This window comes from Electrophorus electricus, chromosome 16 (genome assembly GCF_013358815.1).
Source record: "Electrophorus electricus isolate fEleEle1 chromosome 16, fEleEle1.pri, whole genome shotgun sequence".
NCBI classification, from domain to species: domain Eukaryota; kingdom Metazoa; phylum Chordata; class Actinopteri; order Gymnotiformes; family Gymnotidae; genus Electrophorus; species Electrophorus electricus.
The window spans coordinates 9,554,756-9,623,763 of NC_049550.1; the positions used below are offsets into that span (position 1 = coordinate 9,554,756).

Consider the following 69,008-nt stretch of genomic DNA (forward strand, 5'->3'; position numbering starts at 1 on the left):
CTCCAGACATTCTGTTCAAGTCATACAGGCTATTTCAAATGACTCACAGACAGACATCACTGTATATCTCTGGTTCTGCATACAACCAGCTACTATGTTTACATTTTTGTTGTTGTTTGTTTTTGCTTTTACTCTTCCTGTTCCTCTGTGTGCATTTTTCCTCAATATCAACTAACTTGTGTACCTGATATACAGCGAAATATTGGAAGCTCAGGTTGGCAGTTGAACCGTTGAACTGCAAACATCTGCAACTCAGTTGCCAAGCTCAGCAAACTTTAAAAATACTTTAATACCTTTTAATAATGGGAAAACAGCTGGCCAGTTAATAATGGCACTAATAAGCTCATGCCAAATGGCTCTCAGCTACCAATTAATGAAAGTTAGCTATGTTAGCATTTTTGGTTAAAGTGTTTCTTTACATTTCTACTGGATATAAAAACCACATCCTCTTTACCCCTGACTGTTTGTGGTCTAACTGCTCTCTACCTTTCAGATTTGACAGATGGCTCCACAAGTCTGAAGCAGATGGTGTTTGGAGTTGTGACGGCCATTGATCTACTCAACTTTGTCACTGGCCACGAGAAACGAGAGAGATCGGTGTCTGAATGCACAGACGAGCTGTGATTGGCCATTTATATCAGCATTTGCTATCTATAACCAATAATGATGTCTGACCATGAATGGTTCACCTCCTAAGGACTAGGGGGCCATGAGTCAAAATTGTTACTGTGAATTGAGCATATAAATATATAGACATTCTATATTGGAAGTTTTTCTTTTTGCTATGTTTGGTAATTTAGGCTAATGTTTTAAATAATGTTGCAAACATTTTCCAAGTCCAGGGCTTGTTTTGATTGGGGAAATGAGGGAGTGCCTGCCCCCCAGTAGAAAAAAAAGGGACAAAACCCCCCCACCCCCCTTTGCATAAAGGGAGTATTCACAATGCATGTATGCAAATGTAAAAATTTGATTAAAATGCAATTTATTTAGTGAAATATTTGTCAGTTAATTCCAATTGTTTGCTATTTCAATATGCTAATTGTTTAGGCTGTAAGCAAAATCTATTTTTAATCTGGCTCTTGGTGATTTTATACATTAAAACTAATTGAGAACATGACACATTCAGTGATGGTCATAGGTGTAGGTTTTTAGGTTTGGACAGGCAGATGTCATTCCCCCCCACCAATCATTTCATCTTGCACTACTCATATAATTTCTTAGGGTGGGTGGTGTAAGCAGTGTTGGAATTCAGTCTGTCATTGGTGATAGTACACAAATTGAGGTTTGAGAGTTTAAATAACTACAAGCTAGCTGGGTATTTCCAATAGGGAACAATTCTCTTTGTGTGAGGAGAACTTGTGTGAGTAAAGCCCATTGTGATATTTTGAATCACAACAGGCAACATGACACATTGTGCACATGGGTAAAGGAATACAAAGGTGGAATTTCAGACACATACTGAAAGCCAAATTCCCTCCAATGAGGGCCTAACTTTGTAAGAAAAAGCTATTTTAGGCTGGTCCAAGATCGTTATACCTCAAACTGAACTGGCAAAATGGCTCATTGACAAATGGAAAAAGAAGACATTCCAGATCAATTTTGATAGATTTTGTGATCTTGGGCCAGATAAATAATGAGTTCTATCCATTAAAAAAAAAAAGATGACATTAGCCTGGCCCAAAATCATTTTACACCTCAAATCTAATTGGCAACATGGCACAATGAGCAGTGCTCAACACAGGTACTGGATTCAATTTGGGTAAATTCAGAGACATACTGAGAAATAACAAATCCATCATTCAGAACTGGTCAACCATAGTAAGATAAATCTGGTTTCAGGCTGGCCCACGATCATTTTACACCTGAATCTAACTGGAAACATGGCTCATTGACTAATGGTGCACAACACCAAATGAAAAATTGCAGATAAATTCTGTGGATTTAATTTTAATGACCTTGGACCAGTGAAATAAGGAGTTAACCAAAGAGAAGAGGTTCTGTCCTATAAGAAAATCCTGGTCTTAGGCTGGCCTCTCATCATTTCATACATCAAATCTCACAGAACTAATTGACAACATGGTAGATTGAGCAATAGTGCACATAGGTAAATTAATCAAAGAGGAAATTTTTAAACTGATTCTTTTTGGTTTCATAAAGGGAACATACATTTGGAGATTTGCTGAATTGAATGCAATTCCTATCCCCAGAACTTTTCAAAGCAAAGTTACATCCATAGCAAAATGTCTGTAGCATATAGGGATAGCACTGCTTTTGAAATTTTATGATTGTTGAGAGATAATGACATCTTAACACAAAACAGAGGCTGTAATATGTGATTGATTTATGAGGGCAAATATTCAAAATGTTTAAATTTACAGTAGGACATGGTATGGCTTAGACAGCTCCATAGCATCAGTTTCATTTTAGAAATGCAGTTACTGAAGCATAGCTTAATTTCTTTTAACCTTTACTTCTGAAAAATTGGAGAATCTGACTCAGTGTTTTTATGTTTTTCCTGCTTTTTGAGAGCCTAATTTGTGTTTTAACAAGAACTTCAGTGGAATAAAAACAAAATGATCCAAGTGACGATTTGTTGTGTTTATTGCTGGAAGAGCTAAATCTTGACCCTATGGTAATGATGGAACAATCAAACAAACACTGTGTCCTACTGCAGTTATTTACCCTGTCCTAAATAATTAGCACAACTGTTTTTGAGTTTGCCATGTTCTCTCCACAACTGAAATGTAAAAATTAGAAGTGAAGTTGTCCCTTTAAAGGACATTTTACAGGGTAGATATTGCTGGACAAAATCAGGATTTGTGGCAATTTTACTGCACTCTGAATAATGTATTTAATGTAGAACAATACATATAGCTTCAAAATATACTCATACAAATCTTGGGCCAGCCTAAGGCCAAGTTTTCCTTACAGAGGTGGACCAGTTCTTTATGAATTACTTGTTTTTTTTCTGGCCCAACATGGGTAAGGCCAATCAGTATTTTCCAGACTTTCAATCCAATGACCTGTGTGCACTATTGCTCAGCGTGCCATGTTAACAGTTTTGAGGTATACCACGATCTTGAGTCAGCCAACAACCAGGTTTTTATTACAGGGAAAGACCTGCATGATGTATTTGTTATTTGCCTTGCTCAGTAATGTATTAAGCCCATATAACAGGGAATTGGGCTTGGTGGTGCATGAGCAGATTCAGTGTGAGTACTCCCTCTCATAGAAGCTTCCTATGCTTGCTTCTCTCCTCAACTCTCATTGCTCCACATTTCAATAACATCAGTGACCCAAAGTTGTTGTTTTCTCACAAACACAATAGTTTAAGGGTCAGAATGTGTGCTTTCTATCAGTGGCATGCTGGTGAGAAGCTGCTGTTAAGTTTGCCTGTACTTTCCTCATGAGAATGCTGTGAGCCATTAAGACAGCCTTGTTTGTTTTATAATCCACAATGGTCTTAGACCAGAACTGCATGAGGATGCAATTTGCTCATTTAAACATTTCTTCCTTATTCAAGTAAGAACAGTAAACATGCTCCAAGCATTAATACAGGCTTCCACTGACTCATATGCACACACTGTTCATTACTTTTGGTTCTGCATAAAACCAGCTACTGAATTTGCGTGTTTTGTGGTTGTGGTTTTTGCTTTTACCCTTTGTGTTCCTCTGTGCCTGTTTTACCTCTATCTGACTTATCTACCTGTTTAAACTTTTATTAACTGGCCAGCTGATTTCATTATCATGAATGTATTAATTATTAGTATTAATGGCACTAAGCTCATGCCAAATGGTTCTCTGCTAACTTTCATTAATTGTTAGCTATGTTAGCATTTTTGGTTAAAGTGTTTCTTTACATTTCTACTGGATATAAAAACCACATCCTCTTTACCCCTGACTGTTTGTGGTCTAACTGCTCTCTACCTTTCAGATTTGACAGATGGCTCCACAAGTCTGAAGCAGATGGTGTTTGGAGTTGTGACGGCCATTGATCTACTCAACTTTGTCACTGGCCACGAGAAACGAGAGAGATCGGTGTCTGAATGCACAGACGAGCTGTGATTGGCCATTTATATCAGCATTTGCTATTTATTGACCATGAATGGTTCACCTCCTAAGGACTAGCGATCCATGAGTCAGAATTTTAGGAACAGAGCATGTACATCTACATGCATTCTGTAGTGTGGGTTTTTCTTGCAATCTTCATGTGTATAGTAATTTAGGCTAAGATGTTAAATAATTTTGCAAAACGTTTCCATGACCAATGAGGATATCAGGGCAAGCTTTCCCCCCCAGTAGAAGAAAAAGGGGGGAGGGGACCCTCCCCACAATCAGGGCAAAATGTTGACCACTATTTTTGAATGTAAAAAGTATGGTCATTCCCCTATACAGTGGAATATTTGGATCAGTGTGTGCAGCCACCATAGTTTAGATTCAGAAATGCACCAGATATATAATTTGACTTTTATCTGTGATTTTACATTCCTCTATGGCTGTCAAGCATCTTGGTACACAAACATGGTAGAGCAAAGATGTCTCTGGTAATTGGAAAAACTAAGTTCCTGTTTCCAGGGGTTATTATTCTTACTAGTCTTAGAAATTACACTTTTAAATGCATTCCTGTACTAATTATGTATGCGCAATAACGTAGAGTGGAATTGAACTAAAAGTGATCTTTTTATTTATTTATTTAAAAAAAGATATACTTTCACCTAAGAAACATGCTTCATTTAACATGGTCACTGTGTTCCTGTTTTGGATAAAGTCTCCCTCCCTAAAAGTCTACAAAATCAAGCTTAATGTCGCATTTGACCCCCTTTTTGCAAATTCATGATCTTGTATCCATATGATTGGCGTGAACTTAGTCTTCTAGCATCTACACTTGTTAGAATAGTGTTGGCCCAAAAAGACCACACTGGGCTTTGACTCGCACTCTGTCTGAGATCAGAGCTATTGAGTCAGACTGTGACACTGTACCCATGTGCAGCAACACTTCCACCACTAACTCCTCCTCTCCAGCTCACTGTGCTGCAGAATGACAATAAGCCACAGCCAGATAAAAATGGGCTGAAGCTGAACTAGAGCCTAGTTGCCTACTAAATCCACCGTCCCCAGGAATTCACCCTGTCTGAGGGTCCAGGCCCTCATTCCATTAGCCTGCATCCCTGCTGCTGCCCTCTCTCAGATGGTGGGGGCAGGGGGCACACACTCTGCTGTGTGTTTGGTTGTTTGGTGGGGTTGTTTTAAGTTAATCCTCTGCAGTGGTTGAGGTGAAAGCCACTATGGATTACTCTAATTGTGCCACATGCTGACCCGGCAGAAGTCACTGAATTGTGGATCAGCATGTGGAAACCTGCAGCCTCTAGTTGTGCTGACCACTTCAAACATGGGCATACCCACAACCAGTATGTATTTAAGGCCTGGGCATGCTAACCTGATCTTGCTCTGATGTACTGTTTTGGTGTTTGTTATCTAACAAATATGCTGCCTCACACTAAACAGGTTAAACACTTAAGAGGTTTGGTATTTGGGGAATAAATGAAGAATTACTGTACAAACTGTTCTAGCTACTTAATTCTATGCCAATACTATGTCTTTGCTACTGCTGTTGTGTTCATCATACAAATATAAGATGCAGTAGTTGTGTTCTAATCTGACCAATGATGAATGTAGAAGGCTGATAATTATGTATGATACTATAGTCCTAGAGGCCTACAGTCTGTAATTGTATATTTTATAGATTATTTTAGATGTGCAAGCATTTTGTAGATCAATAGCTACTGTATGCATTTAGAAGACTGGTGTACCTAATAAAGTCTCCAGTGATTGTAGATATTTCTGTTAGGTGGGTGTATTCCCAAAGATATTATAGACATAATGTAGAGTATTTTCTCTGGCTATAGTAAACCAGTCTACCGTGTATGTGAATATGCATATATGAACCATAGGGGTGTCATTCTGTAGAGGGTTGGAATTTTGATCATGAATAACATTCTTCTAATTCCCCCTCTAATCTGAGCCAGCCATCATCTTGTCCCAGGCATTATGTAATCTGTGCAGTATATGTACAGGCAGGTATGTAGGTGGCTGGAAGAAACATCAGCTGTAGGTTCATTACCAGTGTTCATGTTTACATTAACGCCATTGCTGGTTTAGAACTCTAGGAAGTATCTCCAGCAAAGTAATTATTTCCTCAACACACAAACTGTCAATTATTCCCTCCAGACAGTCACAGGCAGGTCAACAACAATGTAGCTGACACCATTCGAGAGGGATCAACAAGTAAGCCCCTCTTTCTGTCATGCGGGTATATAAGCCCTGGGGGAACATGCTGTTCATGCACAGCTCTTTGTACCTGCAAGCCCCACAAGGCTCTCACTAATACACCTGTACTTCTCAAGCAAGGTTATTCAAAGAGCACGCCTGGAGCATCCAAGCAGCTGGACCAGAGCTAACCCAAGACTCGCCAAACATCACCTATCCAAGAAAAGGCACTATGGACATCACCATTCAGCACCCCTGGGTCCGAGACGCACTGGGCAATCCCTCACGGCTCTTTGACTGGTTCTTTGGCAGCCTGTTTGACTACGATGTTTTCCCTTACTGTGCCTCCACGATCAGCCCTTACTACCGGCACTCCTACCTGCGAAACTTCCTGGATTCTGGCTTGGGCATATCTGAGGTGAGGAGCTGGTTGGTTGCAGCCTGAGAGGAGAAGCTTTCACTGCTAGGTGTGCATGCAGTTAATGGTTGACTATGCTGGTTGAGGATGCCTAGGCTAAGAGTAGGCCAAGATGTGTTTAGGAGAAAACAAGTGGATGAAACTGGTTTTTCAGGCTGCTTTTAAGAGAAATCTAAATATTTATGCAAATTTTCTAATAAATTAACTTGATTATCAATGTTTTGGGGAAAGTGCCATGTCTTGTTCAAGTTGTGATGTAGCAGATGAAATTGAGCATGAAGTATGATATCAGGCAGAAGGTGCACTTTAAATGTTAAAAGTTGAAGCTGGCTCTTTGGCCTGGTGGTCATATTTCATATTTGCCATCTGTAAAGCCTGGTTCCACACCAGGTATGACTGCTGGTCTTTTACTTTCAATACAGTTTGGCTGTAATGCAGCTTTAGCATGTTGTCCATCTATGAATTGATAGAATGATAACAGAGCAAACGTCTAGACTGCTCTGTTGGGCACTCCAGCTGCCTCTCAGAACAAGGCTGCATCTTATATACCTCACCTTCTCTAGTCGTTTGTTCAGTGGACACATTTATAAAAACAAATGGTTTATTTCATACATTTACATCATTGTAATGCACACCAAGCTCTAGAGATCCACAACAGACTGCCACGGTATTCTTTTACTTTAAAGTGTCTCTTGTTTTCTTCTCTAGGTGAGGTCTGACAGGGACAGGTTCACCATGTACCTCAATGTGAAGCATTTCTCCCCCGAGGAGCTCAGCATAAAGGTGGTAGACGACTACGTGGAGATCCAGGGCAAGCATGGGGAGAGACAGGTGAGTTAGCCTTAATGGTCACACTGGTGCACAGGTCCCTCTTTTTGTCCATAAGCAGCTGTGGTCTCCTCATTTAAAAAATGCTCCTCTGTCGTCCTGAGCCATCACTTTTTCTGCAGATTGTTCCATTTGGTTCGAATCACCGCCTAATGCTTCTCGGGTAAATTCTGCATGCGCTGGGTTTCAAAGAATTGGGTCTGGCAATATTATTTTGCTAGGGATGATCAGTTTTTTTGGTGTGTTGTCCATGTCTGCGTATGCCAGAGAGAGGAGAGCAAGGTAAAAGCAGGGAGCTGGGAGCTTGGCTCACAGTCTTAAGGGGCTGAGCTGCAAAGCAGGTGCAGCAGCCTACACTGTGTCTCACTCTCAGGACAGCATCTTCTGGAGGGTGGGCATGTATGTCAGCATGACTGCGGAAAAGTGGATGAGTCTCCAGCAGTCAACAATCAAGGAACAATGAGTTGGTGACAAATCTGCTGTCTGATAACCAAACCTCAAGGAAAACGTGTTCACTCATTTCCCAGGTACAGATGTTCCTCATTAAAAGGCCTGACATGATGGCGTGATATTTGACATCATGCTGGGCCGTAAGGCAGTAAGTGCAGCTGCGATCCAGGATTCCAGCTGGGCTGGATTATGGCATGTGATATCAACCCCAAAACATTCACGGCTAAGGTTTACTCCAGGGAGTTGGTGAAAGGCAAGATTGTAGATACCTTGACATTTTCCTATTGATCCACGGCATGTGTTTCTGGATACATCCTCCCACATCTCTCTGCTGCTCAGACTTTTTCATTAATTCATCATTCATATTCCGATATACTCCTCCGTCTCTGATTCCCCCATGTCCATATCATTTCTGCTCTGTGCACATGGTTTATATGCCCTTCAGGTTGGGTGGAAATGAGGGGAAATCACTCGTAATGTTTATGCCAGATTGACGTCATGCCGGCATCACGGGAAGGTGTCCCCAGGGGGCACCATGCACAAGTTCCTTAGCTGTTCCTTAGAAATGTTCCTTAGCTGGTGACACCATGCATAAAATGATGCAAAATGGTTCTTAAAACAGCATTCCATGTACTGGAAGATCTTATATAGTTAATATTGGATCTGTTCAAATAAGGAAAAAAAATTGCAAAATGAGCATGATGCTTAGATGTCCTCAGCAAAAGTTCTTGTTTGCATTAATTAAACACAATATTAAAAATGGGTGTTTTCACCTTTCCTCTACTTCACAGAATCTGATGTCATTCTCTCTCTCCCACGCAAAATGAAGGATTTTCAAGGGGAAGCTTCTTGTATCAGATCAGGCCACATCTGATGCAACAAAAGACAATAGACTTATTATTCCTGCTGTGTGTGTGTTAGCATATGTGACATCTGAATGCTCTTATCTCTAAACTGAAATGCCACTGCAAGATTCTGAAGCACCTCATCCCTCTCCATTATATCCCCAACACTGTCTCCAAAAATCCCCTATAATCCACCAGGCCTGCTTCTCCAACACCCACCACCCTCTCCTCCTTTCCACCCCTGTCTTCAGGACAACCATGGCTACATCTCCCGTGAGTTCCATCGCCGCTACTGCCTGCCCTCCAACGTGGACCAGTCAGCCATCACCTGCACCCTGTCGGCCGATGGCCTTCTCACCATCTGCGGGCCCAGGACCAGCAGTCGCGAGAGCAGCCGTGGTGACCGCAGCATTCCTGTTTCCCGCGAAGAGAAGAGCAGCTCAGCGCTCTCTTCCTAGATGGGCTGCCACCTGCAGGAAGCTTCAGCCCCTGGCATTGACTCGAAGCGAGGGGTTGCCCTCAATGTATATCCAGCCTGATGCTCTCTTCAGAATATTAGCTTTAAAAACTTTGTCAAGGGTTTTTGATTATTAGACTAAAGTGAGGAACAGATCAATAAGGGCTGATTGGGGTTTCCATTCTGAGGCAACCAATTGGAAGGTTGTTTATTATAAACCTTTTATTTTCTACTCGACAACAATCTCAAGGATCATTCACTTAAACTCAAGGGTTTATCCTGATCCCTTCACCACTTTAGTAGAAGCATGTGCTGAATTTAGTGCTTAAACAAAGATCCTTTCAATTTAGAAACATGTTAACTAATAAAGGTGTGATATTGGCCGTTTCTGAGCGAGAAGACATTGATGGAAAGGAAGGAGGTTGGATTAAAATTAAAAGTCTGTTGTTATTAAATAGGTTTTGGATCCATAAGAGGCTCCATCACATCACTTGTCTTCCTGCCCATGTCTGCTCTTTTCTCACCCTATCTATTAATGTCCCTTCTTCCATCTAGCCCTGTTGTGAAGAGTGTACTAAAAATTAGACTGTAATAAAGTTAACCAAGAGGCAAAAATCGTCTGTCTTTTGATGCAACTCTATCTTCATTTTTAAAATGTTCTTATTTGTGACTAGAGACACCTGATAACTGTCAAAGTAGATTTGTCTTGGGCCATGAAGCATTTTATATATTGGACCAGGAAGTAGTTTGTAAGTCTGTAAGAGAAGTGATGCACAGTGACGGCAAATTTTACTGTCTTCATATGAGGATGTAGGGTCTCATGAGGGTGCATTTTATATATACCCACCCCTCCACAGCAGCCTGATCACATGATACTAGCCATTGTAACACATCTTTTATTTGTTGCCCACTGCTTACATAGGACACAGACCTACTTAAAGCACTATTTCCTTGGGTTTCTAAGGACAATAACACCTTATAATGGCAATACCACCTTCACAAAGCGTTTGTACAAATGCATTTATTTTTATTCATTTTCTTTTGTCCTGTAGTCAGGACAAGAGGATACACGTCATCGATTCTAGTCGAGGAGTACCTTGAAGGCCATCTGTTCATGAAGTAGACGTCATTATATTGAATGAGAGAAAGGATGTAAATGTCACAGACCTTGTCAATGGAGCACTAAATGTCACACTGATGGAAAAGCTTGAATTGGACTGCAGTCTCACTTAATAAAGAGCTGAGATGTAAACAGCTGTCTCCTGTATGACATATCATTGTAAAAACTGACATTGTACTGCCAAACTGATCTTCTCCTAATTGTCACAGCATAGCATTGGTTTGTAATGAAAATGCACATTGTAACACAAGATGATGCCTAAATTCCTATAAAATAGGTGAGGAAGTTCCTATCTTGGCTAATTTTCTGTAATGAATAACACAAGCAGTTAAATATCTAACATTATGTTTATTCAAAGGATCACCAAGGTATTCAGCACCACTGCCATGTGTCTGCAGTGCTATAATATGCATGTTCAGGATGAATAAATTCACAAAATGTGAAAATATAACCATGGAAATGTCCCTGTGTTCAAACTGATGAATGATCAATCATACATTAATCCGTCATCCTGAGAGGAGTCTGAAGGTGTGATGGGGCTTTGAGGTGGATCTCTGGATATTCCAGAGCATAGTCCGGGTGTATGAAAACCAGAGCTGTAGGTAGATGGAGAGTGTGCTGCTGGATAGGTGTAATGGGAGGTGGAGGAGGAGGTGGCCCTTGTAACAACTGCTGCTGATGAAGATGATGATCATGATAAAGAAGTTGGTGCATTCTGTGTGAAGACAAAAACCAGCAGCAAAGCATTCAATGATGTCCTCAAACTAGTCATACAAAAATAAAGAAAAACCCTTGAAAATCTGACATGAATTACACCTTAAACATTACAATAAGATAATTTAGAATCTATAATGTAGACAAATGTACAAATGATATTCTAAACACAACACTCAGTAGTCAAAAATTTTCAGTAGTCAATTTGAATTTCATTTAGACTTTTACTGGAGTTATGATTCACAGATTAACTGAAATTCAGACATTCAGGCAATGACAACTTGCTGACAGGCAACATTCACTCTCATTGACACTCAACCAGTGAAGTCTTAGTTGTGTCCTGCCAAAGCTCTTACGTTTGATAGTCCTGAATGCCTTCTGCTGGTGTGTAAAGAATGTCCCATGAGTGAGCCTGTGCTGGATAGCCAGGCAAAACAGGCGCTCCTACAGAACCACTGGCTTCCTGAAGGGTGTGTGCTGGAGTCCAGATATACTGTGCTGGTCCACAGGCTTTGTTCAAACCTGGCTCACCTTTTGCCCAAATTTCCTTCCTCAATTGGTGAAAAGCCCCAAGACCTACAAGAGACATGAAGAACAGAAATCTCTGATCATAATTTTTGAGTAATTATCACAGCCAGATCCTTTATTCATACTTAGATCAGTAACCTTCTCAAAGTGTCTCTTTATTCTCACAGTAGTAACCAAAAGTAATAGAGCAACCAAAAGGTGAGCTACCAAACTTTTGGTAGTAACCAAAAGTAGTAGAGCAATTGAGAGGCAGACACAAATGCTAAAAGGAGTGGGCAAATCCAGAATCAGGGTCATTTGAACAGTCCAGGATCAGGGCACCAGTCATTTTAACAGTCCAGGGTCAAGCAAAACAAGGAAAGAAAGAACAGGCAGACAACTGAAAACAGGCTACAGGGAAAAGGGCTAAAGAATGCAGAAGAAGAACACGACAGAGCTAATACCAGATATAACCGACAGAGGCATGGACTAACAATAACCAGCAAAACACTAAGGAATACACAGGCTAATAACCAAGAAACAAGGAACATGTGAAGCTAGTGATGGGAGGGAAAACCAAATGAGGGGTGGAACAAACTGAAACAGGAAGCAAAGAAAAATAAAAACACGAGACAGGGTTACCACTGAGATGAGACACTAGAAGGAGCCAATCATGACACCAAAGATATCACCTTGTGTTAGGGAGGTGTCAGAGACTCTTCTATCCTCCTGGAAACCGGGACTCTGGAGACTATTCTGGAACCTCAGGACAGATGAAAGAGGTGAAGGATCTCTTACTGACATCGCTAAGATTGGGAGCTGTTCCTGGGCTCGGTAGAGATCTGGACCTGCTACTGAAAGGACATGGGCAGAAGTGAAAGATGCGCTGGAGTTACGGGAGGACGGGCAGGGCGAGGACCTTGGGCAGCTGTCGGAGGTAGTGTCGTCCCCCAGATCCACCACAATGCCTGCATAGACAAAATGTCAGGCTTCCTGTGGGATTTTAAAGGCCATGGACTGTGCAGTCAAATAAGCACCCATCTCTGGGAAAAAGATTTTAAAATCACTATGACTCCTGACTTTGGACAAATTATTAAATTCTGATAACTAGTTCCAGTCTACTCACTTGGTGGGTGGCTCACGGACATGGAGCATGGGACCTCAGAGACGGTGTGCCTGCATATCTTCCACCTGGACTTAGTGACAGCTGAGAGAGGCAGATGCTCCGCCTCTTTCCCTATGTCTTCAGCCCCTGCCTCCTCGCTAATTCCAGTGCAGAGAAGGCTGCTGGGATATGCAGAGTTTATGTGATGGGGGATGGTTGGCTTCATCTCTACTAAAAGCTCAATGGAGTAAGCAGGCTCTTTCGACTGATCCTGAGTCTGTTGGATTTGCTGTTGGCCCTTGGACATTCTCTCCAGCAAGAGCCAGTAGATGGCAGAGAAGTGGTTGTAGCTGCTATTCTGTAAAGACTAGGCAATCAGAAATGGATTATCTGTAGGTGCCGTAATTACAGTATGTATAAGACCGGCTAGACATAAATGAATAAGTCTTATTGTTCAACACTGCAGGTGTTAAACAAGACTGGTATTTTTTGCCTGTCTAGAACTCTAAATTAAATTAATTTTTCAAATAAAATCATCCCACACTGATATCACTATTTCATATTATTAGACAGGTTTTCTTGTCCTCACTGAATTCTAGCAAACATTCCAGTTTGTAATGCACTTTGGAATTATCTGGTACTTGAGCACCCTGTTTGTAAGGCTTAACAAGGTTTCTGCTTTGTCCACACCAACATAGGAATAAACTGCAAGTGCATTACAAAATGATATGTTACTAACGTCTGTTGTCTTCTGCTTGTCAATGCCCATCTCCTGCATGAGTCTTAGCACTAGCTCGCTGTAGTGGTCCATCCGGAGGTATCCACTGGGGCAGGGGTTGCTGGGACAGGCCTGGCTCGCCTGCATCCAGCTGTGCTGCCGGATCTGGGCGATGCTGATGCGCTTGGCTGGGTCCACTGCCAACATCCTGCGTATCAGGTTCTCACACTCTGGGGAAAAGCAGGACATCTTAGTGTCCTTCAACAGTTTTGCACATTCCATCTTAGCTGTGTGAGACCCTGCACCCACTTAGGAGGACTCTGGAATTTAGAAATACGCCCTCATACATGGATATGGTATTTTTGACAAAGTGTTATTTGTTTAAAAATGTTGCTTTTTTAAGTTGGTTGAGTTATCAGTTAACTTCACCATATATTTAATTTCACTGTTCTTGTGCAGTGACAATAAACCTATTCTCTCTCTCACTCAAAATGCTACTAGTTACAAATGGCAAGGAGAAATGAAAAATGCAAGAAACAGCATGTTCCAAGAGGTGTTTAAGTTCATTCACTGGGGCCTTCTAACTCTCTTGAAAAAGAGATCCTGAGAAATCAAGGGTCCTCAGAACGTGTCCCTGGTATGCTGTTTGCCAGTGAAGACCACCAGTCACAGCTCTGCCTACCCTGTGACATGAAGTAAGGGACCGCAAAGCATCCCTGGGTGACACGTAGTTTCAGGGCAGGAAGTTTAGTCTCATCAAAAGGCAAACAGCCACACACCAGTACATAGAGAACCACTCCTAGACTCTGAAAGTCAGAGAAGATGTAGTTATGTGGAGGTTTTTTTTTCTGAAGGTCCCTATTCGTACATCTTTCCTAATTCATATCATAACATTATCACAACACTGCAATGCAATTGGCTACATGCCTATATACTATATGTGAATAAAGTATTAGTACTACAACAGAAAAACAAACACTAATACCCCTCATAAAACCCACAAAATGTAAGAACATAGCATGTCTTGTATTACAAGTGAGGTTGTTCCTAGGCATTTACCCAAATGTCTAGCTGGGGTCCCTCATACTCCCTCCCCTCGAAAACCTCTGGCGCTGCGTAAGGGGGACTTCCACACCAGGTGGACAGAGGCTCACCAGGTGTGAAGAAGTTTCCAAAACCAAAATCTGAGGCACACAGAAGGGTGAAATTAGCAGGGAATATCTCACAAATATACAACAAAGGTATTGAAAACTGTGCCCTACAGTTCCTCATCTGCTATGTCCAGTTCCGTTCACTCAAACACAGAATCATTATCACATTATCTGGTTTCTTTTCGCAATGCTTTAATTTATATGCCAACCCTGTGGTCCCCTACCTGCCAGTTTGATGTTCATGTTATTGTCGAGGAGCAGGTTTTCAGCTTTAAGGTCTCGATGCACAATGTGGTGCTTGTGGCAATACTCCACAGCCAAGAGGATTTGCCAGAATGTTCTACGTGCATCCAGTTCACTCAGGCGACCATTGGAAGCGAGATAGTCTTCAGAAAACAAATGGACATAGAGAAGAGGTATTCAAGGGTAAGGATGCCATGGTAGCTCAGGGGTTAAGGTACTCAATTTATAATCAGAACATTACCAGTTCAAGTCCCACCACTGCCAAGTTGCCACTGTTGAACTCCTGAGCAAGGCCCTTAAACCTCACTTGCTCAAGTTGTATTCAGTCATAATTATAAGTCACTTTGGATAAAAGTATCATGTAAATAATGAGATATGTTTCTGACTGGCTTGTAAGAACTTTGATTTTCTCTCTCACACACAATGATTTTATGAAAAAAATCTGAGCCTGATTAAAGTAGTCATCATTTATTTAATTAAGTGGTTCATGATGAGACTTACCAAATATCTCCCCATTCTTTGCATATTCTGTTACTAAGTACAACATGTCCTTGCTTTCCATAACCTGCAATACATAAGACACAAACATTGGTCAGAAGGAAATACATTTTCAGAGCATGGATAAAGGTGCTGATAAATCTTCAATTTTAATGTTGAATGACAAGCATTGTTTCTATGTTAATGCTTGACTTGCTTCACTCCTTTTCCTGTTTGTCTTTCTTCATATGTTTGTAAACAGGCCTTGGAACTCTAGATAGTGAGCTTGGAGAAACCAGTTGTGCAATGACCCAAAGTGAGGTCATCTGTTTCCTCTCTCACAAGTCCATAGAGACCCACAGTGCATGTAAGCGTAACATGAGGTGGCCATTCTGGGAAACTACCACAGTTCCATCGATTCAGAATGATGAAAGATTATGAGTTTCACCCCATCCTGAGAATAGTTATAAAGTATGTAGTTACTGAAGCTGGAGGCTAATGATTAGTGAAAACGCAGTGGGTTTGTGGGTCAGACTCCACTGCATTAATGCTAATGAGAGCTCGCAGACCTGGTAAAGTTTGATGATGTAAGGGTGGTCCAGAAGCTTCAGGATTTGAACCTCTCTGTTGAGTCTATTCATGTCTGCAGCACCCAAGCGAGTTTTATCAATGATTTTAATGGCAACCTGTGAAAATGTTAGATAAACAATTATGACAATGACAGACAATTATTGTAATAACACAGGTCACTACTTGTAGCTGAACATATGCTGCTTGTGATAAAAATACCTGTGTTTTAGTGATTTTGTGTCTTGCCAGTTTCACCACAGCAAAGTTACCCTTCCCCAGTGTACAAATGATCTCGTAGAAGCCGACCTGGAGCAGTTTACTTGGCTGATTTGAGGGGCCCTCCGACCCGTGCTCTGACAACACCACCATCATTAGCAACTAGCTGTTTAATTATTAAACAGGAGATAACATGACTTCATGTGGCTATGAGGCAAAATGCTGGAATGAATCATAAGTAAAAAACAGTAAATATTTTAAACGGAAATGTAAAATTCAACTACATGTATGCCTTAGCCTTTACAGTAGGGCATGTCAGGGGTGTCCAGCTCTGGGCCTGGAGATCTGAAGCTCTGCAGATTTTAGTACTAACACAAATCTTATCCACCTGATCCAAAGCTCTTAGTAGCATCTGCATATTATAGTCAGATCTGGTGGAATTTTTAAACTGTGCAGGCTGATAGAGCTCCAGGACCAGAACTGGACACCCTGGTCGATGTGATGTCCACGTTGCTGGGTGTGAGCCAGTAAAAGGAATTTGCTAAGCATACTGAATGGCCTCAGTGTATGAAAGGCACTATATACATATACTCGCCTTACCTCGACCTTGCATAAGCTATGAGGCTTTTGGAGTCGCCAAAGTAATGTTTTGTTTGCATAACTCTATTCTTGTGAATTTCCTTTGTACATTATATGTATTATGCACATTTTCAGTCTTTCAGTTCACATCATTCTAGAGATCTTTTTGCCCAAAGCCAATGAAAATCTGTATATTGTGATTTGTGATAAAAAATCACTACAAACTATTACTTGATATGTGTATTTTGATCAGTGACAGCTCCTAATCACCATTCTGCAGCTATTTAATGATCAGACTCTAAAGATTCCAAGATTTAAGTCTTGCATAAGTGCAGTGGACATCCTAACACTTCAAAATGGATATTTGTTTGCAATATTCTAAATGAATGAAAAGAATAAATCGGGGAATACTGCTATTGTTATTCTGTGAAAGGAGTATCAATCGACATGGAATAAGGGTTTGCCCTTCGTATTTTATGATGATTAGCTGTTTGCATGCATGTCAGATCACTTCTGAAAGCTGATTGACTTTTATTGCCAGAAGCACATCTTTGCAAATACACCTCTTAAACTGTAAGAGTACTGTGAATTACTCAGTAACTGCACTGAAACAATTATGAAAGGTTGATACAAACGTGAGAAATGAGTTTCCCTCTCTCAGCGTCCTTAAGGAGGTACTATAGCGTCACCTAAAGGCAGTTGAACACAAAAAAACACTACCACCCATCACCACCACCACTAAACCCGTAAGATACTTGTGTTAAGTTTCCTCGAAGAGAATCGTTCGTGAAATATTCTTCTAACCATTATTTTAATCTTCATGGATTTTGAGGTTGTGGATTGGGTGAATGTTATAGGACAACCTTGGAAACCATATTCGTCTGAAAATAATATATTGCAAATAGCAGTTTAGCCAAATTCAAAATACACGCAAGACTTCTCAGTTCTTCAAAATGCAGCCAGCCTTCTCACTCACGCTCAAACACAATATATATATATATATATATATATATATATATATATATATATATATATATATATAAATAATAGCTCTGTTATATAAAGAAAATACTGCCACATTATCTAGTTATAGTACCATCTTTGAAAACGAGCTCACCTTTTCAAAGCGTTACAATTTAAAGATTTCCATCCCCATTTATAATTTGCACGTAAACGGTGTTCCGCGAGATTAAATTCCTGCAAACTATTAGTCCATTGCTTTGTGCACCAGGTAGAACAATCGTTTTGCAAGAGTTCACTTCATGGCTATTAAATTTGTATAGGGAATTTTAATTGTTATTTTAATTCCGACTCACGGTTGTCCGCTGCTGAGCACAATCCCTTCTGAAAACTAGGTATTTGGGGACTCCTCCCCACGCCACGATACCACGACAAATTGATGCTCACTTTATTAACGTCATTCTGGCGTCAGTGGACCAAGCATGGCATGCGGCCGCTTGAGAGAATTTTCATGTTGCCAAGCAACTTATTCTCCACGTGCCGTAGGTAAGACCACCAGGACTTGATAGCCAGCCTTGTAGGTTTTTGTCTTTGTTTAGGATATGGGAGAGAGTAGGCTACGTTAAAGCTTGTTCATCATTTATATATATATATATATAAAGTTTATAAGGAGAGTGTGGGTACCTTAAAAGGTTCACCAAGCTGAGTTAGAGAGCAGCTAAAAGATTACATACCGTGGTTAAGTATTACACTTACATCTATCAACCTACAGTGTCCGAAACCAACTCGCGTCGGTTCACAGGACACACCCACGGGGGACTGTGAACACAAACACACCCAAACACACCCTTGCTAAGAACCACTTATGTAGCTCTGCCTGAGGCGGGACTAAAAGAGATATGACATGCAGTTTAATAAATAGATAAACACAAATATCAATAACCAATTAAAAACAGCTAATTACATTAATCTCTATGCCGTACACGCCTTCAAAGCCGCTGCACTGAATAGGCTTAACATTACAAGTTATTTAAAAACATTCACGCCCTAACCATCTGCTGTATAAACCTCCTTACATGAGCTCGCATGTGCCGGTAATATCGCTTGCATGTGCCGGTAATATCGCTTGCATGTATATTAAAGCCCAGCTTTACTACCCTGACATTAGAGACAGCACACAGCACGCATGGGATCCACTAACCTATGGTAAACTCGGGGTTGCTCCCAGGAAGAACCAGGGATTTGCTAAAGCTGGAGAGGCTTTCCAGAGAAACTGTGTACGTTACTAACAGCTATAGTTTTGAATATATCTACATATCAATTCTCACACATTTCCGTTGAAAAACTGAAGGAACCAGGCCAGAGAAAATAAAAGATCCTCACATATACTTACTGAATTTCCTGACTAATCTTGTGCATTATTTCCCCGTTTATACTATATATATTATGGGTTCCTGTGTAAAGTTGAGGCGGACGCATGCGCGGAGAAGAGCGATATTTATTACGGGGAAATCCAGGATCATAATCGTTTGACCAGTTCTGGCTCATAGAGCCAATACGTAAAACACGGGAATACATAGCGAACCAAAAGGAAAGAAAACATACGATGACAGAAAAAGGGGAAACAGGCTACAAAACTCACAGGAGAAACCGAGCGAGAGAAAGCGAAACTACGCTTTAACAACAACCAACAACACACTGAGCCAAACACGGGGATTAAGTACATGGACTAATGAGAAGTAAACAAGACACAGGTGAAACTCATGATGGGTGGAGAAAACGAAACCAAGGCACAGAACCACAATGAAGTAAAGCAAAACAAAAACACGAGACAATGAGACGCTATGGAGTGGCCAATGACATCCTGCTACAGCTAAAATCCCATGTAACCCCTAAACTCTAGCAAGCATTACACATTTGAATGCCTAAATCCAGTTAGCTCTTGCTGCCCAATTAAACTGTGCTTAAAATCTAGATACGACCAAAGTAATGTTTTATTTTGCATGTGGATCAAGGTTTGCAGTATACCGCGGACGTTCTCACACTACCAAAAATATGCATGTGTGACCACAGTGAAGTCCTCTATTTTGCCACCCACCACGTTAATTAATGAAGTCCATTGATCTGCCCCACGTCATCCATTTCTCTCAATCTTCAGCGGGGAAGCGCATCTTTTGAATGGAATTGCTTCCTTGTTCTGTGTCCTATCACATGCTTGTGTTAACTATTTTATGAATATAGTTAAAATACCTTGAATTATAAAATGCATTTTATTTTCTGAAATGATCCCAAAACATCGGCAACACCTTTGCAACACAAAAACCAAACCAGTTCTGTAATTTCACAGAAAACCCATGTTACATTCACAGCTGACAGAAATGCACTTCTACTGCAGTACTGCAAACACTCAGAAACAGGTGAATACTATATCCAGTGCGAAAATCAGTAAACTCCTATAGGGTAATATCGGCCACTGTCATACCTTTACTTTTAGACCATCCTGTATAAGCGCTTGGGGCTGAATTGGATTGACTTCATACCTCTCTCAACCGATAACACTGAACACTGATAAACACTTCATATTAACGGAACAGCAAAGGGTTCGTTAACAATAAATTCAGATCTACACGATCCACAGATGACTGCCGTGCCTAGACCTCACTGATCTTTCTCGGCGCTGGCGAGGCAGCCTAGGTCCTCTAGGGTCTCCTGTGCCGTGCGGCTGAGGGTGGGATGGCGGCTGGAGGCCAACTGGCGGACGCGCCCCAGGGGGAGGGAGTGCTGCAAGAGTGGGCGGAGCCGCATCGCAACATCACCCTCAACAAGCAGAGACTGGAGCAATCGCAAGGTTTGCAGACACACCTCCGAGTCCTGGTCTGAAACGTAGAGTGGGAGAAATGAGAGGAAACTAAATATGCGCATATAAATCAGTATAAACTTATAATGGTCTATACATGGCAATGTTATGATCTTAAGGTGGCAAATCAACTGCATCAATTTTGGGAACGTTAGAAAATGTATGTGATCCCATTCAATAATAATATTAATAAAGTATGCACACATTTTGTCACAATAAAATGTTTTCATAAATAGTTTTAATATGTAGAAATCTATTAAATCCAGAATGTTAAACTTGGGGTAATGTTACTATTTTTACTGTTTATATTTGAGTACTGTATAAATAGATCATAGGATCCTGATCTAACTGAATAAAATTTTTGTAAAATTAAGATTTCATGGTGCATTGAACTGGAACGTCAAAGAGAGATTGTTTGTGTGTGCATGAAGGGGAGACTCAAAGCATACATAAGGGAGTGAACATTCACTGGTTCTATACTGAGAAAGGGAGCAGACAGGAGATGATGGAGGGTTGGAAAAAGTGCTGAGGCTTCTCTTAACCCTGCCCTCTTCCACATGTGAGGCTGGATATCATGACGTCAAAGCTGAGATCAGATAAATTCCAATGCCATTGGGAAACCTGTATCTGTTACACACACTCACACGTAGCCCTTCTCGCGCTCTCTCACGTGCACACACACACACACAATCCCAAGCATGCTACTCACATATACCTTCAAGTAGGGTGCAAATAAGTGGGGACAGAGTAGGACTCTCACTGATGTAGGTTAGCCCCTTTACACTGATACTGACATTATACAATGCCATCAGCATCAACCTGCATAAAGACATGCCACAAACCTGTTAGCAATAAACTAGACAAACTCACAACAGCACCTAAATGTTCTAGAAGTAAGCAACCCACACTTTAAGCTTTGGAAAGACCCCTTGCTTCATCAGCCCAAGCAGCTGCATCAGAGTATCCAGCAGGATGAGGGCGGAGCTGGAAATGAAGTCCCTCCCACACGTCACAGCTGCTACATCTTGTAAGTGAAAAGCAATGACAGTAAGACTCAAATTATTTGAAGATCTACCTCATTAAGCTCTACCTCATTAAGCTCACTACACATGTTCAAAATGAGTTAACAGTACTGTTATGAGTCTTAGCCCCTACTGGTGATTATGCCAGCCAGTGCAAGCACAAATTGGTGTTCGTGGGAGTTGTAGTTCTGCTGCTGTGGTGTTTCCTCTTCATCCAGAGACTTGATGAAACTTTCCAGGGTTTGACCTGCTACAGTTAAGAATGGCTCCAGCTTCCCCTTTACACCAACACCCATCCAAACATGCACAAAAAAACAGATGTACACACAGTTTGTGATTTAGCAAGAAAGAATCTTATATATTTAATGAATCTGATTTTGGTTTAAATATATTCAGAAATAAACACTATCAATTCATCAATTAGTGCAATCAAAATGCACTAAAGAAAACAAGCAAACCAAGGGTACTATTTGTTGGAAAAAATGCCCTCGCCAGTTTTCTAATGATGTGCCTTAACAAAGCACACGGCCCAAAACATGCTGACCCTGTTAACAGTCGTCCAAGGTTAAAAACATCAGCAATGGCTAGATAGTTCTACACCACCTTAAACAAACCTCTGTTAGCTGTGTCACCATTTTTAGAGGTTGACTCACGTCAGCCAACATGTCCCTGATGGCCTCCTCCCTGCAGGAAGCACTCCAGAGCACGGTGCAGGATGCTGCCCCCAGGCCTGTGCAAAACTGCGCCTGCTGCTGCAGCTGTTCCCGGCATTCCCATAGCTGCTCCCGGAGAACAAGCTTCTCCTGGAATCCAATGCAGTTACACACATACAGACATTTGCATCTTGTATTTCACTGTAGACTCATCTGAAGCCACTATACTGGATTTGAAGCCGCTGTTCTGGACAGCTTTTCATCTGACTAATTGGTGTATTCTGATAAGTCAGAATAATTCAGAGGACGATTCATTTCACAGCAGTAGCTATAGCTAAGATGCGCCAGACCACAAAGGGCCTCTACAACGTGACGCTAACACTATTCCCATACGCTTTACTACCAGATGCGGTGCCACACTAAAACAAAGCAGTACTGAGTGAGTTTGCTGTCAGTACGTGCCACCATATCCCTTTTCCTGTGCCCCTCCTTCTCTCTCTCCTCTGCCCTCTCTCACCTCCCTCTCCCTCTGGAGCTTCGTCAGCACCGCCTCCAGGCGGGAGCGAAAGTGCAGACACTCCTGCCTCAGTTGCTCTCTCTGTCTCTCCTCCCTCACTGTGGAAGAGTTTCCCAAAAGCAGCAGTGAGATTATCAGGCAACACTACATTTATAAGTCATCTACAACATATACATAACATGCTCATAAATCCTATACAGATGACAGAATTTAGGGCGTTAATGCATGCTTATCTCTGAACTGCTTGGGCCTGACAACATAAGCATTCATCTATATTTGTGTATCTATTACAAATATTCTACCAAGTTCCTAAGGGGAGCTTAAACTAAACTCTGGCTAGACAGGTGGCAGAGCATAAGGGTGGTAACACTTTCTTTAATGGACAATCTAACTTAAACAACATTTTTGTAAACACCCCACCACCACTGCCGAGTCAGTGCTTTAGTCTTCATAGTTCATGAGTATCTTTACTATGATATCTACATCCCATTTATGTGATCACAACCAAACAACACTGCTGAGACCCAAGACTACAGAACAATACCAACACACACAAAACGTTTTGCACATGCTAGTTTTCTTTTCATCGTAGGTTGCTTATTTGGATTGGTGTTTTAAGCACAGTCATATACTATTTAACAATGAGACAGTAATAAGAAATATAATTGTAATTAATTGCAAGATAAATACATCTTAAATCTGAGGTGCCCAGCTCTGGTACTAGAAAATCAGGCCATCAGAAATGAGTACCAACACTAATCTTGCACACCCGATCCAGACAGGCAAAGCTTTCAATATTACAACCAGGTGTGTAAATCTTTGCAGCCGGTAGAACACTGATGTACAATTATAGTCCACGTGGCAAGGTCTTTTGTCTTACATGAGTCTAGGGAACGTGCTTTATGCAGGACGTCGATAAAGTCCCCGTTAATAACTTTTGGCAAGAACTCCCGCAGTTGCATGACCTCTGTGGACAGTCTTTCCAAGTCCCTTTTTCGGGCTCGGACAAAACAGTCCCCTCCCAAATCCTGCAAAAATAACGCCACTTCTCTTAATTCTTAGTATATTATTCACACAATGTATTACCAGAATTTTCATTTAGATTGGTCTGATTTGTACTTCATGGTTATGATAAACGTCGTTTAACTTTATTCAGATAGCTAACCTAGCTAGCTAACTAAAGTTGCTTTCTATAATTTAGCTAACTAGCTAGCTAGCTAACCTAAGCAAGCTAACATAAACTAGCTAAACTAATTTTCCTAAAATGACAATCTGTGTCGGTGAACCAGGGGAAAAAAAGATTAGCTAGTTAACTGACTGGTGTAGGAAATATATACCCTTCTAGTTAAACTCAAGGGTGCTACCTCAGCGAAGTCTGACGCTTTCATCTTGAGCAGAACGTCGAAGATACAGATGTTTCACCGCGCCTGAGAGTGAATTAAGCGGTTTATGGCGCCATCTGGTGGCTCTCCACGGAGGGAACTTGTCCAGTGTTTTGTGGTTTTAGCTGTGAATCGCAGTATAACAAATTGTGGGGTTTTGTGTGGCGATTGTAATATCAACACAGGCTGCTATCTATAGGTTAAACACTGTTCTAATACACGGTATGCAAAAGTATTTACAGCGTCCGAAAATATCTTCCCAAATTAGATTCAGAGTCGGATTTTGAATACCTGCGAAGACAGACGTCATTGTTGCACATGCATAGACCGGAAAATAGTTCATGACCATCAGTTTATTTACATCAAAGTATATGGGTGAAACATACACAAACTTGAAAGGATTTGACAAAAACTTTCGATTTTCTCCTCTAAAATTGAAGTTTGCTACTGCCATACATAGCTAGTAAAGTTCATTTTTCTTTAAAATGTTGTGATCGCTTCAAACATCTTACATATTGAAGCACGGCACACATCTCATCAAGTATTGCTTAGTGTGAAGTTTGTGTGGAGATGAATGTAGCTTTACCGCCTCGACCACTGGCCTATGCACAGTATGTCTCTTCAAAGTATGTTTTATAATTTGGTCTGACGATATTTAACTTCCCGCAAATGTAATTAATTACAAACAGCGAGATAATTTTACAAACCATAACGCCGGACATTATTTTAACTATGTTTGAGCAATAAAATCCGAATCCATGTCGGATCTTCAAACCCCGCCCTCCTCTGCCCAAACGAAACACGGCGGAGTAAATCCGGGCCTGGTTTTCCGTGAGACCGCTCAAGTTACACTTTCAGAGTGTGTGCGCGGCCGGTGTCTGGTGGCTCTGCTGTGGCTGCCTTTGTTGTCTGAGTCCCGTAACAGCGTGCTCAGAAAACCAAAAACAGCGCTGTGTTGTTTTTCTTTTCAATCCACACCATTACAGAATCATGTCAGTGGGTATCGAGTCCGGGTTTTCCAACGACGAGGTGCTGAACGCTCGCTTTCCACTTCACCGCGCCTGCAGGGACGGCGATGTCGGCGCGCTGTGCTCGCTGCTTCAGTGCTCGACCAACCGAGCTGACCTGGTGGCGGAAGACTCGTTTTTCGGCTGGACACCCATTCACTGGGCGGCACACTTTGGAAAGGTAATTTGCGTATCTAGATGGACAACGAGTAGAGTGTTTTGTGACAGATTCCTGTGTATAAACTAGCTACTTTTACGTTGGTTTGACAAGTAATTGTAGCTACCCACTTAACCAAACTAGGCTGAGGTTAACTGGCAAGGTTGGTCAACAGACAACCAACGGTTTTAGCTTAGCGAGCCAGCCAAATTTGTTTAACAAGAAAATGAGTAACTAGCTGATTTTGTGGACGGGGCCAGTGAAAGAGCTACACAGGTCAGGTCATTAATCGCGTACTCCCTGTGACAGGAGAGGAGGGGAAGAATAAACGCACCATCTTGGGGAACTTCGGTTTTATTCAAGCTGGTTGTTTACGCATGCCGTTTTTCTTAATCATTTATAACATGGCGACTCTAATGAAAAGCGGGAACTCTCGTCAGATCGCTTTGTGACTTATATAGGAGTTGTGCTACTATGGAATAATGTATCTTATTGTGAAGTTAAGGAAATCGACTCCCACGGAGGACAGCCAGCGAACCAGTATAATCAGTCGCCAGAAGTGTAATTCAGTCATTGGCCGCTCGCGGGCCAATAGAATGTATCCCGCCAAAACAGCATTTTAAAAAAGGAATTGGAGTCTGCGGCAAGAAAGCACATTTTGCCACAGGTTGTGTCGGCTAGGCTACTCTCTGTTTCTACTTTTTATGTCTCTTGGCAATAAACTCACTCGTGTCTCTCTCTCTCTCTCTCTCTCTCTCTCTCTCTCTCTCTCTCTCTCTCTCTCTCTCTCTCTCAAGTTAAGGAAACATATATATATATATATATATATATATATATATATATATATATATATATATATATATATATATAGTGTGCTAATCGTTTACATTATTAACTGCCTTTTTCATGATCAAAGAAAAAAAAACCTTGAACATACTTATACTTAAGTATTTTTAGGGTTATCCCTAACGGAAGTTTACACAGAAACTCCCCTAGCAGAGAGACTAGTGATGTTAAGTGTGACATGGTTCAAGGCTGAGTATAAATTTGCCTCATCAATAGTATACAAACCATTGGTTTATGTAGACATTTTTGCTTTCACCAGACATACCTTTTTAGTTGTAAGTGGGACTTTAAGGGGGGTTGTTAACTTGTTTTATGTAAATTACATATGTCCTTTACATCTTGTTTATGGTTAATAAAGCATCTCCCAGGATGAGTTATTCAGCATAAAACTGGTTGTTGTACTATTAATGAATGTCTTGACATTGAAATCTGTAGAGAACCAGAGAGGTGAGCCAGCTTCTCACATATGGCCAATATGCCTGTTGGCTGAGATGTTTCAGACATTTCTGCTGTGTCTCCTGGCAAGACAGACAGGAGGCAGGTGCGTGTGTTAGTCTGAAGAACATGTTTAAGATGCTGGAAAATTTGTCTTTGGTTGTGAGGGTAAAGCCAGAAGGCAGACCATGAGTCACCATGGCATCCAGCACTAAAACAGCCAAACAGCTGCCGAAGTGAAGCAGCGCCAAGAAACTGTGGCCAGTTCAAACACGACCGGCTGTGAATAACAGTTTCCAGCACACTCCACTGCTGGGGGCTGGAAGGCCAAAACCGAAGCGCTTAAGTTTTGTTTGCATTTAGCAGTTAAACGTGTCAGCAGCCCTCTCTATTTTGTAGAGTCTGTCTGCCCCAAAAATACAGGCCTGTCTTTCTCACTGTATGTAGCAGGAGTTAAATTATGCCATGTCTCTTGTGGCTATGCACTGTTTCCTGCCTTTTTGCACAAAAAAGAGGAGGGGGGAGTCCCCTGGGAAGGACTGGAGTCATTTTGCAAGGGCAAAGTTCTGCTGCCAGTTTGAGAAGATGGTGCTCCCTGGCTGAGGACTTTGGATCCCTGCTGTTGAACACCAGCCTTTGACGCCCCATTTCTCTCCCTTCGCAGCTGGAGTGTGTGTTGCAGCTGGTGCAGGTGGGCTGCGGGGTGAACGCTGTGACGACGCGCTTTGCGCAGACTCCAGCACACATCGCTGCGTTCGGAGGCCACCCCGAGTGCCTTGTCTGGCTCTTGCAGTCGGGGGCAGATATCAACAGACAGGTGGGTGCGGTAGAAGGTCGGCAGAATAACAAAAGCCAGTGATGCCTGTAAGAGGTGCCAAAACTACTCATGTTAAGAACAGGCTTTGTCCATCCAGCTGAGCTTTATGACTTGAGAACAGCAAGACTCAGAAATCAACTTGTTACACTACCATCTCGTAATATGCGTTAATTTGCAAGCCATCATCAGGCATCTGTGCGTGTCAGGTTAGCGCCATGGTCACCAGTTATTCGACCACAATGAAATTTGTGCTCCCATTTTGGGAGCAATGAGGAAATAAAATGCCTCATTTACATTTTGTCTAGCAAACATATCTAGAGTAAATTGGATAAAATGCACAACAATGCACAAGTATTCAAAGTCAGTCCTCTTACTCTGCATCCTCCAAGCTCGGCTTTGACCAACTGCTCTGTGATGTTTGGGAGTTTGGCATTTTGTCAGCTCTTGCTGAGTTTTCAACTTATAAAATCTTACATACACAGACGCCACAAGTGCACAGAGCAAGCTCCAGCAGCACATGAAGAACGAAGCATTTTTATAGAAGCACGTGAGAATAAGTTAAGACACATCTCCATGTTTGCTGTTTTTAGCTGGCAGCATGGCAGCAAGAGTAACAATGCAAAAAAAAAAAAAAAAAGCAGGCGGCAGTAGGGATGGAATTAATAGGTCATGAGTGTGGCTGTCATTATTTATGATATATACACAAAATATATTGTTTTTGTTTGTTTGTACTCTACAACAGTCCTGTATTGTGATATAACAATATGTTACTGTAGACCCAAATGACAAGTAAGCGAATCACAATTTGCCTTGATCTTATCAGGCTTCAGCTCAAGGAGCACATAGGCCTAAAACAGACAGGGTGTCACATTCCCATTGTGGGTGCAGGCTAGCAAGAGTGTCAGGGGCATCTGGTGGGAGATATCCCTGCTGTAATTGTTTGGCTTGCTCTATACTCTGCAGCAGTATCCTTTACTTATTGCTTTTCCTGCCCCTAGAGGGAGAGGTAGAGTCAGGGTTCAATTTGCCATTGCCATTGCTCCTTGTGCCCATCTCTTAAATATTCCATGCACTGATAGCTGCTGCCTCAGTGTGCCTGCTGTTACACAGTGAACATATTCATTAGCCTGTAGACAGTTTGGAGCAATTTAAAATTGTATTAAAGTTGCTGAAATCCTTTCTATAAGAAGGCGGTACTCCCAGCCTGTCAATTATGTTGCTTTACACACAACACAAGGGTAGACTACATGTCAAGCTAGCAGTTCTTTGGTGGGAGGGGCTTTGGAGAAAGGATTTGATGGAATGCAAGGGGCTGTTCGACAGAATTTAGAAAAATCATCTTAAGAAAGATTTTTAAAAAAATGTATTTTACCTTTGATATTTCACATGGTTAAAAAGCACATTCTGTGTCTTGAATTTGAATAAAATATTTTTATTAAGTAAAGAGGTGAATATTAAATGCTTCTCTTGTATGGTTCCAGGACTATGCGGGTGAAACCCCCATCCATAAGGCTGCAAGGGCAGGTAGCATGGAGTGCATCAATGCCTTGTTGATCTCAGGTGCTAAACCGGAGTAAGTCACCCTCTGCTTCCTCATTAAATGTTACACCTGCTATTAACCATGTACAATGCTGTCTTAAAGGGGACCTCCACCAAAAATGGAGAAAAAACTACCAGTTCTTTTTGATAAATTTGTCTATGTAAAATAGCCAGATGGTGCAGAATCGGAATGCCTCCAGTCACTGGCAAGGCTGATTTGCAGACATTTTCATAAAATGGAGGCAGCCAGCTTTGGGTGCACAGTGGGGTTTCAAATCCAAATTATGTCCTCAAGGGCTTAAAAGCTAAATATAGCTCTAAGGAAAAATTCACCTTGCTTCTAAAAAACAGCCCATTTCATATTTGCTGTATTTTCCCATTGGCTTGTGCTTCACTTAGAATGAAGTATTAGGTGAATTAACAGCAGGTTGCCTCCGTGTTAAAGATTTGTCTGGAATTAATCAAGCTGCCGCCAATAGACTAAAACCATTAGATTGAGGCTCTTAGTATTAGGTTTTTAAAAATGTGCTTTTGGTGGAGTTCCCAGTGAATGTGTCTGTTTTAACATTTTTGTTCATGATCTAAATTTAAATTCTTGAGTTGCCTTTTATGACTTTTTAAAGAATGTTTTCAGTTCATTAGTAAGAATAAACAAATGCACAATTCCTTGAGTATTCCTCTTAGACGAAAAACATGCTGTATTTAATCTAAAGAATATCCTGAGACATGCAACAACTGGGAATCTTTTGTGTTGTACATATTAGGGTTATAACAACACATGGGTTTTAGTCTGTACTCTGTTCTAAGGGCAACACTGTGATTCTGATTTCTTGATCCATATTGTGAAACAACATAGTCTGAAGTATAGTTGTCAACTTGAAAACTTGTCTTATTTTGGGCATAACCGTATCTCCTCTTTATTCTAATTCACTAATGGAATAATGTGCAATGAGATCTTGCAGTGTTGCATTAGAGGGATCGTGTAGCAATGGAAGGATTAACCAGTGTTCTAGGTTGCAGTGCCCTTCCTGCAAACAGGAACACTCAGGTATGTAAGAAATGTCTGTTTGTAACACAAGAGCCTTTAAGCTATCATTTCTAATACTCTTCTATAATAATGGAAGAGTACACAGAAAAACCCTAATTTAGCTCTTACTAAGATGGTGTTGCATTAAAATTGTCATCACTGCAAATGCTTCCAGTTAATAATGTATGTTTAGCAGAACTCCAACTATATGCAAAATTAAGAATTAGCATTATTAATTAAGTAATAATTGTGGCACTAAACAATTGCAAACCTTTTGTACCATGTTACATTTTGAATATTTTAGTGAAGTACCACTGTATTTGTTGTGACAGGGTCTTTTAAATATACAGATGTTACATTAACAATATCAATGAACTTTAAATGTTTCCCACTGCAGTAGTCCTAGTGTGACAGTGTCTCACATTAATTCCTAGAATGACATCGGTTATTCCAGAAGAGAAAGCTTAATTAAGCAGAGATTGCTTTCTGATAGCCAACACAGTTGAAAGCCAATATAGCCTGTAATGTTAATGGTATAGAGGTGACCAGTTATTGCACTCAGCACAAAGAGTAAGACCTGGTATAGATCCTCCTGTGTGTGTGGGGGGGGGGGGGGGTATTGTGCATTTGTTCAGTAAGTATAAACATATAATGGTTAAGGCAATAGTGTATATATTGTGTTTTCCTTTGAAATGTACATTATTGATTACATTTGTTCATGAAATTCTTGCTGCTAATATGAATACTTGAAGAGAAGAAAGCTCATTGTATTTTTTTTTTGGGGGGGGGGTCTTTTTGGGAGGACTATCCTTTTCTGAAAAGATTCTCAGATTATACTCATCCTAGAAAAACTGACCTAATAATAACACAGTATTGCATGGCACAGTAAATGTATCATGTCAGATCAATCACAAAGTATGCCAAATTAATTTGAGCTGACATTCACAAGCAGACATCTTTCCATTGTGCTTTTAAATTAGAAATCATATAAATTATGTATAGTTTTGTGGCCACTGTTTGACAGAACAGTCTGTCATCCTGAGCCCCGTGTAAGGTTTTCAGATGAAACACAGATGTTTAGTGCAGGTCACAGGAGCATTCATGGAAACAAACTTGCACAATCCAAAAAATGAGTTCTGAGTTTGTTTGGTAAACTGGCTGGTGAGATGGTCCAACCGGTGGCAATCTTGATTAAAGATTTAAAGATTAAATATTTTTTTCCATATCTTGGGCCAGAAGTATTTGACCTACTACAGACAACTGAAATGTGTAAGGTTTGTGGTTAACACAAGAATTATTTTATTTTTACTCTTGTGCAGTGTTGAGGAAAGGTAAGTGTCCTGTAATTCTTGATTTCACTGAAACATATTCTGATAGATCTCAGCTCTGTTAAAAGTGAGTCATGTGCAATTCTACCTGAGTGAATATATTAAAGTATCTGTTTCACCTACATATCAAAATTAAATGTAAACATGTTTATAACGTCTTAATATTGGCCAGATCCCTATTTTGGAGGATGTGGTCTATCAACTCTTTTAAACATTTTTAGGCCCTTCAATTCCAATTTATGTTCAAATCTATACCTACATAGTTTTTTTTTGTTGTAGTTGATGGCCAGGTATTCAATTAAGCTGCTTTGACAAATGCTTTGCTTTGACAGTTCTCCTGCCAGAAAAAAAGTATTTATGACACTGGGCTTTTGTCTAAACAAAATGTTTTGTAGAATTATACAAAATCAAATGCTTTGAAAGAACATGCTAATGACTATTGGAAATTCAGAAAACATGGTTGACTGGACATAGACTTATATTCTGGTTTGCATGCCATAGTGGTAGTGAACTTATTTTGAGTGTAATACAAGAGTTCCTAAATTATGTCAATGGCATCTCTCTCAGAATGAACTATAAACTCTTCTAAACTTGTGTTAAACACAAACCTTATTTTCACAGATTGTCCAAAAAATATTTTAGTTTTTCCACATTTGCCTTCTATGAATACAAAGTCCAGGAATGTGAGTGATATATTTTGTAGTCCTAACCAGAAAGACACAAGTAGGAAAAAAATTATGCCTGACTAATGTGTTTGAATATACCAAAGACCCAAAGGGTTCTTTTTAATAATCCCAATAGTTGCTCAAGAGTGTTGTCCTGCCTGCGAAACCTTTTGGACACGGGCAAAAAGCCATGTATCATAGCTATATTTTAATGGGTGAAGATGTGTACAGCAGAGTTGTGTTTTACGGCCATCTCATTTCGGCCATCTTGTCTCAATTTTTTTTTTTGTAACTAAATGTTTTTTAATTATAAATGTTTAAACTATAAATGTTTAAATGGGAAATTACATCAGTGATATGATATCAAAAACACATCAGTTTAGGTGGGAACATCTCACTGTATCTTCCTATCAAAAGGCTGCATATTTTGACTTGTAATGTAAACATTGTTTTTGCTTCCTAGATGGATGGCAGATGTTTATCAACTCATGATACTAAACTACTCAATTGATAATTAACTACTTTAAAACAATGCAAACCAACATACTGAATATTGGCAGTTAATCAAACAATGGTCAGCATGTCTTAAGAAAGTAGAAGCATTCAATTTGTCAGACAAGAAAAATTGTAGTCTTGCAACTTAACTTTTTGCCAAGGTTTTGTTTATTTAAACAAAAAGAACTGCATTATTGAAATTAGTTCATTAAAATCAGGTCACATCTTTGGCACAATGTAAACTCAGATGTTTGCAACTTAATAGCATACTACACAGTTACAAAGTAGTGTAGCTTAGCTTGGCTAAATGAAGTGCTGCTGTTCTGTATGTTTTTTTTATATATATATATATAATTTTTCATGCATTTTAAAGAGAACTAATCACAGTTGTCAAAGTGAAAATTTTTAGGAGTTCTCCTTTAATGTTTTAAGTAGTTGCACCAGTTTCTTGGGTCTGGTGTAATGAATGTACTGCTTCTGAAAGTCAGCTAGCTGTCTTGCAGCAAATGATCCAGCAATAAATTGGCTTATTTACAATCTCTGTGGTCAAATCATTAACTTGGATTTTCAAATGAACTTCATTACATCTAGGCCTATATAATGCTTCAGCAATGTTTTTGTCCTAAAGTTGATTGAACAAATACCATAACTTTTATTGTCAATCTTTGCATGATCTATATTACCTTTATTTTGAAAGAGGCTAAAGCCATGCTCATGCTAACCCACTCTCTTTATAGGTTGTTGTGTTTTTACTATGACAGAACGTCAAACAAAGCAAGAATATGTGCAGTAGTGAAACTGTTCTAGAACACAATCATGTTATGAATTCATTATTGCCTAAATCTGCTAAGCAGATTTTAGACTTAAACCGTTTTCTGAACATTAACAATTCCAGAGCCAATGCCTTAGACAGATGGGGTTTGTAAGGCATTCTAAAGCAGCAGCAGTACTTCATTTTGCAAAATCCATTCTATCACATCACATGATTTATCATGTATTCACTATCCTACAGAAATGTTCAAGTATTTATATATATTATTTTTTCTCTTTCTAATGAGCTTTCAGCCCTCAAGCTTTCTAGAATAATTGTAATAATTAATTGTAATTATTTGCAGGCTGGCCTGCAAATAATTACTACACTTGTGGTTTAGTTAGAAGTCAACAAGGTTAGATATTGTTCAGCAAAGTGTAGGATCTATTATGGTAAGCTAATGTAAAAGCAGGATTCGCAAATGTCTGTTTTATGCCTCCTTGAAATGTTTCTTGTTTTCAGTGTTCAGTCATTTTGAGTTTGACCTATTTGAAATCATGTCACTTTTTGTCTGAAAATAGCATGTTCACAAAAATTATTGAAGCTGCACTGTGAAACGTTACAGAGAAGGAAAAACCCCTACACATCTCAATGTTTTGCAGCCATTGAATTTGAACTTGACTTGATTTTCTCAAGTAAAGCCCAGAAAAGGGGGGAAGCGTTCCAAAAACAGCTGAATCTGCCACTCGTGCATCAGCGAACAGCCTTACAGTTGTGGCATTGAGTGTTCTCACTATCGCTTCCTTCAGTATCTACACACTGGCAAACTGTCGAGGTATTTCTTGCGGTGATTGGTTTTGATTTTAGGAAATCAGTTATGATATTGTTGTTTAGACTTGCATGCTTTGCTTAGATAGTGCGAGTTTTAACATTTTTTGATATGTAGTATGTTGTTTTTTTAAAGGATTTTTTTTTTCAATTTGGAGGAAAAAGCTCAGGATTTAGTTAGCCTTACTTTTTTTTAATTGAAACATGAACATTTATTCTGACATTAGCATGAATGTACCACTGCATAGCAATGAAATACTTGTCTAAAAAAGGGTACTTAGAATTACAAAGCAATGCATTCCAGGAATGATGAAAAAATTAAATGCTTCCTTGAACAAATGTATTATGCAAAAATATATCCAACACTTGAATATGAACTTAGATATATTACTTAGGAAAACAAATGTTTTACAAGACTTTTCAGACTGTATTGACTTTCAGTGCCAGACAATGACTATATAAGGTTATTAAAAATTGCTTCTGAATTATTGCTTTAACATCCATCATACTTTGAGAATTTTATTACACTGCAATATAATAAATCAGGTTCTCTGCAGAGATTATTTTCAACCCTAATCTAGGCTATAATAAATGCATCTGTGTCAGATGTACCAAACATGTAGGGTAGCTATAGTGATAATAAACATGATGTAGGACATTACCTGTTTAAGATTTCTGTTCAGAACAGAAAAATCTCAAATTTGCAGTTATGTGGTGAAAGTTTAAGTTCTCAATAACTATCCAGCTATATTAGTATCAAGTTTCAAGTTTGGTTTATTTGTCACATACATAGTCATACACAGTATAACTCGCAGTGAAATGGTTGAGAGTGCTCTGTCCAAACTGAGGAAAAAGAAAATGGGTGCATAGAGAAATATATATTCTATATATGTACAAAAATATATTAACAATGTATGTACAATATATGTATATTATGTTTATATACACAATGTATATGGTTGTGTGTGTATATATGTACACAATGTACAGAATGTACAGATCCATAGTACATCAAAACCTCCCAACACATCACTTTGCTATACCAATTTTGATCATGCAAATTTGTTTATAATCACTTTGTAGTTTGCTAAATTTAATGCTGTTTATGTAAACATCAACTACATTTGTCTGATCTAAGGGAGAGAAACTAGAATTTTTAAGTAGCTTTTGTGGAAACTTGAACATGAAGCCAAGTCTGGGCTGAATGCCTTGTCTTATTTACTGTAACATGCAGAGCATCTAACTTCAAACTTCTAAAATTGACTGATGGCAGTTAGGTTTGTATGCATTTTGATGCTTTTAAAGACAGCATGCATTATCCAAACAAAGTATTGGATATCATTTCTAATTAATGACTAATTTTAATATCTAAATAATATAAAAATTATTTAAATAATAGAAATATTTATTTTTGACTATATAGGCACAATTAGTTTCAGAAGATGTGATAGTACTTATAGTCAATATTTTAGATTTGTACTTGTATTCAATATTTTAGATTTGTACTTGTATTCAATATTTAAGGTACTTGCAAATTCATTCTATTTTTATTTTTAATAGTATAAATGGATTTCCTTCATACTGGACCCAGGGTTTTATTGCAGGTACTTATCAGGGTTTTATTGCAGGTACTTATCAGGGTTTTATTGCAGGTACTTTTTCCTGTACACCATAAAATCTGCATCTGACATTGTCTGGCATTGTCTGAATGTTCTATCTGAAAAGGAATCTTTATTTCTATACCACTGAGTCCATTTAATCAGATGCACTTGGAAGCATTTAATATTATAAAAATAAGCTTGGGGATATTTAGGTAGGAGTTTGTAAAGGCAAATCAGTAATGCCATTGTCTTTTTCATGTAAAGCATATTTAACTTTGTCTTCTTTTTGTGCTCAGGACTTGTCCCATTTAATTTTATTTATTTATTTTTTTTATGTTCAGGGTTGCAAACGTAGCTGAGGGAAAGATTTAGAGAAGTAATGAATTCATGAATGAGCCCACCAGCATTTTAATTGGACTTTTAAAGCTACTACTTTATTCTCACACTGCATCTTTATTTGCATGAAGATAAACTGCCATATAATGATTCAGTGCCTGAAACTGATATCTTAAATAGCCCTGAGGGGCTACAGATTTTGTTTTTAAATATCACTGCTCTAATTGCAAGAAGTCCCAAAAGCCAAAATGTATGTTAAAGCCCATTTATTATAGTTTTTGAAAGCTAAAATGAATGACTGCTTTAAAGTCTTAAAACTTGGGTAATAAACGAGGCTTTATATTATACAGATTTACAAAGGTCACATGAAATTACAAGATATAAGGCAAGCACCCTTTCCTATTAAAATGTGGAGGAAAATCTTTATGGGGTATTTATTACTGCCTAACTGTCATGATCATCTTGTGTGTGGAATTTCCTGTGTTGTAAACCATGGTCTTGCAGGAATTATTAAAATGATGTGCAGGACCTGCAATTAAGCACACAACTTTTAGGCCCCCTCTTTCCTCATTTTTAATTAATTTAATTTCAGTAATCATATGAATGAGTGCCTTGTTTACTTTTATGAAATCATTCATTACTCATAAAAACATCTGAGGGTGGTTGTTTTTTTTGGGGGGGGGACGTTGCAGACAAAAACAGAAAGTATATCACTGATTCCAATTTGCAAATGTGGCTGATTTAGTTGTTAAAATAAATTAAAAAAAACAAGACTTGGGCTTCATTTTGCTCTTCATTTACGTTTTTGGTTTCTCTAAACATCCTTTTTTATCGTAAAAACATTTTTACTGTTTTATTGATATTCCAAAAAGCAAATATGAAACATTATACTTACAAAATATGAAAAATTAAATTTCAATATGCAAAAACCATTGAAATTTAGAGAAAAGATAAACATCGGAAATTACAAAGACATTTCAATAACTTATCAGTCATTTGATGAGTTAACTTCAAGAGGTATTTATTTATTTATTTATTTATTTTTATTTTACCAAACCAAGTCCTCTATTGTTTAATTAAGAAGAATATTAAGATTATTTTATTATGAAGAGACCATTATCATTACCATTTTTTATATATATAAACTACAATTTAGAGATTTATAGAAGTGTTTTCTTTGAGGAATCTAAAAGAAGATTGCAGTAGTGGGTTGGTTCATCCCTGAATTCATTGTTTTCTTTTTCTTCCTTGTTGAGGCTTTTTTTTTCACACTGCAGTTGGACTTCGGTATGTCCTGTTGAACTCTGATGTTGAAACATATCTCCAGATTATTTGATTGTTACTATTTGTCTTATTCTCTGACCCTAATTTTAATTGGGTGTAGAAAATGACTTAATGGAGTTGCAGTGTCTAAACTTGGCTAACCCACAATTCCTATTACACTTTGTAGTTCACCGGTGCCATATGATTTCCTTTTGCAGTGTGTTTATGTATTTGATTATTCAAATATTCCAAATGCCAAATATTCCAAAACAGCATATCATAGGGACAGTTTAGGTAGTCATTAATGGTTTTCTTTTTTGTTGTACAGCTTTTATTGATGTTACTGTAGACCATTCTAGTCATCTGTTTTTTCTCTGCTGTGCAGATTAAGGAACGCGAATGGGCTGACTGCGGCCGATCTGGCCCGTGCACAGGGATTCCAGGAGTGTGCTCACCTCCTCTCAAATGCAGAGAATCAGCTGAAACAGCTAAATGGGTTTGGCCATAATGGAACTGACCTCGCCCACGTTCAAGGACAGAGCCTCCTTAACAGGGTAGCCAACAGGAAGAGGCATTATGACTGTTCTGAGATGAATCACATTAAGAAAACAAGAACTGACAGTAAGTAGGTTTTGTGAAGTTAACACTGACACTGGGCTTGTATTCTACTTTAGTTCAAAATATATTGTGTGTGTACCTAATTTCTAAATGTTACCATTTCAGACATGGATTTTGCTGCAAAAATGCTCAATGGAATGGGGGAGGAGCTTGAGTGTATGCATGTGGAATCTGCCACAGACAACCAATCAGGTTGGACTGAACGTTTTCTGTGTCTACTTATAATGAGCATTATGGTAACATGTTTGTCCTGGAGAGTTATTCTCCCATCTGACATACTGGAGCCCATATTGGGGTATTCATGCCTGTTCCCTGACATTGCACAAAATTTGTGTTTGAACGCAAGTGTCTATTTAAACTTGCTTCATTTGTATGTATTTTTCATGGAATTTGTTATGCACCTTTCAGTCTGTAGCTCATGTCGTAAACAGTTTGTGTTAGCCAACGTGTAGCCCTTTTATTGGTTGGTTTTTGACCACAACACTGTGGCTGTCTAAGTGGTTTTGGGTGACGGACCACTTATGCAAACAGGGACACTGGGACCTACAAAAACCCCAGCAACACTGCCATACTTGATGATAAACTTACACTAATAATGAACAAATAATGTTCACACTCATGAGCAAAGGAAAGGGAGGCCGATGAACGGTGCATATCCACAGATTGGCTGTCGTCAGTAATTGTTTGCTTATAAAATTGGACGTGATGAGCTGGAGGATTACTAACACAAATTGTGCATGGGAACTGACCCCTGTTCACCTGCAAAGTGTTTCTATTAGATAACAGTTTCCAATAAAGTTTGTAGTGAGTGTATAAAATGGAGTGAACACAGTTGCATCTATTTGTTTTGCACTATTTTTTCCTGCATTCCAGCTGACTTCCAGAATTCAGTATTGAATATTATAGTAAACAAAGACACACTGATACAGAGATCAGTGTATGAATGGATAACAGACTTCTTATTTGGAATAAAACTGTTCTTGAAGTTGAAGATATTTGGAAAAATGAAGCTCAGTCAAGCAGTGAACTGGGAAAGCCACATTTTCTGTTTCTTTGTATAGTACAGCATCAACATGATCATAGTACCATGAATGAAATCAACCTACAATCAATATACATTTATGTTGCCAAAACTATGTTGTGTAAGCAATCAATTAGAAACAATTAATCAATTGGAAATTTTGGTTTTGTTGGTCAAACTAATGTATATGGACATTTGTGTAAAACATCAAACAAGAGAATTTGTGCAAACAGGAGAATGCAGCATGTTCACAGAATGTACAAATCTTTATGGTTCTGTGTGAAATGTTTTCTTACACACTGTAAAGAAATAATCATTTTCTTTTTTATTCTGAGCATACATTAAAAAATACATATTACAAAAGCAAAAACTGATCTGGTGCCAAATTTAAAATGCTGTGTTCCAAAATTCTTCTGATGTGCTCATTTAGCTTGCATTGCACATTTAGAAAGGCTGGCTAGCTCTCTCTTACCTGTGTTGTTTTGAATGACAGATGGCACCATAGAAACAGCCGTAGGTTTGACAAACGGTCACGTACACCAGGGAAGTTTCGCTGAGGACACCATCGCCACAAACGGGCACTGCCACATTCCAGAGTCACCCACGGCCGAGCCCCGCAGCGACATGTGTGGCTCACTGCATCTCGGCGGGAGTCCCAGCAGCTGTGCCACTCACAGGCCCTCCTGGGGTGCGTTCGCCTCAGACTCCGGCGAACACCTGCGCTACGGATATTATCACGGCTTTGGGGACACGGCCGAAGACCTGGAAGATGCGAGTAGCTACCACGAGCACAACACAACCGTGGGGGTTGAGCAGCACTATGACCAGGAGGTCATGAGTGCCATGCAGCTGTTTCATGGCTCTTGAAGCTGTGCTCACATGTCAACAGCCTGTTTGCGTAGAGGTGGTCGTGTTTTGTATTAGCCACCAGCCGCCTTAAAATGAACAGTTTACCTTGAGTCCGCTATCGCACCTTAACACCAGCCAGTTTTAAAAAAAAGAAACAAAAAAAGAAAGTTCCTCAAATTGAATTATGGTGGAAACCTTTGTACCAAAGGGGGAAAAATATTTGGTTTTGTATCTGACTTTTCTGAATTCTTTATGGTATGTTTATATGATAGCATAGCTGATGAAACGTGACTGTGGTTGATTTGTTTTTAGGTATGGCATGTTCTTTGTTTATCTTTTCTCCCCAGAAGAGTACAAAGACTTAACTGAACTGTCTACGTTTGTATGATTCGATTATTTGTGGGTTGTTGCATTGACTGTTGGACATTTGATTGTAGGCTTTGTGCCAGTATTTCTTTCCACAAAGTTTGGCACTGATGTTAAAGGAAATTTTCATATGCTTTTGGTTCACTTGTTACTTTTCACATCTTTCTTGGGAAAATGTGTTGAATGGGTTATGTAAAGTTGATTCTGACTGTAAACAATTATTTGTTTTTGAGAACGTTGACTGATTTGACATTCCTTTGATGACTTTTTGTGTTGTAATATAATAAATGAGACAATTCATTCCTGTCATCTTTTTATTCAGCTTTGTTTAATTGTAGTTACTGCTCTAGTTAAAAATTCGTAGTTCAGAATGCGTTATACTATATATATTTATTACATATATTGCTCTTTGGGAGATGTGTATTTAGGACTGAACTCAGTGGTCACACCATTTAAGTTATAACACATCCTGCATAGTGTATTGTTTATGGTCTGTAGAATTGAACACAGATTTTCAGTCTACATGCAATAGGAGTCTGGTCTAATTTAAAAGTTGGGCTGTACTGTTCCCCTACAGAGGTCACTGCTGCCCATGCGTTTTAGAGAAGTAAACAAAGGCTGAAACTATTATTCCTAAGAGTAGATCTGCCGCCCCACAAAGCCTCACGTGTCCGGACACACGCTCGTCATCTGTCATCTCCGTCGACCTTCACTGCAATGCCTATTGCGTCACTTAAACCCCACCTACATGTACGGGGCTTCCACTTTGCGTATTAATTTAGGGGGGAATAATGCGATAACCATGCGAAATTGGTGTATAATGGTATGATATGAATACGTTCAGTGTAACACCCAAGTTACGTGAAATCACAAAACAAAGCATAATGTCAAAAAATCGTTTAATGTACTCTCACAGAGGGACAGAGAAAGTACACAAAGCGAAATGATTATCATACTCTCCTACAGACATGGTATCGTCTGTAATTCCGTGTTGAAGTCTTCGTAGCAGATTCTAAACATTGGTTGGTGTCCGCTGGCCGAAGGAGTGAATTTATAAAGAGGGGTTGTTTTTTTTTCTTTTTCTTTTTTTTTCTTTCTTTTTTTTAAAAATATCATTTATTTTATAGTAAACGTTTAATAAATAATCATACCGTTGATAAATTATAGTGATGTCTACTCCGGCACGAAGAAGGCTCATGAGGGATTTTAAAAGGTGTTTGAAATAACTATCAGGAAAGCTTCTGTGTACTGCGATCGGTTCAATGCTAGGCTGACTTGTTCGGTCAAATTGTCCGGTTTTGTTGCTTTTGATTGGTTACTTATGTAGATAAATAGGATAATGAAAACAAGAATAGCCTGAAGGAAGATCAGTTTTAGCGGCAGGGCGTCAGTAGTAAATTCAATAACTGGTTTGAGTTTTAATTGGCTTTGCGTCCAGTTAGCGTCTGAATTGAATGTGACTTCGGGTTTTTGCTTGTCAAGTCCTATGCTGTCGATGTTTTAGCTGACATCACCCATTACTGACTTTTTGGCTTTTTTAGACTTCAAGAGGATCCTCCGGCCGGTGTCAGTGGTGCCCCATCAGAGAACAACATCATGGTCTGGAACGCAGTAATATTCGGGTAAGACGCTTACCCGATTATCAACTAAATTATGTTTGGTCCTATGTTTTGCTGTTCTGTTTGCCCGTATGACTTTACTTCGTTGCGCACAACAGTACTGAATACTCTGATCAGAACTTTCTTTGAAAAGTGAATCCCAAGGCCTAGACATTTCATGATTTTGTGAGATGCATTTATCAGGTTACTGTTAATAATAAGTGTCATTTTCTGACCTGTCCGTGCTAATTGTAATGGCGTGTTTGTTTGTTTGTTTGTTTTTTGTTTTTGTTTTTGTTTTCAGACCAGAAGGGACTCCCTTTGAAGATGGTAACTATTTGTCGAGAAATGTCACAACTTCTGTTGATACCACTGGCATACTGCATTCCTGTTAATAGTTTGTATCTGTATTTCACTATAATTTTGCAGGTACCTTTAAGTTGACTGTAGAATTTACAGAAGAATACCCCAATAAACCACCCACAGTTAGATTTATTTCAAAAATGTTTCATCCAAATGGTATAGTCACTTTTTTTTCCTATTAACAATGTGGCTTCTTTGTTGTTCCACATGCTATTTAAAATTTACACTCGGATTTATAAAAGTTTTTGGAATGAAAATAACATTTAAGATAATCAGTTTAAAAGAGCTTTCCTAAAAGGTGCCAGTTACTTCTGGGCTTGATTCTCTTTGTTGTATCAGTATACGCAGATGGAAGTATATGTCTTGATATTCTTCAAAATCGCTGGAGTCCGACATACGATGTTTCATCCATTCTCACCTCCATCCAGGTAAACCATTCCAGCAATGATATCTTATATCAACATGGAAGTCAGCAGACCCAAAGGTCTTTCATTCAAATGAGCATTATTATTAATGATCCCCCTGTAATTGTGTTTGTAGTCTTTGCTTGACGAACCAAACCCCAACAGTCCGGCCAATAGCCAAGCGGCACAGCTCTATCAGGAGAACAAGCGGGAGTATGAGAAGCGTGTGTCTGCCATCGTTGAGCAGAGCTGGCGGGACAGTCGACCCCTCACTGAAGAATGTAGAACTTTGTGTGATTCTAGTTTAACTGAGTGAATTGTGAAGCATCTTTTTCATTATGTCATCTCCTCTTCTTTTCTTTCCAACTTTGACTCTGTCTACCCCTCACCCCTGGTACTCTGCTAATATGCACTTTATTCTCCTTCCTTATCCACCCTGCCCCCACTCCACTTTACTCAGCAATGTCTTGTTTTGCCTTGACCACCTGGCCACTCTGTTCATGAAATAACCAAATAGGATGGGTGGCCTGTTGCTATGGAAACCTTGACTAAACTATGATACATACAAAGGCCTTTACTAAAAAAACGACAGAAGTGGAGTAAAACTCCTTTGCACTGACAGTGTGCAAGCTTGACACTGAAGCATTTTTCTGTGCCTGATTTGGAAGTGACATATGATCGTACACACCTTCTTTTGCTGTACTGTGTACTCTTATATGCCTGGAAGTGTGATTTTTATAATCCTTGACGTGTGGTCTGTTTGCTGGTCATGTACCATATTGTAACAATATAACTAAGTTCCCATTAAATATCTGTGTAGATTCAATTTTGGTTTGCTAGCTGTGACTCTTCATGAAGTGAGCAGTGTTTATTTGAAGGAATTGTTTGGTATTTTATCCATAAAACCCAACTGCACTTAGCCAAGAAGCCCTTCAGCACTGATCTAATCACTGGTTTGGTAGAACTTACAAGCCCATTCAGGGATCAGAGCTTGAGAGTCATACACTGTACAGTCAGCAGTGTGAACAAAGCAGTACAAGAAGAACTGAGAATGTATCTTTGTTTTATTAGCAATGATGAGATCTGTAATCAAACACATGATCTTCACTTGCTGTGAGTGCCTTCACAAATCAATACTTCTGACAACCATACTGCTCACATGACAACAGACAGACAAACTCATATGTGTGACATCCAAGTGTGGATGAAATACTTTGAGGACAACACTGCCATGTCTTGGAGCCATCAACTCAAAAGGCTGAGTTTAAGGCTTTTAGTGCTACTTTCTAGGTGAAAAACTCACGAAACTTCATAGTGAGGTGACAAATTGACACATACTACACAATAAAAGGAGTTGTGTTAAATATATCAAATAAATAAAAAATATTGACATTTCTGTGCAGTTCAACAGGTACACAGCTACCTGTTATATGCCCTCTCCTTTTTGGACTTTTCCAAGGCTTTGTCCATTGTTTTCTCTGTGTCCCCCCGGCATTTTGGGCAATACCACTTTCCTTTAGGCTTGTGATTAAGCCCAACACAGGAGAAATGGAACCACTCGATGGGACATTCATCATTGTCGCAGCCAATCATCTCGCCATAAGACACCTGCTCACAGAGACAGTAGGTAGGCTCATTGGGGTCAATGGGCAGGTCTGCTGGTGAGGCTTCCCTTTCTTGTTTGGCTTTAGACCTCTTCTTCTTCTTCGAGGCCTTGGCCCTCTTTTCCCGGGCTGTGCTGCCTCCCACTTCGTCATGATGGCCAACAGAGGCGTTTTCTCTGTTGTCGTTGCTGCTGGCCTTCTGTCGCCTTGAGCGCTTGTTGCCCGCTGTATGTCTGTCGACCGAGCCCAGGACCTCTTCCCTCCGCTTCTCCTCGTCCCGTCTTTTGCCAGGGATAGTGGCGGCCGTCGAGGCGGCAGACGGCACACCCTCGTGAGGCCCATGACAGGCCTCCGGGATCTCGGTGAAACTGTCCACTTGCCGGCTGCGGTTTTCCACCAGCTCTACCATCTGGGTGGCCAACTGGATCTTCTCATCGCCCAGCTCCTGGCTTCGGATCAAGGCTCGCTGGATGCAATGTAGTAGACGACGACGCTGGATAGGGTCCTCTTCCCGTCTGTGCTTCTGGTAAGCTTCATCTAGCTCTTTAAGGATTTCTGGAAGGGAAAACCATGCATGACAAGACATCTTCAGTTTCTAAGTGAATGTCATTTATTTGAATTAATAATTAGGACAAAGTATTCGAGTATGTGGGGACATGACTATTTCAGTTCAGTTTGACATTTCACTTTAAGCTCAAAGACCCGTAGGGTAAACACAATGAATAGTCCCACCTTCCTACATGTTAAAGCAAATCACTGCTTAGCTACATAACACAGACCCACCCTCTTTAACGTTAGGATACCAACCGATGTGCCCAAACTCGCCCTAATGCGTGTGGAATAGGCGTGCAAAAGGAGAACTGACAGTTTAAAGTCCAATTCCTGCTCCTTTACGCAAGAGGTGCTCGCCCCCACTCGCGTTTGTTATCCAATCAAAAACCGATGAAGGTGGAGTCTGTTGACTATGAAAATAAAAATCCATTAGAAGCGTACGTTTCATGTCCATTTCTACCAAACAGTATTCAATGAGCTGACGCACCTTTCCTTAAAACATTAGCAGAAAACACGTAAAATACTGGTTGAGTTATGAAGGAGCAATTTATGTGCAAGCATACTCCGCAAAGTTGATTTTATTGTGGCATGGTGTTCGTATACGACGGGATCCGACAACATATGACATGGTTACAACATTCCATTTAGGGAACAGTCAATGCGCCGAGTCAGTATAAACATGGGTTAGTAAAAAAACAAAAACAAACAAAATAAACATTGAGATGTATCTGGATGCCGCGAACAGTTTCCTTTACAAAACAGATTTAATGTAATAGTGTAGAACAGTTCTCTGACTGTTGTAAAGTATGTTTTTTTTAAGTATAAACATGACGACAGCAGAAGAGAGTACAACTGCGAAACTGACAATACAATTACATTTGTGAATCAAACACGATTTATTTCAAATTCGCGGACAAAAGACGTCTATGGTGTACGCTGAAAACGACCGAAAACAAAGTGGAAAGAGCCGAAGTAGCGAATCGCCATTCTACAAATCGTGTGCCATATAACCATTGACGATACCTTTGACGATACCTTTGAATGAATGCTAGAATACTCTTGTTCATATTTAACAGCAACGGCAACCACACCGAATAAAAACAGTACTACGAATCAATACTGAATTGTTGTAGAAGCTTCTAATGGAAAGCAATAATCTATTGTGTTCACTCTGCGGTTAAATCCTAACGCGCAATGTGATTCCCAATTATTATATCAAAAACATTCCTTTCACAACAAAATTAAAACAGATCATTAACCGAAGGAATGTGTTACCTTGATATTTAGAGTCGATTTCTCTCATAAGGGACACATTTCTTTGTAGGTCGAACGGCAATGATTCGACCAAGTCCAAATATTCTACTACATAGTTGGTAACGTGTAGTGGGTCCCAGTTTGCGGTATTTAGCATTTTAACTCCGACTATTCACTTTAGATGCATGGAACAAGTCCATTAATCGATAAAAAACGCAATAAAAACGCATTCGTAATGTCCGATAGATTATCCTAAAGCACGCAACACTAGACCACCCTAGAAGCATCCAACAGAACTTAAAGCGAAAAATGTGATTCGTAAAATGACCAAACCAGTAAACGCATTAAACAGGAAAACCCGTTTGAAACATTTATGTCGTTGTCCGTTTAATAGTGAGAATTTCCCTGTGTCGCATTACTTGATCCCAACGTGGAGCTCCTCCGGGTAGTTTCAAACACTTAGGGAACAGTCTAGCTGTTTAAGCGCATGCGTCAGCGTAGCAGAAGGACGATCACTCCCCGACTTTGTGCTGAGTCCCTATGAGCAGTTGGATGTAACGTTTTGATATTTTGGTCAATTAATGGCTGTGCCGTTGCCTATTTTTAGTTGTCAATGTAAGAAAATATTGCTGTTGTATGAACTCCGCTTTATGATCAAAGAGGATACTGCGGCAAAGTTAATTTTGAACCAATAAATTGTAGTCGAATTTGTGTACATAGATTGGATCGTGACTTTGTTTTCAGAAAGTGTCTGAGCCTGAAGCGAATATGAAATGTCAGTTTTATAAAAGGCTTAGTTGTGTATTTTGTATAACGGATGTCTTACTTTTGCAACCGTGTATAAATGCCACACAAGCGTTGTACAATTTGGTTTCAAGCCTAGTTGAAAATGAGCCAATGAGATTTGAGCAGGTGGGGTGTCCGTTCAACGTCACAACTAGTTGGCCAATAAGGCTTAAGTAGGTGGGGCTTTCATTTCACATTGCATCTACCTCGTTCCTCTTGTAAAACAAATCTACGAGACTAACATACGGAGGGACTGTGATGTGTTGGAAAAACAGAAACCAATGGACTGAGTAAAAGTGCTCTACGTTACAACTCTATTTCACGTTCGATGAATCACTGCGATTTATCATGACAAAGTGCTTTACCATTTGTTTTATAATGAGTGTCCTTCGCCCCCGGCAAGCTTCACTGTATTCGGCCATCTTGACGCTCCGTTAATAACTAGCTGTACACGCTAGCTGAGCTGCCACCGCCTTCTATCCCTTCACACCACCAGTGTCACTTCGTATGTTCGGCACATTGCAACATTGGACGGACGCTAAAAATTACGACAGTAAAATCGAAAATGAAGAGGAGATTCAGTACTCATCGCTCAGTGCGACTCTTCGTGTTATAAACGGCCAGAATACGCTCTAGCTAATATGAAAAAAGGTGAATGCTTTTGAAAATGGCAAGATGTTATAGAACGTGCTACAAATATTTTGATCTATGATCAGGAGTATGTTTAAGCAACCATGAGGCCTTGTTTGACACTTGTAAGATACGCCAACTCGCTGCGTCCGAACTGCAGACTGAACGTTAGTAGCGAACTGTGCAGAACACGAAAGGCAACCTCACGGACGGTGTGCTCAGAGACGAGGAAAAGATGGATCAAACCAGCAGGCTTTGACACTGGTATAAAGACGTTCAACAGCCTCACGAAACAGAAGGAGCCTTTGTTGTTGGCCCGGGAGGGAATAGCAACGTGGTAAGGCAACGTAAAGTTGTCCTGACATGCACACTGTAATGATTTTAGTTTGTTTTTAGTTTAACATGATCTTCTGTTGATATGTGCAGGTATAGTTGTGGACCCACAGTGTATGATGATTCCCACCTCGGCCATGCATGGTAAACCTGTGCAAAAGAACTGAAACTAATGATGATTAGTGTAACTAATGATTGTGGTTAGTGTTTTCTCACCTTGTTTCAACAGCCTGATTCAGTTGTGGCAAATACTGAGATGTTCGTGAACATTTTGTAGGCATTATCCAGTGTTTTCTTGAGCTGGGTTTGTTGTGCCTGCCTTATCTCTTTACTTTTGTTTCTCATATTAAGCTCTTATGTCAGATTTGACATTCTGCAAAGGATTTTAACCAGGCTGTTTGGAATAAATGTAACGCATGTCATGGTCATCACTGACATCGATGATAAGATCATAAAGAGAGGCCTTGAGGCAAGTGCATTTCAACTGATATATTTGTTTCAGCAATAACTACTGTTGATTGTCATTCAGAAGTATAGACTATAAATTGTAGTATATTAAATGTAAAGTCATACATCATGACTCTGTGGAATGTTTGCAATTCAGTTTATTCTTGTGTTCTCCACAGGAGAACATCTCACCATTTGTAATTGCCAGGATGTATGAAGAGGAGTTTAAGAAGGACATGCTGGCACTGAAGGTTTAACACCACCCGCAGCCACACACATGTATGTCTCATATTCGTGTTGTCCTGTATTTACAGTTACATTGCTCATTGATTGTGTTGGCTAGGTGCTTCCTCCATTTGCGTACATGAGAGTCACGGAGAACATACCTGGCATTGTGGCCTTTATTGAACGCATCATCAGGAATGGCCATGCTTATACCACGGGTCAAGGTTAGCCCAGGTTCCTTCTGTGCTAGATCTCAAAGCACCAAACATTCAGTGAGCTGCAAGTGCTTCAACCTCATGCATGTCCTTTGACACAGGGGATGTTTACTTTGATACACAATCCATCGGTAGTCGATATGGCAAGCTTGTGAACTTGAGTGGTGCTGGGGAACTTGGGGAACCAGGTACCTATATCTAATACGCATACACACATGCCAATAACGTCCTTATTCAAATGTTCCACTAAATTTAGCTATGCTTGATTTTTCCTCTCCCTCTGTTTCCTTAAATTTAAAATTTCTAAAATAGTATATTTCCACTAAGCATTATTATTATTCCTTTCATATAAAATGTTGCAGTAACAGTGCTTTTGTAGTGATGGTGTACGGATATATCCTGTTATGTGATGTACAATGGGTTGTTTCTCAGGGGGCGGGGCTAAAAAGGACCTGCGAGACTTCGTGCTGTGGAAAGCCTCTAAGCCACTGGAGCCTTACTGGGAGTCTCCGTGGGGGAGGGGAAGACCTGGCTGGCACATCGAATGCTCCACAATTGCAAGGTGAGCATGCCTTTTACTTCCTCCTGAGCTTTATTGCCAGTCTGCTGAGATGCCTGAACGCTCATTCTTCAGCAGCTGGCCCTGCCCAGTGGATGGTGAGGTCATTTGGAACATGTTTTATTTTACATTGTGTTAGATGGTCTTGTCTTGACGCCTGCAGTCTGACCTCACAGCATGGTTTCGCAGTCATGCTTCAGGTGTGGGCTCCTCAGCTCTCGGGCCTAGATGCAGATGCGCCCTGGAGTTGAAGCTGGCTCTGCTACAGCTGAATCTATAATAGCACTGCATTCTTTGCATTGTTTTCATTACACTGCTAAGCCTTTTGGTTAGGGGGAGTCCATGTCAGGTAACACTGGACGCTATATGTGATTGTTGCCATTTTTTGTTCGGCTGTTTTTCATTAACTACCGATAATTTTATCACTGTAACTCACAATACTTAATAGCACTTAGCACTTAAATATAAAAGCAACAACTTAAAACACAAAATACTGCATGTGAAATGACACATATGTAACAGTTAGCTAAATAGCATTTGATGTGTTATGCTCACATTGAGTTTTATGGCACTTTTTATATCTATAACTGTGGCAGCTTCTTTTTGTCAGCTGAGATGGCTGTCAGCACCACTTCATACCTAACTGTCATTTTTGGTGTGACCCTGCTCTTTTCTGTAGCTCTGTCTTTGGTAGCCAGCTGGACATCCACTCAGGAGGCATAGACCTGGCCTTCCCTCATCATGAGAACGAGATTGCTCAGTGCGAGGCATACCACAAGTGTGACCAGTGGGGGAATTACTTCCTGCACTCAGGTAAGCAATGTAGCAGTAGGACGGTTCTTCTCAGGGTTTGTGTAGTAGTATGGAACCTCACTCCTCAAATGCTGTTGAAAGTCCTGTTGTCTGTTGCATAGCTGCATCTGTTTAGGTGGTTATTTGTAAACTCGTAGCATTCATGTTAAAGCCAGAAATGTAGCTAAGTCATTGCATTTATTTCATTTTCACTTTAATCTTTTTTAGGGCACCTTCATTTGAAAGGCAGTACAGAAAAAATGTCAAAGTCATTGAGAAATTATATTACAATAAAGGTAAAGATCTCTTGAGTTCACTACATGCATTGATATATATGTGCTACCAAGGTACCTTAGTTACTCTAAAATTAATACAATTATTTAGTGCTGTACCAGGTTTTATCTGTGTACAGTAAACCTGTCATAATAGTGATTGTCAGTTTATACTTTTATGACTTTCTCGTTGTCTCTCTGTCACTCTCTCTCATGTAGGACTTCTTAAAGTCCTACACTGCCAATGAGTTTAGGCTGTTCTGCCTTTTAACCAAATACAGATCAGGTAAGCCTCAATTGCACATGACGGATACAAATAACAGATCAGCTCAGCTATAGAAGCTTCAGACTCCCAGGTCTAGAAAAATCAACTTCTTAATCAGAGCTAAAAAAGGAGCAGCGAGCAGATTTCCTGGACTCTCACGCAGTGTCACAGAGCTGCTTTCTCCACCGCCTCCTCCCATAGCAATCGACTACAGCGCTGCCAGCATGAACGAGGCTCAGTCCACGCTGGCCTCCCTTTCTGCCTTCATGCACAGCACCCAGGCCTACATACAAGGCCACCTACAGTGCCAGCCCGTGCAGGAGGCCTTCCTGTGGGAAAGGTAAGGCTGCTGTATTGAACGTGCCTCACTCTGTGGAACTCAAAGTACTTTCCCTTCATGTTTCCCAACGTTTTGCTGTGCTATGCTCAGGCTAGCGGCCACGCGGACCAACGTCCGCGCGGGGCTTGCAGATGACTTTGACACACCAAAGGCGATGGATGCGATCATGAGCCTTGTTCACCACAGCAACTGTCAGCTTCAGCCTGTTTCCAAGGTAACCACATATGGGGCAGATATACTTGACCTGCTTTAAAAGATGTCCTGCCGTTTGGGTTTTGCAAGTGCTTAACACAAGCTTATTTCGGGTCTGTCTCCAGCATTGAAAATTTTCACAGTGAGAGAGAGTCTGTGCAAGGCCATACACTCACCAACCACTTTAATAGAAATACCCATCTTCTCCCTGTACTCACTAGCAACTTTAGTTGGTGCACCTTTTTTATAAATTTATTTTATCAGTGTGAAAAGAGTGTGGACGGATGTTATTTGGATGGAGGCTATATAACGCCTCATTAACACTGATGTTATAGAAGTATTCTGGTTGCTGTTGAGCTGGTTTATCAAGCAGGGCTACTGGCATTTTTACATGTCACTGTCACTACTGGTTTGAGTGTTGTGCACTAAAAACATATCCAGCAATCGACCACTCATGAAAGGCAACATGATGGCCTGTACTAACATTAATGTTGCTAATAAGGATAAGCTGCTAATGACATCAGGTTAATAGGTGGAAACTAACTTCCATTAATTATAAGCAATGTTTGTCTGTTTGGTCTGCTGTTGTGAGAGCCAAGATTAAAGGTCCCGCAGATCCCATGTACATTACCGCTTATTAAACATCGTAAACAAAAGCTTAATGCTTGTTTTCAGTATACTCTGTAAGTTAATGTCTCTTCCTATCTCTTTAAAGGCTGATGGAATCTCTCGAAGCCCAGCTGTCTTTGGTGCAGTACTGTCTTATATTAGCAATTTCATGGATGTCCTTGGAGTCGATCTGCTGGACAGAAAGGTCAGACATCATTGTTGCTTTCAGTTAAACTCCTCGTCTGTGGTTATTATGTAAACATGGTAGTTGGGAAGAATTATTATACTTTGATGTAAGGTATGTCAAGTTAAATTTAGATGATTTTGGGCAAATATACCTTCTGCTGCATGGCAAAAACAGATGGTTAACACGGTGAGTTATTGTCATCATGCAGGCAGCACAGGTGTCCTGATTTACAAATCCAGAGTTTTATTTCACCCACCCTATTTCAACTCAGCTGTACATACAGATACACATGTTCATGTATATACTATTATTTCTTACTTACAGAATAATTTGTCTTGTAATATTCCATCGTTGTTGTTTGTCTAATATACATCACCAACTAAAATCTTACATGGCCATTAAAAAAAAACAAAAAACTTATTGTTACTGAATCAGTTTAACATGCTCCAAAATCATAAACTCAAAACCTCAAAAAACTCAAAATGTTCCCACTGATGTTCTACCTCAGGTTAGGTTCGTCTGTACCATCATTAGGGTTTATTCATGACTTTCTCTTCTCCTGCAGGAGTCTCATGCTGCTGACTCATCCGGCGTCCTCCACAATGTGGTGGAGCAGCTGGTGCGTTTCCGTAGTGAGGTGCGAAACTTCACCCTCTCGGTGGAGGACCGATCCCCTCAGGACCTTCAAGCCAGTGCCTCACCCCAGAGGCAGAAGCCCAGGCCAGACAGAGCTCCCTTACTGCAGGCCTGCGATGCCCTAAGGAAAGATCTGATGCCCTTGGGAGTCCAGATTAGAGTAAGACTTCCTTTTACCTTAGTAAGCAGGACAGAAGTTGAAAGAAAAGATTTTGTTGATCTAAGCATCTTTTTCGATGGACGACCCATTTAAAGTTTTTTCCTTTTACGGAATTCTACACAGACATGCTGAATGTTCTGTGATTCTGAAAAAGGGTTTTGAGAGGATGCTGTTAATGTTATTCACTTTTATCTTTACCTTCAGTTTGTGGTACCCTTGGTACCTATCTTCTATCAGACACGTTTTCCTAAATGAGACACATGGAATATGAGAAATGTGTTTTAAAGGTTTCATAGTCAACTTTGTATTTCTTTCTCACTGCATATATGCTGAGTCATGAATGAAATATAGTTCCCCAAAGATATGATGCTGTATTTTACATAAGACTTCAGCAGACCACAGTGCAAGCAGACAAGAAATACAGACAGTGCAACAGTGCAACTGGAAAATAAATCCAATAATCTACACAATAAACCATATGCTGCACTATACAATAAAATATACAACTTGATTAAACAATAATTAAGCCAAACAAGTATTTAAGTTAGAATATAACTTTCTTTGCAGTTTCTTTGCATAGTGCACTGTTTAAGAATGGTGCATGTTTGCAAGTGTTCAGTGACGAGACATATTGCTGGATTCTGTCACGTATGTCTTCTGATTATAGGACAGAGGGACCACGTCTACATGGGAGATTACACAGCAACCCAGAGACAACAGAGACAAGGACAGCTAGACTTTCTCTGAGCCTAGCATGGACTGCTGCACCAGACCAGTCTTGACCAACTTTTTTGTTAACTAGACTTTTATTTTGGAAGATCAAAAATCACTTTGTGACGGTCTTCTAGTGAGATCTGACCTGAAATAGTGAGCGTGCGTTCTTTCTGCAATATCACAGTGCTCTCTCTCTCTCTCTCTCTCTTTTATATATTTATATATATATATATATATATATATATATATATATATATATATATATATATATATATATATAATGTGCCCACAATGACACTGGAGCAGAAACGTTTTGTCAGAAAGGGGCTGAAATATAAAGCTGTTCTGTTGTCATCTGACTGACTTATTCATGATTGTCATTGTCTTAACATTTCCTAAACAAGCACAGGCTAATTAAGAGTCAAGAACATATATTGAAATTTTTTTGAGGGGGGTGGTTAAACAATGTTATCCACGATTTTTTCATGACTCTCACTCCTCCATTCCTCTTCAGTTTTCCCGGACAGAAAGAACTGCACGCAGCCACTGGCAATTTGAATTAAACTACAGATTTTCATCATCACATCAGTGTGCTTTGTCATATGTGCGACAAGTCACCCATGTGACGACACCGACCGGCTTTAGGTTGCACAATTTTTGAGTGGTCGTTTTTTAACTTTCGTGAAGTTTTTCATCGCGAGGTTTCTGTGGCGTCATTGCTTCAAGGGGGAAAAAGTTTGGGTTGAAACATCATTGATCACCTTAAATTGTTGCGGCTTACTGAAACTCCTTCGCTTAATGGACAGTTTGTTGGACTGTAAAATAGATTTTAGTCGTATATTTCCACAACCAAAACCGTAGATTAATTGAACCGGTTAAGTTAAACTACTAAACCAGGAGCCCTCATGACCAAATTTTGACGACACGAATTTTTAGCGGAGCATGATATTTTAAAGTCCGATACAATATTCTTCTGAAACTGACCTCTTAGTATTTTATAGGCCAGCCTTCCTAAAACTGCTGGACATGCATGCACAAAGGAAAATGAGGAAGCCAGATATTAAAATGGTCATCCTGGGAGACATGAACGTCGGGAAGACCTCTCTGTTACACAGGTATACAGAGAGGAGTTTTAAAGATACCTTGAGCACAGTCGGAGGAGCGTTCTTTCTGAAGCAGTGGGGACCATATAACATTTCAATTTGGGACACTGCAGGTAGGCTTAATCATTATTTTATATATTTTCGAGATGTACGGGGTAGACGTAATACTCAAAATTTAGATCTGCGTTTGTGTCAAACTGGTGGTCTAATCTTGGAGCACCTATTGATAATGAAATGTCTGGTAGTAGATATGGATGATCACTGTTGCTGTGCCAGTTTTTAATGCTTTGGAAAATTTCCAGAATATTTTTAAACCAATGGCTAAGTACACTTTCCCAGGTCGTCTGCACTTGATTCCCTTGAACTTCAATTACCACAGTATTAGGGTTATGTGCTGGTGTGAAATTGATTCAAAAATAATGTTTAGATTTTTTTTTCTTTATTTGTGGATTGATTTTTGTGCAAGTTAAAGTGACCTGACTGTTTCTGCATGTGACATCGTGAGTAAATGCAAATGTCATTGATGCTATATATATATATATATATATATATATATATATATATATATATATGTATGTATGTATGTATGTATGTATGTATGTTTAATTATAGCAGCCCATTTTGTCTTTAAATCTCAGAATTATAAACAATGACTTCCTACTCTGAACTTGAATTTACTACAGTTTAATAAGGGTGACACTTGTGCTGTTCTTGGTTGTTTTGGTTCACACAGTACTGTGAAACAGTAGGGAAAATACAGTCTTTGACAAGAAACATTTCCTTAACAAAGCATAACTGAAAAAAGAGAAAAAACTAAAGTTGAAACTTTTGCAATACTGGAAGTCCTATAGGATGCTGGTACTTTCATATCTCTTTGGTTAACACAAGCAAGGTTGTCCTATTGGTGATGAATGCACCTGGGGCTAAGACCCAGAGAGGGACTCCAACACATCCCAGAAAGGACATCAGTCTCAGTTCAGAAATGGGCAGTTTTTGCATCCTGAAGAAACATCTAAATGTTATATGGAAGGGATGTGGAATTCTAATAGTATATGTTAGAGAAACCCAGTAATACATAAGAAATTCATCAGCAGGTATCCAGTCTTGCACTTAAAGCAAATGGCACCTCGGACTGAATCCTGGCTATGCTGGCCTGTTTAACTTGATTCTTTATTCATCTGTGATTTGTGACACATGAACTTTTTGAACTTTTTGGCTTATTCAAGTCAAGTTTATTATGTTGGCAATGAATTAGGAAGCAGATATGCAAGCAAGCCAGAATTGCAACATTACCCTTGTGATCTCCCTGGGAATTTCTGTGAATGCGTCCTTCATGTTTGTACAGCGTGGGGTTTCCTGAAAGCACAAAGCACAAAACACAAAGCTCATCATTAAACGGGAGCACGTGTCAAACTGAACTGTCTCTGTCTCTCTCTCTCTCTCTCTCTCTCTCTCTCTCTCTCTCTCTCACTTGCTTAAAATGATCTTAAAACTACAATGCTTTTGGGAAACGGGGCCCTGCTCAGTTGCTGCTATATACCTTTGGCACCTGACTTATTTATTTTTCCCCAAGCTTTAGCTTTTGGACATTTTCTGTGTACACTGATGTAGTCAGTGTCTTTTCATTTGAGGCATCCTGTCTTCCTTAATATTGTTCTCTTTTGTCATTAGAACAGATTGGTTTAATTACTGGTAAGAGGAAACTCAAAGAAACTGCTTCCCTTTATTGTAATTGGAACATTAAGAAGATTAGGCGAACTATACCTGTAGCCTGGTGGTTGACTAAAATGCTGCTTGATTCTAAATTTGGAACTCAGGGAAGTACTGAAGCATTGGGCACGTAAAGGGAGAATGGACTTGAAATCCATGGGAGAGAGTTGTCTGGCACTCCAACTGACATGAAGAGCATGAAATCAAGGATAAGGGCAAAAGATAATATCCTACATTACACCTCGAGTTGAAGGAATCTGCCCACCAGATGGGGACTTTTAAATTTCCCTGACTTACTGGTTGCCCCCTCCCCCCCACCTTACTAGAGGACTGGCAAGAAATCCTCTGAAATGAGATTTACTGTGTCTACATCTCCTTTGAACCAATGTTTGTCTTGACATCTGACCTCTGCCCCCTCTGAAAGGTCGTGAGCAGTTCCATGGCCTGGGCTCCATGTATTGCCGCGGTGCCGCCGCTGTCATCCTCACCTATGACGTCACCAGCTGGCAGAGTCTTGTGCAGCTCGAAGAGCGCTTCCTCTCTCTCACCGACTCGGCCAATGGCGACTGCATCTTCGCCATCGTGGGCAACAAGGCTGACCTCACGGACGCCTGCGCCCGGGATGTTGCACCCAAGGCCGTCAGGCTTGAGGAAGGGGACGAGTCTGACCACCTGGAATGCCCCACCCCCCCGCACACACCCACTGTCCACAAACAGGTAATGAGAGAGGACGCTTTGGCGCTGTACAACCGCATCATACACTCTAAGGTGCTGGAAAAGCGTACCAGCCCACCGGCGGAGGACGTGTGCTTCGAGACGAGTGCTAAGACAGGCTATAACGTGGACACGCTGTTCGAGACGCTCTTTGAGCTCCTGCTACCCTCCATCATCTGCACGCAGACACAGGTTGAGTCACCCACTGTGTGCTTGGAGGACTATGAGGAGATGAAAAAGAAGAAACCTGTGTGCTGCACGTGAGGAGCGGACAAGTGCGAGGAACCATGCAGGAACCACTCAAGGTGATGGACCTGGGTCGTCACTATGGGTCGTAACTCTAGGTTAGCATTTTAAGATAATCTATGGTCTGTGGCCATAACAAATCCCAGTCATAACTTGCACAAAAGCCGAGAGAACTGACCGCAAGATGAAAAAGCACCATCCAGCAACTTGGCGAGGGTGTAATTTTTTTTCCAGTTTGAGTAGGGGGTTTTGCTGTCTACTATCACATACTGATCACTTTCTCTTCTCTCTCTCAGACATTTCCACATTGCAGCTGGTCACTACAGTGGCACTTAGTGCAGTCATAAATGTGTGTGTTTGGAACATGTCTGTGGATGCTACAGCAGGGGCTCATTTAAACTGAAGTTACTTGAACTTTTTTTTTTTTTTTTCCCCTCCTCAAGTTTAAAACCAAGTACAGTGTGTATAGCAGAACAAAGCAATAGAACATCCTTTTTGATTTTTCTTAAACCATTTAATTTAATTTGCACCTACTGTTATTGAACTGTGAAAACTAGCATTTTAAAAGGTACTGCAATTAAATAAAGGTGTATGGTGTTATTTTCAGTCAATATTAGAAGTTTTCTTTGCAGTCTTCAAATGCTTGACTGACTTTTTTTTTCATTCCCTTTTCTGTTTTAACCCAGAATTGTTGAATTGCCCTCACTCAAAACTACGTCATGCCCTTTTTTGCACAAAAATGTAACTTTGTTGTTTCGCCTGTAGAGGTCACTGTATACATTGACGAGGACACCTTAGTAACGGTTTTTGTGTTGGTTACTTAGATAAAGGTGCATCCTGGTGTTCAGCTAAAATGAATTGTGGACAATGTTTATTGACTATAAAATGAATTGGGATTAGGAGAAAAGTGTAGGCATTATATCTCATTTGTAAAGCCTTAACTAAGAACTCAAGTGGAGTATCTTTATTAGATGTTATGATAAACACATCTGCATGTCCATTATCTTAAGTCTAAAATGTTCCTCTGGCTGACAACGAACCAGATCTTAATGCAGACACACAGTTCATTGTAAATTATAGAGGAATTCGGAGATGGACAAATTGACATGACATATGACTTCTACACAAAATTCACATCTGCTCATAAATTGGGCAAATTCTCCATATCCAAATCAGCTTTGCAGGGGACAGATCCCCACAGGACATCACATCACTTTTCAGTGACAGGATCTTAATCTATGAATTGCTGTTATGGTAAGTACCACAGTAAGACCAGTATTGACTGATTGAACACATTGTCTACTGTGTAATCTTATTTTCTTGTGCACATTTTTTGCAATTATATGTATAATTAGGCACTAAGTTCACTAATTCTTATTAGTGAACTTATTCAAAACAGGTTAAACTCTGCTCCTTTGTCATATATCAAGCATAATGTCCTGGCAAACACAGATTCTTGATTAAAAGGCATGGATTCTAGATCTGAGCTCGTACATATTACCTTTAATACATATGAATGAGAGCTGAACCATTACAACAGGTCTGTCTAAAATTGAATGCAGACCTGAAACTCCCACAGTCAGCATTTGAACTTGCATGTGTACGTTCTTGCACACCACAACCACCAGCTTGTCTCTGGTATGTTGGAATCAAACTAGATTCAACCACACAGCCCACAGACCCCTGTTTAACCATAAACACCCTATTTCTTTAGTAGGTTAAATGCTATAGACATAAAATACACAGCATCCTTCCATGATAAATGCAAGAAATTCTCATTAGGTCTGTTGTCTTGGTCTTGGGTCATGCTTTTTATCTCAAATCACTTTGCTTTCTCTTTGTAACTTCTGTTCAAAGAAATAGCACAGCTATAGCTTGACTTTTGCCTGCGGAAAGTCAAAATCTAATATTTGGATCTAAAACAGATATATGGGTTATACAAAAATAATACGTACAGTCCCTCTATTGGTAGATACTAACTTTCATAACTTTCACCTACTTAATATTTAACAAAGAAATAAGCCAATCAGTTAATTTGGCATTTAATATATGCTAAACTATATAAACAGAACTTTCCTAAGAAAGATTGACTGATTTAATTGATAGTGTAGACATTTTAAAAAATGTAATTTTTCCTGGGCACAGACTACAACTAGCCCAAGATTTGAAACTCTTATTAAATATGTGCTCATTTTGAAGTTTCTCAATCCAGTCGTCATTCCACCACGAGATCCACATTTTTGATCCAGTCCTCCATCCTACAACACCAAGCCATTAAGAATGCAGAATACCTGGAATAGGCATACTAGGAACTGAGTTTGAGTGCATATATGGACAGCTTGGTGGCCTGGGATGAGAAACGCTGGTGTAGACTGTCTGACACTGATTGTTTCTCATAGCTCCCTGCCTTCTTGTTGTCCCTGTTCCTGTATTAAAGCCCATGATTGGCTTTTCATGTTCCTGTATTAAAGCCCATGATTGGATTTTCATGTAAATCACTCTGGGAATCTTTAAGTCCTACTCTAATGTGTGTCACTGACTTCAGTCTCAGTGTCACCTTTTAGCAAAATAATTGTGGAAGTCTATATGTATGACCTAATGCCTGACCTTCTGTTTTTTAAAGTCTTTGGCATCTGAAGATGGAGAAAACAGATCATCTAGCCAAATACTCCGTTACCAAATGTAGCTTTTAACTTGGAGTGAACAGATGTTGACAAGCAGTTAAGTTGTTGGAGAGTGAGTGAATTTCTATGCCTTTGTGACAAATAATTCTAATAGTTTGTAGAGGATTAGTGTCAATAGGCCTAGTTGTAACTATATGCCTTACACTTCATAAATAAAGGGGTGAGGACAGGACAGTTCAGTCACAGATGTTTTTTATGCCTGTATGTGATCTTGTGCGATACAATTTGCACATGCTCCACACAGGGGGACACTCCCTTCTCCACCCATCCATTCTAGTCATACACACGGAGGCTTATAAGTGCAGAACTGTCACTTTAATGACATTCAGCGATGTCAAACTTGTCTTGGGAATATGCCATGTGCAATCAATAAAGAACAGCTGTATTATATATCAAATTGAACCAACCCTTCAGCAGTCTATGCCTGATATGGATGACTAGAATTAGATGAACTCCCTCATGTGTAAAGCACTGGGTATTTGTTCTGATTTGTAGGGAGCCTACTGCATAACATTTATGCAATTATTTGACAATGAGGACAGCTGTCCTCAAATAGCAGATCTTGTAGGGCCAATTGCTGCAGGGAACTTTATGCTGATCAAATTCCAGCTGCCATACATTTCTAGAAGGACAAAAGACTCCATCTAAGCAACTGGATGGGTACTCAAGGTTACACATTTACATATCTCGGCAATTTGTTTATCCAAAGTTCAGCCAAGCATACAAATGCTGAAAGAAGGTGGCTTTGATCTCCTTCAAAGAGACTTCATGGGTGACGGAGTGTCGAACACATTTCTGTGTTTAACCATCAATACTATGATGGAAAAAATTGTGTAGTTTCAGTATATGAAGGACCTCTGTCCAAGATGTAGTGTTTCTCTGGAGACATTGTATACTTCACTACAATTTCTACATCTTCACTGCAATTTCTACATCTTTTACTGTACTACACTGCAGTTATTCACCCAGAATTTTCTTCAGACTTTCATTATATATATATATATATATATATATATATATATATATATATATATATATATACGCACACACACAGTGGTGTGAAAAAAATATTTTTTTTGCATGTTTGTCACACTTAAATGTTTCAGATCATCAAGCAAATATAAATAGACAAAGATAACACAAGTTAACACAAAATGCAGTTTTTAAATGAAGGTTTTTATTATTAAGGGAAAAAAATCCGAACCTACATGGCCCTGTGTGAAAAAGTGATTACCCACTAAACCTAATAACTGGTTGGGCCAGCCTTAGCAGCAACGACTGCAAACAAGCATTTGCAATAACTGGCAATGTGTCTTTTACAGCGCTCTGGAGGAATTTTGGCCCGCTCATCTTTGCAGAATTGTTGTAATTCGGCCACATTGGAGGGTTTTCGAGCATGAACCGCCTTTTTAAGGTCATGCCAAAACAGCCCCAGACCATCACACTACCACCACCACCATATTTTACTGTTGGTATGATGTTCCTTTTGTGAAATGCTGTGTTACTTTTACGCCAGATGTAATGGTACATACACCTTCCAAAAAGTTAAACTTTTGTCTCGTCAGTCCACAGAGTATTTTCCCAAAACTCTTGGGGATCATCAAGATGTTTTCTGGCAAAACTGAGATGAGCCTTTATGTTCTTTTTGCTCAGCAATGGTTTTCATCTTGGAACTCTACCATGCAAGCCATTTTTGCCCAATCTCTTTCTTATGGTGGAGTCATGAACACTGACCTTAACTGAGACAAGTGAGGCCTGCAGTTCTTTGGATGTCGTTGTGGGGTCTTTTGTGACCTCTTCGATGAGTCATCACTTTTTCACACAGGGCCATGTAGGTTTGGATTTTTTTCCCCTTAATAATAAAAACCTTCATTTAAAAACAGTATTTTGTGTTTACTTGTGTTATCTTTGTTTAATATTTAAATTTGTTTGATGATCTGAAATATTTAAATGTGACACACATGCAAAAAAATAAGATATCAGGAAGGTGGCAGACACTTTTTCACACCACTAGACATATATATATATATATATATATATATATATATATATATATATATATATATATATAAACAGAGAGAGAGAGAGGGCTATAATCAGCTATGCAATCAAAAGGACCACAGTCCAAAGCATCCTGAACTTTTTATGAACTATCTTTATCTACAGTAGTACTACAGTACAACTGTACAGTAAACTATACACCATAAAAACTCTATAGCCTTTTGCTGAACTGAATTGGGTACTTCTGCAGTAACTCATCCATCAGCTCAGCTTTTAACCTTTCTAGACTATCAGTCCTTTTTACTGAGATTTTCTATTTTAGTCCTTGACCCTATTTTTATTTCCCTTTTACCACTTGTTCAGTGTAAGCTATATTAGACTTGCTGTGGGTTTTATGTAAAAGATGTAACCCTCTCTTCTCTTCTTGTTTATTAGATATTGCCTCAGCATTGACATAGTAACTATTAAATATACACAGTTTACATGTGAGTGTACTTCTCCTTGAATGTTCTGAAAAGCAGCTTGTATCTTCATGAAAATTATGATGATCTTGAATGTATTTAGACATTATTTAAAGTGTTCATGATCCTACTAGATTTACTATAACTTCAGTATGGAATAATATACTGTATATTGTCCTTTTCTTTGTAATGGAAAAAAGCATCCCTAAATATATTAGGCCATCTAGATCTTAACGGAAGATGTTACTTGTTGGATGTTAAAACTAATAGATCTGTTAAAGAGTCCCTGCATTTTGAAAATATCATTTTGAATGTTCTAGTGTATTTGGACCCCATGTAACTGAGGTGATAGGGAAATCAAGTATATGTTCATTCTAGCAGCTGAACATTTCCCTATTTACATCTGCATTCTAATCGGGGGTGGGGGGCTGAGGGCAGGTGGTTCGGACATTATGACTTGATAATACCATTAAGGGACAGAGTCCACAGGGAGCATCCTCCCATCTGCTGTTAATGGAGTCACGTGATGTCAGTCGTGAGCAGGCATGAGCCACTGTAAAGCTGAACTGAGTACATCTTCCAGTTCCGTGGCCCTCACCACAGTGGTGAGAATGAATGACTGCAAGTCCATCCAACTTTTTAAGCTTCATCCTCTCTAATCTTAAATCAGAGATAGTTGCATGTTCCACACAGGGAGGAATTCTAAGCCTTCGGCTGAGTGCTCCTGTATGGTCATGTCTGTGGTAGGGTGATGACATGGACACTTTGGCACTTTGGCAGCATCCTAAAACTATTCTTGTGAATGCACTCAAAGGGTCATCTGATGCATTCTCTCTCCTTTCCTCTCTCTCTCTTTCTTTCTCTCTGTGTGCGTGTGTCTGTCTTTTCTCTGTGAGGCATGTTGAGAGATGCTGAGATTACTATGGGACCTTCCTATGGAAGACAGGGAACTATGGTAGACAGGGAACTATGGGAGATATCTTTTAGGAGTGATTTATTACATTTCAGATTGAAAGCGTGCTCCTCTGCTTCCAGAGCTTCAGTCTTCCAGGTCCCTCCACACAGTCCTACAGGTGCTGCATGCATTGTGTTGCTAATGTGTTGATAATGCTTAGAGATTAATATGGTAATTTAAACCTGTGATTCACTTTAGTAATTAGTGTTTTTGTAAATTAAGACCCTAATGTCCACAGCGTGAGACTTAAACAGATTTTCAGTTTGTGGTACATTTGCTCCCTCTCTGTGTCTACACACACCATATCCATTGCAGGGTTCCTGTGTACCCAAACAATTTATTCACCTGAACATTGAGGCAAACATTATGACAACAGCAGAACAAGGACCATAAAAACAAACCTCACAGTGGACATTGAAATGTGCTTACTCTCTCACAATGAAAATGTAGTTTCTGAGATTCAAATAACAGTGTAAGCTTTGGTTGAATCGAATTAAAAGACCTTTCTTCAAAAATAACAAAATTAACTTATCTCCCAAGGCAAAAAAAGATAATCATCTGTCTAATCACCAATACTTTTTGTTAGTTTGTCTGTTGTTTATTTTATTTCCATCCAAAATGTTTCAACTACCTTTCATAAGAAAAATTAAATGAATTATAAATTCACCTCAGTAACACTTATATCTGCATGCAGAACACACCTCAGTTATCTCCAGAGTTAACAAATGCTGCACAGCCAGGTGAATGATACACAAACTCGGGAGCTAAATTATAAATGGGGTTGCGACAAAGAGCAGAGATGTGGGCAGGTGACAACAAAGCATTCACCAGTGACTTCCAGGTTGTGACAGAAGTTTCACCAGTGAATTCCAGCTTTTTCTGGCTCTTGCTATCTTCCTCCTCCATGGTTTGTGTGCTTATACTATTTGTGAGCTGTAGCTGGGTCAGAGAGTGCCCTGCAACATCCTGCAGTTGAGCCTGACAGATGGCATCAGGACATCCCCTACCAGAAGAGAGGGAGCCAGTGTGTTGAAAAGAACCCAAAAATAGTAGAAAAAATTGAATGAAATCATACATGTATGGCCAGTAAACTATGTTTTGTCAGGATTATGAAAAATTGTATCAGTACTTAACTGTTTTATTTAAGTGTTTGACATGCTTCTTCTTGTACATAATAGCAGAAATCGTCCGAAATGTTTTAATAGCTGTCACATGCACACACATATACAATGAGAGAGACTAAGAATGGAGAAATGAAAAATTGAGCATTCTATTGAACATACAGCACACTTCATAAACAAAGCCTACTACTCTATTAAGACTCTAAATTCACTCAGACTGAATTAACTACCCTATATAAGACACTTTGCACCATTGCCCTGCAATATGGTGTGTACTAGCCTACATTAGAATAGAGTACCCACAGAAGAGCCTGCCAGGCCCTGTCTGAGTAGCTGTATTGAGACTAAGCCTTCACCAGTGCCATGTTACTTTTTCCATTGTGTAAGATTAGTGACGCCTCAGGCTAATGCTAGCACATGTTGTTGTGTGGGCTAAGCCCCTTTGATTTAACATTCCAGGGCAAAAACAGAAAACAGGCAGATGTCCATCTAACACATACGGTACCAAACAACACCAGGAGCAACAGACAAGCTACCCCAGTGTATTTAATCTGCATATGCACGTGTGTGTGTGTGTGTGTGTGTGTGTGTGTGTGTGTGTGTGTGTGTGTGTGTGTGTGTGTGTGTGTGTGTAAGAGAGAGGCATAAGTGTAGGTATGAGATGTGGGTATTTCACAATAGACAGCTACTCATTTCCAAGAGGAGGTGTGTGGCCCCAAATCTCGCCTAGCCGGATAAATTCTTCTGTTTGAATACAGTAATCTTCTACAGGGGGCCAGATTAGAAAACCAATCACCGAGGACAAATCCAGTGGCAGCTGCGGTCTACAGCGGGACGCTCTTGGGTCCCAGAGAGCCGCCAGTACGGATTTATTGACATTATTGGGGCTGTAAAATGTTTTATAACCCAAAACAGATGCATCTAAACATCCTCAGGTCAGAACTGCAGCTCTGCTAACTGCCGTTCTACTCCGGATAACACCATACGCACACATGCACACGCATCGTCATCGTCAAAGAACAATTAACCAACATGTCTGGCTCTTTAATATGGGTCCGTTGTTTTGTCCTGTTGGGAACAGTGTTGCCTGCGTATTGAAAACAAGTCTATCAATAGCATACTCTTAGTTTACTTAACAGCTAGAGCAACACAACCACACTTACTCTTCACATCAGAATATTTTAATATGGGTAATATAGCTTATTAGTGCAAATTCGTATTCCAAGTGCCTTATACTCCCATAATCACAACAAATAACGAACTTGTTTGCAACGTTGTAATCTCTCGGCAGAAGGGAGAAAACGTTTACTTTAAACCGCATATAGGCTTATTTTAACCGACCTGATCATCGACATACGCCGTAAACTCCGGTGCATCAAATTCATTGCGTCCTAAAATTGTACTTGAAAGGATGGCCATGGGGTGTCGTCATTTCTGAGTTCCCATGTATTACCTTGTTGTGAAATTGTTAACACTACGATAAAAATAAAACATACCATATTCCGGTATTCCAGAATTAATCACATGATTGTAATTCTGCTACACCGAAAATCAGAAGTTATATTTGAAAAACGATATATGTAATAGGTTTATAAGCAGACATGGCACAATTTTCACATTCTCTGTGTAATGCAAAATAGAATGTATTAAATTGAGTCATGCGAGTAGTAACTACTAAATCTACTAAAATGCGATTTTCTTTGCTTTTAATGGAAAACAAAAATAATTTGTCTTAAGTTTATTGCCCGTGTTATCAGTGAAATGCATAGTCACGGCCGGAAACGCTGGAGGCAGTGTTGCTGGACAGGGACACCCAAGCGCGTAAAAATAGACCGTCATATGTCTTATGTAACACGCAGCGTGCCAGGAGTTCTGGTTGTTTACGAAGTTGACCAGTCGCTCTGACCGATCTGCGCAAATGAAAACACATGTGTCTTAGCGTTAGAATTTGTCGAAGCGTGAGCCCCCAATTTAACGTGAATGACTTGTCCATTGCACCTTAAGCCCATATTTTCTGTCTGGTAAACAACATGCTGTATTTTCAAAGGATTTGAATGGCTCAAACGATGAAAACTCTTTTTGTCATGAACCTTATTAGGACTTTATTATGCCTTGTACAAACTCAATTTACGGAAGCTTAATCGCACAAGAAAAGTGATTTCTTTTTCATGTAAACACTGTCACAAGGAATTCTGAAAAACATACGGATTTATTTCTAAGAAAAGACAATGTCGGTAGGCTATTTTCGACATTTTATTTTTGTACATTTGGTAGTCTGACGAAGAAATGCATCACACTGCCTCAGCGCCCAGAATGCGTATGTAGGTACAGTAAAATGTGTCATCTTCGAAGCGTATTCGGATAAGAGGAGGAGAGAACAGTTTGTGTACGGGGGATTTGCCAGCACTGGGTAGGGGATTCGTCCATCTAAATGTAAATCTTTAAACCTGACCAATGAATCCAATGAGCAACTCTACTCGTTGTCTTAGCGGGCACGCCCCTCAACGGTTGCACCGCCTTATATGACTGTGTGTTTTCTTCTCTGACCAAAGCTGCTGTGTGTAAACGTCACATGTTGTTTTTCCCTTTAGTTCAGTCATTCCGAAAGAGGGTTTATTCGCTGTGAACTTGTTGAGAGCGGACCGCGCTGAGCAACAACGAATGAGCATAGCTGTTATTAAACATTAGTTTTCCGAATTTTCTAATTAGCGCAGAGAAATCAAGTTCACGAAAGTGACTCGGAATATTTGAAGCGCAAGGATGGCGAGTCCGCCGCTGACTGGAGGGACCTCGTTATCAAATGTAAACGTTAATACAAACGTTAGAAAAAGTGGATACCTCAAGAAGCAGAAGCACGGACACCGGAGATTTTTTGTCCTGAAAGAGCAGAGCGATGGGTTGTCAGCCCGTTTGGAATATTATGAGAATGAGAAGAAATGGAAAAACAAATCAGCCGCGAAGAGAGTCATATCTCTGGACTCCTGTCTGAGCATAAACAAGCGCGCGGATGCGAAACATAAGTACCTGATAGCTCTCTATACCAAGGATGAATATTTTGCTGTTGCTGCTGAAAACGAACAGGAGCAGGAGAGCTGGCACGGAGTGCTGACTGATTTAATGAGTGAGGGAAAAGTGTATGACTGCGCCGTCTCCAATTCTGCATCCTCTTTGGTGGGCTTCGACGAAGGTAATTACGGTATGATTACGCCGGTCAGTGCCGCTTACAAAGAGGTATGGCAAGTAAATTTGAAATCTAAGGGACTTGGACAGACGAGAAATATCACGGGAGTTTACAGACTGTGTTTATCGAGCCGGTCAATTAGCTTTGTGAAACTTAATTCAGAGGTTGCATCTGTCAGTCTACAGTTGATGAACATAAGGCGATGTGGCCATTCAGATAGTTTTTTCTTTATTGAAGTGGGCAGGTCTGCTTCTACAGGACCTGGTGAGCTTTGGATGCAGGCGGATGACTCTGTCGTCGCTCAAAACATACACGAGACAATTTTAGAGGCTATGAAAGCAATGAAAGAGTTGTCAGAGTTCAGGCCGCGCAGCAAAAGCCAATCGTCAGGCTCAAACCCCATATCTGTACCCACCCGGCGAAACTTGAACAATTTGCCTCCCAGCCAGACAGGGCTGGTAAGAAGGTCAAGGACAGACAGTGTGGCAGCCACATCCCCTGTTACCAAGTTTACTTCCTGCCGGATACGTACTGCCAGTGAGGGTGAAGGTACCATGGCACGGCCAGTATCCATGACGATATCAGAGAATGGGAGCCCTACTGTTGGCGACCGGAACCAAATAAACAGGTTCAACACGGTTTCAGTGGGCTGCCGAACATCTGAACCCTCACTGCTACATCACAGCAGATCGATGTCCATGTGCATGCCTGTGTCTCATTCACCTCCATCTACTGTAAGCCTGTCGAGTCTCTCCTCTACCAGCATGAACGGCTGTGCCTCCTCCATAATACACAAACCTTCCAGCTGCAGTGGCTCTGTCTCAGGGTCTCCTAGTGACAATGGCTTCCTGTCATGTGATGATTATGGGTCCAGCCCAGGAGATGCAAGGTACAACCCACTGAACCACAGCAATACACCCTCATCTTTTTCTGGCACACCCCCTTCCCGTGAAGGCAGTGATCTTTGTGGTTACATGATGATGGAGAATGCATCTAGCCACTCTTTGAATAAGAACCAGGAATCCAGCAGGGAGAGGCTAGATTTGGAGAAGTCATACAGGAAGAGGACATATTCCCTCACAACACCACGACAGCCTAAGGCACCCTCCCAGCAGTCATCAACTTCACTTGATGAATATATGCTGATGAGGGCAGCATACGCTAATGGCCACCCAGGGCAGAGCATGCACTCAGCCTCTCCAAAGGTCTCGTACCCTGAGGACTATGGAGACATTGAAATTGGCTCCAGCAGGAGCTCCAGCAGCAACTTAGGTGACGATGGCTACATGCCCATGATACCAGGTGTGGCACCCCAAGGCAACAAAAATGACCACTACATGCCCATGAGCCCTATGAGCGTCTCAGCTCCAAAACAGATCATAAACCCCAGATCCCACCCTCAGGCCACAAGCAACCAAGGCACAACCAACTCCCCCACAAGTGGTTCCATAGATGACAGTGGTTACATGAAGATGTGGTCTGGGTCCAAGTACTCACTGGAGAGCTCAGATGGCAGGGTGGCGAACGGGGAGTATATGAACATGTCACCCATTGATGTCTCGCCAACACCACCAGATTACTTCATTGGTGGGTGTGAGCCGGCACAGCGGCCCTCTCCCTCCCTCCAGGGATTTAAAAGAGGTGAGGATCAGTATGTTTTAATGAGCCCTCAAAGCCACAGACCAGCAGA

General features: G+C 40.1%; 9 protein-coding genes, 1 long non-coding RNA gene and 1 pseudogene across 20 annotated transcripts in view; 7 read left to right on the forward strand and 4 right to left on the reverse strand.

Annotated features, from left to right (window-relative positions):
* Positions 1–995, forward strand: part of LOC113578511 — a 7,887-nt pseudogene extending 6,892 nt beyond the window's left edge.
* A 5,504-nt stretch (positions 996–6,499) lies between these two features.
* cryaa (crystallin, alpha A) lies at positions 6,500–9,266 on the forward strand. Its single transcript, XM_027011814.2, has 3 exons — positions 6,500–6,685; positions 7,394–7,516; positions 9,060–9,266. The coding sequence occupies exons 1-3, from the start codon at positions 6,500–6,502 to the stop codon at positions 9,264–9,266; spliced, it is 516 nt and encodes a 171-aa protein (XP_026867615.2).
* A 1,005-nt stretch (positions 9,267–10,271) lies between these two features.
* Positions 10,272–19,050, reverse strand: LOC113578523 (serine/threonine-protein kinase SIK1-like). Of its 6 annotated transcripts, none has more exons than XM_027011825.2 (12): positions 17,783–18,038; positions 16,090–16,252; positions 15,870–15,986; positions 15,325–15,388; positions 14,805–14,966; positions 14,489–14,613; positions 14,112–14,235; positions 13,451–13,659; positions 12,733–13,078; positions 12,299–12,457; positions 11,456–11,675; positions 10,272–11,100 (listed from the first exon to the last, which is right to left on the reverse strand). In XM_027011825.2, the coding sequence occupies exons 2-12, from the start codon at positions 16,240–16,242 to the stop codon at positions 10,884–10,886; spliced, it is 1,896 nt and encodes a 631-aa protein (XP_026867626.2). In that variant the 5' UTR covers positions 16,243–16,252; positions 17,783–18,038; the 3' UTR covers positions 10,272–10,883. The 6 variants fall into 6 exon arrangements, with proteins under 6 accessions (XP_026867626.2, XP_026867625.2, XP_026867623.2 ...); XM_027011824.2 differs by having other exon boundaries at positions 12,299–12,460; XM_027011822.2 differs by having other exon boundaries at positions 12,299–12,574.
* Positions 19,051–19,107: 57 nt separating this feature from the next.
* On the reverse strand, positions 19,108–24,112 carry hsf2bp (heat shock transcription factor 2 binding protein). 3 transcript variants are annotated; one of them, XM_027011767.2, is made up of 8 exons: positions 24,039–24,112; positions 23,555–23,702; positions 22,675–22,772; positions 22,119–22,307; positions 21,638–21,782; positions 21,389–21,506; positions 21,198–21,301; positions 19,108–20,501 (listed from the first exon to the last, which is right to left on the reverse strand). In XM_027011767.2, exons 1-8 carry the CDS (start codon positions 24,060–24,062, stop codon positions 20,284–20,286), a joined length of 1,044 nt encoding a protein of 347 aa, XP_026867568.1. In that variant the 5' UTR covers positions 24,063–24,112; the 3' UTR covers positions 19,108–20,283. The 3 variants fall into 3 exon arrangements, with proteins under 3 accessions (XP_026867568.1, XP_026867569.1, XP_026867567.1); XM_027011768.2 differs by having other exon boundaries at positions 22,158–22,307; positions 24,012–24,084; XM_027011766.2 differs by having other exon boundaries at positions 24,012–24,084.
* An 816-nt stretch (positions 24,113–24,928) lies between these two features.
* On the forward strand, positions 24,929–40,314 carry ankrd10a (ankyrin repeat domain 10a). Its single transcript, XM_027011785.2, has 6 exons — positions 24,929–25,244; positions 27,166–27,318; positions 28,800–28,891; positions 37,537–37,772; positions 37,875–37,961; positions 39,284–40,314. The coding sequence occupies exons 1-6, from the start codon at positions 25,047–25,049 to the stop codon at positions 39,655–39,657; spliced, it is 1,140 nt and encodes a 379-aa protein (XP_026867586.2). The 5' UTR covers positions 24,929–25,046; the 3' UTR covers positions 39,658–40,314.
* A 698-nt stretch (positions 40,315–41,012) lies between these two features.
* On the forward strand, positions 41,013–43,196 carry LOC113578484 (ubiquitin-conjugating enzyme E2 A-like). 2 transcript variants are annotated; one of them, XM_027011756.2, is made up of 6 exons: positions 41,013–41,218; positions 41,547–41,627; positions 41,908–41,933; positions 42,033–42,122; positions 42,306–42,394; positions 42,507–43,196. In XM_027011756.2, exons 1-6 carry the CDS (start codon positions 41,175–41,177, stop codon positions 42,684–42,686), a joined length of 510 nt encoding a protein of 169 aa, XP_026867557.1. In that variant the 5' UTR covers positions 41,013–41,174; the 3' UTR covers positions 42,687–43,196. The 2 variants fall into 2 exon arrangements, with proteins under 2 accessions (XP_026867557.1, XP_026867558.1); XM_027011757.2 differs by lacking the exon at positions 42,033–42,122.
* A 220-nt stretch (positions 43,197–43,416) lies between these two features.
* Positions 43,417–46,286, reverse strand: LOC113578490 (inhibitor of growth protein 1). Its single transcript, XM_027011765.2, has 2 exons — positions 45,802–46,286; positions 43,417–44,529 (listed from the first exon to the last, which is right to left on the reverse strand). The coding sequence occupies exons 1-2, from the start codon at positions 45,935–45,937 to the stop codon at positions 43,790–43,792; spliced, it is 876 nt and encodes a 291-aa protein (XP_026867566.1). The 5' UTR covers positions 45,938–46,286; the 3' UTR covers positions 43,417–43,789.
* A 513-nt stretch (positions 46,287–46,799) lies between these two features.
* Positions 46,800–53,374, forward strand: cars2 (cysteinyl-tRNA synthetase 2, mitochondrial). Its single transcript, XM_027011815.2, has 15 exons — positions 46,800–47,533; positions 47,623–47,673; positions 47,881–47,998; positions 48,156–48,227; positions 48,320–48,425; positions 48,518–48,604; positions 48,849–48,978; positions 49,655–49,788; positions 49,996–50,063; positions 50,259–50,325; positions 50,506–50,644; positions 50,735–50,858; positions 51,552–51,650; positions 52,198–52,428; positions 53,096–53,374. The coding sequence occupies exons 1-15, from the start codon at positions 47,301–47,303 to the stop codon at positions 53,162–53,164; spliced, it is 1,728 nt and encodes a 575-aa protein (XP_026867616.2). The 5' UTR covers positions 46,800–47,300; the 3' UTR covers positions 53,165–53,374.
* An 18-nt stretch (positions 53,375–53,392) lies between these two features.
* Positions 53,393–57,521, forward strand: LOC113578518 (ras-related protein Rab-20). The gene is made up of 2 exons (XM_027011816.2): positions 53,393–54,358; positions 56,380–57,521. The coding sequence occupies exons 1-2, from the start codon at positions 54,169–54,171 to the stop codon at positions 56,931–56,933; spliced, it is 744 nt and encodes a 247-aa protein (XP_026867617.1). The 5' UTR covers positions 53,393–54,168; the 3' UTR covers positions 56,934–57,521.
* Positions 57,522–63,351: 5,830 nt separating this feature from the next.
* On the reverse strand, positions 63,352–65,528 carry LOC113578519. The gene is made up of 3 exons (XR_003410758.2): positions 65,479–65,528; positions 64,151–64,221; positions 63,352–64,019 (listed from the first exon to the last, which is right to left on the reverse strand). It is a non-coding gene; the product is annotated as an uncharacterized LOC113578519 (long non-coding RNA).
* A 1,155-nt stretch (positions 65,529–66,683) lies between these two features.
* The window catches only part of irs2a (insulin receptor substrate 2a), an 11,323-nt gene continuing 8,998 nt past the window's right edge, over positions 66,684–69,008 (forward strand). For all 3 annotated transcript variants that reach the window (XM_027011771.2, XM_027011772.2, XM_027011773.2), the window contains exon 1: positions 66,684–69,008. This exon is cut by the window's right edge and continues 1,046 nt beyond it. In XM_027011771.2, the coding sequence (XP_026867572.2) occupies positions 66,898–69,008 (2,111 nt within the window). In that variant the 5' untranslated portion in view covers positions 66,684–66,897.

Coding starts and splice junctions, on each gene's coding strand:
- cryaa (XM_027011814.2), top strand. CDS start 6,500: ATGGACATCACCATTCAGCACCCCTGGGTCCGAGACGCACTGGGCAAT. Junction 6,686..7,393: donor CTGGCTTGGGCATATCTGAG/GTGAGGAGCTGG, acceptor TTTCTTCTCTAG/GTGAGGTCTGACAGGGACAG. Junction 7,517..9,059: donor GCAAGCATGGGGAGAGACAG/GTGAGTTAGCCT, acceptor CCCTGTCTTCAG/GACAACCATGGCTACATCTC.
- LOC113578523 (XM_027011822.2), bottom strand. CDS start 16,242: ATGATGGTGGTGTTGTCAGAGCACGGGTCGGAGGGCCCCTCAAATCAG. Junction 15,987..16,089: donor ACAAAATCACTAAAACACAG/GTATTTTTATCA, acceptor ACATTTTCACAG/GTTGCCATTAAAATCATTGA. Junction 13,660..14,111: donor CCCTTACTTCATGTCACAGG/GTAGGCAGAGCT, acceptor GCTTTTCCCCAG/AGTGTGAGAACCTGATACGC.
- hsf2bp (XM_027011766.2), bottom strand. CDS start 24,062: ATGAAAGCGTCAGACTTCGCTGAGGTAGCACCCTTGAGTTTAACTAGA. Junction 22,773..23,554: donor AGCACGTTCCCTAGACTCAT/GTAAGACAAAAG, acceptor ACTCTTCCACAG/TGAGGGAGGAGAGACAGAGA. Junction 21,783..22,118: donor TGGTGACACAGCTAACAGAG/GTTTGTTTAAGG, acceptor GTTGGTGTAAAG/GGGAAGCTGGAGCCATTCTT.
- ankrd10a (XM_027011785.2), top strand. CDS start 25,047: ATGTCAGTGGGTATCGAGTCCGGGTTTTCCAACGACGAGGTGCTGAAC. Junction 37,773..37,874: donor TAAGAAAACAAGAACTGACA/GTAAGTAGGTTT, acceptor TTACCATTTCAG/ACATGGATTTTGCTGCAAAA. Junction 37,962..39,283: donor TGCCACAGACAACCAATCAG/GTTGGACTGAAC, acceptor TTTGAATGACAG/ATGGCACCATAGAAACAGCC.
- LOC113578484 (XM_027011756.2), top strand. CDS start 41,175: ATGTCTACTCCGGCACGAAGAAGGCTCATGAGGGATTTTAAAAG. Junction 41,219..41,546: donor CTCATGAGGGATTTTAAAAG/GTGTTTGAAATA, acceptor TGGCTTTTTTAG/ACTTCAAGAGGATCCTCCGG. Junction 42,395..42,506: donor CCATTCTCACCTCCATCCAG/GTAAACCATTCC, acceptor TTGTGTTTGTAG/TCTTTGCTTGACGAACCAAA.
- LOC113578490 (XM_027011765.2), bottom strand. CDS start 45,937: ATGCTAAATACCGCAAACTGGGACCCACTACACGTTACCAACTATGTA. Junction 44,530..45,801: donor AATCGACTCTAAATATCAAG/GTAACACATTCC, acceptor TTTCCCTTCCAG/AAATCCTTAAAGAGCTAGAT.
- cars2 (XM_027011815.2), top strand. CDS start 47,301: ATGAGGCCTTGTTTGACACTTGTAAGATACGCCAACTCGCTGCGTCCG. Junction 48,426..48,517: donor TGCTTATACCACGGGTCAAG/GTTAGCCCAGGT, acceptor CCTTTGACACAG/GGGATGTTTACTTTGATACA. Junction 51,651..52,197: donor TCGATCTGCTGGACAGAAAG/GTCAGACATCAT, acceptor CTTCTCCTGCAG/GAGTCTCATGCTGCTGACTC.
- LOC113578518 (XM_027011816.2), top strand. CDS start 54,169: ATGCATGCACAAAGGAAAATGAGGAAGCCAGATATTAAAATGGTCATC. Junction 54,359..56,379: donor TTCAATTTGGGACACTGCAG/GTAGGCTTAATC, acceptor CCCCTCTGAAAG/GTCGTGAGCAGTTCCATGGC.